Below are 60,948 nucleotides of genomic sequence, written 5' to 3'. Positions count from 1 at the left end.
CTATTTTTTTTTTTTTAGCACGCAGGTACAAAAGGAGGTCACGTCCAACTGGGCTCACTCAGCTACCAGCGTCTGTAGACCGCGCCATCCCTCCATTTGGGAAAAGAGGGCGAAGAGGCTCCCCACACGCCAAGGGACGAACAGCTCAGGAGGACCTGCACCCTCAGTTAAACTTTCCCGCAGAAACTCAGGAAAGCGGTTTCCCACAACGCTTGAGAGTGGGTGGCCGGGGAGGGGGTGGGGGTGGGCTTCACGCCGACTCTGGCTCCGGAGGAGTGACTTTAGAACCCCTCCCTCTTCGGCCCCGAGTGAACTAGAAATTAAAATAAATTGTGTAAAACAACGACCTCAAGTAACTTTGCAAAGGAATCTGCAGCACCTTCCCGGACGCTTAGAACCTCGGCTGCTAGCGAAAAGTCGGGGACCAACCAGGCTGCCTCAGCCCGTGTGGGCGGCGGGCGCCACGCCCCAACTGCCGGTGGCATGACCCGGAAGTGCTCGGCGGCGGCGGCGGCGGCGGCGGCGACTGCGGCGGGGGCGGGCGCGGGGGCGGGGGCGCGGCCAAACCGGCGCACACGCGCGCGCTCCCTCGCGGAACTCCCGCCGGCCGCCCGGCGCTCTCCCGGAGGCGCGCCCGAGCCGCCGCGGCCGCCGCCAACATGGCCGAGACGAGCGAGGAGGTGGCCGTGCTGGTGCAGCGGGTGGTGAAGGACATCACCAACGCCTTCCGGAGGAATCCGCACATGTGAGTCGCGCACCGGCGGCGTGGCCGCCTCCACCGCCTGTGGGGGTCGTCGGGGGCGGGCAGGGGCGGGGCCGAGCCTCGAGCCGACCTCTGGGGGCACGTCCCGGCCCGCGCGCCCCTCGCCGGAGGGGACCGATCGAGGTCCGGGGCCCGACTGTCGTCGATCGCCTCAGGGCCCGCTTTCCGCTACCGGAACGCGCCCGCGGGTGAGTCCCTAGAAGTGACCTCGGAAAATCACAACGGAGCGACTTTTTTCGCTCTCCCTCCCACCCCTTCCCTGGGACTTCACTCAACTCGAAGGACTTCACGCGTGTGTCCCCATCCTACATCCGTGTAAGGCACACGGGCACGCACGGTGTGGGTCTGTAGATGCTTTGTAAACACAACTCTTGAGGTTCATCCCGGACCGGTGGTAAGTGGCGTGGGGGGTAGATCACCGATGATCAGATCTTCCGTGGGCCAGTTTACTAGCCAGGGGTAGTTTGAGGCTGCTTTTGACTCTCTCCTCACTTGTCCCAAGATCGTGGAGGGACTCCGATGAAACACTGCTTCGAAGGCGAACAGAGCATTCTCAGGAGTGTAGCTTCTGTCGGCATAGGACGGGGTCTGGTGTGAAGCCCATGAAACCTTGACACTTTTTAGCCATTAGCTGATTCATAGTTACAGGGAACATTTTAACTCTTCCTATCCAGACACTGCTGCTCTCTCTAAGTAGGGCACCACAGGACTGACACGCGTCTCGCTCCCTCCTTCCTTTTCATGGTACTTGGAGTACTCCGGGAAGATGCCAGAAGAGACTGTAGTCTTCCTGACACTTCTGCTTTAGCGAGTGAAAAGGAAGCTACTAGAATATCTACAGTGTACAAAAGAGGAGGGAGAAGCAAGAGTGTTTAGTTACCCTTCCTCTCTTCTCCGCCCCCCAAAAAGAAAGATACCTGGAATCCAGTTTTACATTATTTCCAACTTTTTCTAATTGTTCGTGAAGGTTTCTTTTAATATTTTATTTTTTAAACTGGAACACATGAATTATGCCCTTTATGCATTTTAAACCGTAGGCACCAAACCTACATCTAAATGAAGTGTTCGTTTCCTTCAAAGCGATGCTTATAAAAATTAAGCAGCCCTCAGATGTCTTGCTCCCTGGTGGCACACAATTGGAGACCTGTAACATGCCTCATTAAAAGCAAAGCGCGGCTGGCCTCAAAACACACCTGCCACCTCTGACAGTGTCCACTTCCTTTCCCCTTGTGACTGCTGCCTTTTTTTTGAATGAGTGTTTGGAATGATTTCCTGGCAGTAACCATAGTGGATACAGGGTCTTTTAAAGAATGCTTTGATGCCCATCAGTGTTTCAGTCCCTTTTTGAGAATGAGAGCTTTAGTGTAAGAGACAACCTCAAAAAAAAAGTTGTATAAGTGAACAGCCTATTTTCTCATCACTGATGTTGTTTTCATGAAGAAATTATAGCAGAGATTAGAAAGAAGCCTAATAAGTACAGTAATCATAGTTTCTTTTCTTTGAGGTAGATTGAAAAAACACATCAGGGGCCCCTGGGTGGCTCCGCCCATTAAGTGTCTGACTCTTAGGTTTCAGCTCAGGTTATGATCTCGGGGTCCTGAGATCCAGCCCTGCTCCTGCATCAGGCTCCCTGCTCAGCAGGCAGTCCACTTCCCCTCGCTCTCTCTATTCTGCCCCTCCCCCCATTTTCTCTCTCTCTCTCTCTCAAATAAATAAATCTTTAAAAAAATCAGTGTTTTATATTTGAAGAAACAGATTAAGTGTTCACTGGCTTGGTGGGTTGAAAGCGCAGTTTGGAACACATCTCAGCTTTTCTGGATCATATTTATTGAAACTGATAAAGGACTTTAATGCCCCCAATCATATTTTTAATGGTGAAAGCTCACTAATATGCTGTCAGTGCATAATTTAAAATTATTAATAAACATTTGGGTCATTCAAGATTTAAAAGTTTGAAATAAGTTGAGCGTTTGAAATAATTTGAAATGATGATACATAATAAAGGTCCGAAGAATTTAAATAGCTTAACTCGTTGTTTAATATTAATTTTCAGCCATATTTTAGTATATGTTTTCTACAATAACGATATCTTCGATAATATTACTACACAGCATCTTTAAAAATGTCTTACAGTTTGGATTTTTTAAAATTGCCTGTACTTCTTCCCCTAATCTAGCCCTCTTACTTCCGAAATAAATTGGCTATATTTCTGGCTAAAAGAAAAAAAAGCCATTGTTTATCCCAAAAGTTAGTTACCTAATTACACTTTCCAGTATTATAGGAAAAAGTTTTTCGTTCTTTACTTTCAGTTTTCCTTTTTTTTTCAAATACAAGATAGATTGTAATTTTATTAGACAATATCTACTCCATTAAACATATTGACCTTGTTTCTGTAAAAATGCCTAGCCAGGAGGAGTCGAACATATATTGGTTAAGATGTGGATTTTGTTACTGGTAGATGTGGATAGGTTACCCTCTGTCAACTCATTTTCCTTTTGATCTAGTGAGGTTGATGAGAACACAGGAAAATCAGCTCGCCCAGTGTCTGGCCCTTAGCTGCCACTAGCTAAATACTAGATTTAACCTGAATTTCTGTATTCCTCAGAAAACCGTTTTGGCCAACTACATGATGAATGTGAAGTACTTTATAAATTGAAAAATACCATACAAATTTTTGTATGGTTGACTCTTGGAGAATACCATTGGAAAAACAGCTGAAGGCTTGACTCAGGGACTAGCAATAGCTTAATAAATAGACCTGTGCTAATGTGGAAGACAGCTGCTTACGGTGTAATTAGGGTCATGTCAAAGGTCTCTTGCTCACCAAGTTATTTTTTTATTACTGCTTAAAATATTTATTGAACTCTCACTGTTTATGAGATGTTATAGGTACTATCCTCACAGTATGGAATGGGGAGTATAAAATATAGTTCTTATACTCAAGGCACAGAAATATCTGTGATGGTGGAATTGTCCTGTCTGTGCTGTCTAGTATGGTAGTCCCTAGCCATATGTAGCTATTAAATACTTGAAATGGGGCTAATGTGAATGGGGAACTGAATTTTAAATTTTATTTAATGTTGGGCGCCTGGGTGGCTCAGTCGTTAAGCGTCTGCCTTCGGCTCAGGTCATGATCCCAGCGTCCTGGGATCGAGTCCCACATCGGGCTCCCTGCTTGACAGGAAGCCTGCTTCTCCCCTCCCACTCCCCCTGCTTGTGTTCCTGCTGTCGCTATCTCTCTCTCTGTCAAATAAATAAATAAATAAAATCTTAAAAAAAAAAAAAAAATTTTTATTTAATGTTAATTAACTTATACAGAGTGGCCGTATATGCCCAGTGACCACTGTATTGCACAGTGTAGCTCTAGATGCAGACGTGAGACCCACCTGCATGAACAGTAAATTAACCGTGCAAAGCAGGTTGTGATAAAGGCTGGACTGGCAGCATGGTGAGCAAATGCGATGTGAGTGTGTTAGGCGTAGGAGGAAGGCTTTGTATGTCTAGGCCAGGGCCTTTAAGGGAGGCGGGTTTGAGCTGAACATTGAAGGCTGGGTAGGATTTATAGTCTCAGAGAGAGAGCCAAAGACCTCCACATGAAACTGTAAATTAACCCAAAGTGGCAAAATGTGATTGAAAAGATATAGTAGAATCAAATTATGGAAGTCCTTTACTGTGTGGCTTAATTTCTTTCATTCCATGTATGTGTTCAACAAAAGAGCATGTGTATTTGACAGATACAATTCTAGTCTCTGGATGTGCAGGTCTAGGAGTGGGGTGAACATATCACACATAGTCCCTGGCCCAGTGGAACAAATCAACACACAGAATATGAAAAGAGCCTGAAAGAATAAGAAGGATACTTTGAAGGAATAATAACAGACGGCCTAATTTATATGAGAAGCTCAAAATAAGTCTTTTAAGGAAATAGCAATTAAAATGGGACCTGAGGGGTGAATGAGTTGGCTCAGGGAAAACAGACTTCCTAGGCAGTGCATAGGCCCCAGTGAAAATTTTGGAGTAAGGGAGTAGTAAGGAAAAGCACATCTTTACATTGAATTTGAAGAGTAGGAAACCACAAGTCTTAATTGTCTTGTTACACTTCATTTTTTATCTATTTATTTAAATAATAGCATAGTTGTAAAAATTTGGATTTGGAATCTGACAGTCCTGGATTTGAATCTTGGCTTGTCGATTAGTAACTGGTAGACTTAGACAAGACTCTTTCTTCATCTTTAAAATGGGTTCAAATTCCTACTTTATAAGATTGTGAAATAAATGAAACACAGAGCACTGCATACAACACTCAATAGACAGTAGCAATTTTTGTAGCTGTTTTTAAAATAAGGCCAGTAATATTTCAACGATACATGAAGTTAGTACTCTTTAAAATGGAGAAAGCCTATGAGGTTTCTGAAATATCTTAATTTAATCACCAGCAAAGTTTTAATTATCAATATGTAAGGGTCAGTTCCTTTAGATATTTTGCTAACTTTACTTTTTAGTCATTCTGGAAAGATTTCCAGTTTGAAGGGGAAAAAAACTATTTTTAAAGATTTTATTTATCTGAGAGAGACAACACAAGCAGGGGGAGAGGCGGAGGGAGGAGAGAGAATCTCAAGCTGACTGTGCGCTGAGCACAGAACCCTACTCAAGGCTCTATCTCATGACCCTGATATCATGACATGAACCAAAATCAAGAGTGGGACGCTTAACTGACTGAGCCACCCAGGCACCCCCAAAATAACTATTAGACTAAGAAGATTTGTATCATTTCCTGAATCCTTGGGCTGTGTTTTCTGTGTGGTCACTCCACATTACAGGGTTCAGTTTAGTATTTGGGGACCATTCTTCCCTCCCAAAAGGGAAACTGGGTGATACTACTTTTGAAAATAATATGTGGGCCTACTCTAATTGATGATGTTTCTGAAATTGCAGACAAGAAAAGCTGTCTAAACATGAGGAACAAAGTCAGTATCAGTGTTATATGAACTTTTCAACTTCATTTGGAAGTCACTGGATCCCCATTGTGAAGTGAAGCACTCAGAAAGCTCTACCATGCTGTGTATGATCTTTTTAAGCAAATGTGTTGGTTCATTCCATTTTGCTGTTTTTTTTGGAACAGCCTTCAAAAGTAACCTAAAAAGTGAGCTTCATGTTATCTGAGAATATTAGAACTTTTTCACCATCCCAAACCTTCATGTCTTTAACAATCCTATGACATTGGTAATGTAGGTAGTTATTTGAGTGTCCTTGTTAAATATCAGGGATCTAAATTGGCAGAAACCTAAAAATATAAAAGACTGTAATTTGGTCGTAGCAAAAGAATCAGAAATTTCTCTTGTAACATTATTTCACAAGGAAATAACTGGAGATTTGGTATTTATAGCACATTTCTTGCAGCCATTAAAAATATAAAAATTGATTACATAGGAAGATGTTTAATATGAATTTTTAAAAAAGGATTGTAGGATTGTAGCAACGTGGATGGAACTAGAGTATATTATGCTAAGTGAAATAAGTCAGAGAAAGATAAATACGATTTCACTCATATGTGGAATTTAAGAAACAAAACAGATGAACATAGGGGAAGGGAAAGAAAAATAAAATAAGCTAAAAACAGAGGGAGGCAAACCATAAGTGACTCTTAAATGTAGAGAACAAACTGAGGGTTGCTGGAGAGGAGGTGGTGGGAGGATGGGCTAAATGGGGGATGGGCATTAAGGGGGGCACTTGATGTAATGAGCACTGGGTGTCACATATAACGGAAGTGATGAATCACTAAATTCTACTTCTGAAACCGATATGACACTGTATGTTAACTAACTTGAATTTAAATAAAAATAAATAAATAAAAAGAAAAGATTGTAGGAGAGCACATCCACTATAATTCCACTTCGGTAAAAACACTTAGAAAAAAAAGGATGCATACCCAAACAGTAGTGTAGAAGGATGACAAAAAGACTTTTAGTTTGTTCCTCCTCACCCCCCCCCAAGTTTTCTAACTTTTCTTGCATATAAAATTAGAATTTAAATAGCCAGAAATCTAGAAGGAATTAATTTAAATCCTGCTTGCTTTCACAGATGTTTTTATCTTTAGTGTCATGGGTTTGGACTATTAAGAGATCCAGATTTTTAACTTAGCATTAGCAGTGTGACCTTGGGTAACCACCTTAACCTCAGTGGACCTCAGTTTCCTTGTCTGATAAAATGAGATACTGGGGGAATGAGGTCCCTTCCAATTTTAAAGTGATTCTAGAATCCTATTCTAAATTGTCTGAAAAAAAGTGGACTATGACCTGAGGGACTCAGCATAGAAGTCAAACACACTGAAGTCAAACACACTGTTACTTGGAAGCTTATTGACCTACCTATCTTTATCAAGTACAGATTATATTTTTAGGAAGCAGCAAAGCACTGTATTTTAGGGTCAGATCACTTGACAAAGGCTTAACGTTTTTGCTTCACCTTTCCATCTGTTAATCAAGTAAGTTTTCTGGTTGGCCTCAGGCTCTTAACGGAATTAAAGATAATACAATTCATCTTTGCCTGTCACTTCGGAGCTTACCACATTCTTTACCTTGTCATATTTGCTCTTCCTAAGAGGCATTATTATGTATTTCAGATAAGGATACCGATGACAAGTGACTTGCCACATTCCCATTTGACTGTCAGTGGTAGAACGGAGGCTAGCTAGAACCCTGGACCTTGGAAGATGGAGCACTTTAGTATACATCCTACTACCTCTCTTTTAATGTTTTGTTTTCCCTAGTGCTTTACATTCCCTGATATGGCCACTTCCCTGAGAATAACTGCCAGGTTTCTCAGTCAGAATTTGAAAGCTGGAAGAGACCCTAGCAGTCCATTTCCCTTATTTAGAGATGGAATGCAACTCTGCCATTTTACAAATGAGGAAATTAAAGTCTGCAGAGGCCAAATGATATTTAAGGCCAATATATATAAAATACTGACAGAGCTAGGACTTGGACCCATTGCATTAGAAGGAAGTCAGAGATAATGTTCTTTTGGAGAATCAAGAAGTGATATTCTCTGAAAACAATTTATTTGACTTTTCTCGCTGAAGTGCATGATAATCAGCCTTTCAGAGCAGTTATTGAGCATCTGCTGTATCAGGGCATTCTTGTTTTTTAAAATTAGTTCTCGGAAGAATGGTACCCAACTAAAGAAATGTGTTTTTTATTCGTGCAGATGGCTCTGTCCTTTCATTTAGGTACTGAATTATTAATTGGGCATTTTATTTTCGGCGTAAATAATGAGCAAGGCAGGTTTTTACATTGTGAATTTAAGTAACTCTGCCCCCTTCCCCGCAAATGGACTGTACCCAAAGGTAGGATCTTTTATTCTTGTTTATTCTTGTTACTCTAGCATTCATATTGTTGACTTAGGCAGTTCTTTGAAGTGTTGTAAGTGGTTATTAGATCTCAGACAACAGACTTCCTTAAATAATTACACTGAGTTTTTTTTATTGTAATTCTAGTTTAATTTTTAAATGTTCTATTTTATATAATAATACCTGAATACCAGAAAATACCAGAGATACAGACATATGTTAGGGATAGCTCTGGATGTGGCAAGGTGTCCTAATGGTGAATTAGGTAGATGTCACATTAACCAAATACAAATGCAAAAATTTTTTGAAATACTGGATGTTGAGCTCAGATGCGCTCTCAGCATTGCTTCATGCTTCCTACAAAACTTTGTACTACTGGAATGGCAAAGTGTTAACATTTTATTATAGATATTGATACAATTTTCATCAAAACCAGCAGCACTTCCAAGTCTGGGACCACGTTGTTTTATTCATTTTTGCATTTTCAGGACCTAACAGTACCAGTACATTTTCGTACTCAGAAAATGCTTAGGTAGTGCTGATGTGGTATATCAGAACACCTCTGAATCAGTTGAGCCAGTTGTAAGGACAGAAAGCCTTAGGTCTTAAAATCTACTTCAGGTGAAATCAGCTTGAAAGAATGGTTAGTGACTTAACCCCTAGAGTACCCTTGTTTATTGATGGATCCCTGTGTCATTAATGAAGTGATCAGTAGAAAGTAGGTTACCTCTGAACTATCTAGTGTAGAGTTTCCAGGAGAGATTCTATTTTAGTTCCACAGCCTCCCACCAATTTGTGATGGTGGCCTAACAAATAAGGAGGGCTTTTCTTATAACCTGTAATTGTTCCTGTTTCCCCCTCTTGTATCTACCAAACTACTGTGTTCTTGGTTGAAGAATCCCGGGGACGCAATAGAAAATGTCATACATAAGCTCTGAAAACCACTTTTTTTTTTTCTTTAATGTAGGCAGTTATCACAACATCTTTGTAATTGAAAGGCGTGTGCAGTTTTTGCAAAACCATTTTTATGTTTGCTGGTTCGTTTACTATGTAAATCAGCTGCTGTACATATCATTTATTAAATCTTCGCCTCAAATGTAAATTTTCAATTTAAGGTGAGGCAGACTGAAGGACATAGATGCTGCCTTAAATGAAAATGACCTAAATTCTGAAATGTATTTTGTGTTTTAGCAACATTTATCAGTGTGTATTTGTTTTTTTTTTTAATTCAATGAAGTATGAAGGATTATAAAGAAGTATGAAGATTATAAAGATTATAAAGAAAATGGCCCACAATCTCATTGACAAGATAACTTTTGTTGATAATTTGTTTCTTCTCTGCATATATTACTAGGCAAGTGTAAGTACATTTGTTGACATTTTTTAAAAAATAGAAATAATACATACAAATGATTAGAAAATTTAAACTGTATAAAAATAAAATACTTTTTCTGCCCCCTCCCCAATTTCTTGGGATCCTTCTTTGAAAAAAATTATACAAAATGCTTTATGCCATACACTTAGTATTTTGCTCTTTTTCTGGTTTTATATATCTTGGCATCCTTTCCATTCCAGCATATGCTGATCTGCCTCATTTTTGTACACCTCTACCACATGGATTAGCCTATTTATTCTACCAGTCTTATATTGATACATATTTAGATTGTTTCCAGTTTTGTTGCAGTGTTGCAGTAAACATCCTATTGACACATTTTGGCATAGGATAATTTCTGAGCAGTGGAATCACTGAGGCTCAGAGTATATGCAATTTTTTTTTTTTTTTAAGATTTTAGTTATTTATTTGACAGAGACACAGCGAGAGCGGGAACACAAGCAGGGAGAGTGGGAGAGGAAGAAGCAGGCTTCCCGCAGAGCAGGGAGCCTGAAGCGGGGCCCAATCCCAGGACCCTGGGACTGTGACCTGAGCTGAAGGCACATGCTTAAGGACTGAGCCACCCAGGCGCCCCCAGAGTATATGCAATTTAAAATTTGGAAGACATTTTCAAATTTCCATCCAAAGTTTAGACCAATTTTCATTTTTGTCAACAGGGAGTTAGCATACTAATTTTCCTGTACTCTTGTCTATATTAAAAAACATTTTTTTTTAATTTCTACTAATCCAGCAGGTGAGCTAAATAGTATTTTTAAGAAAGGGAAATATGGGGGCGCCTGGGTGGCTCAGTCAGTTAAGTGTCTGACTCTTGATTTCAGTTCAAGTCATGATCTCAGGGTCCTGGGATTGAGCCCCACATCAGGCTCTATGCTCAGGAAGGAGTCTGCTTGAAGATTCTCTCCTTCTTCCTCTGCCTTTCCTCTCTCTCTCTCTCCCTCTTCCCCCACAAAAAATAAATAACTCTTTAAAAAAAAAAAGAGAGAAAGAGAAATCTGTTATTTTTCTTTTTAATAGTCTGTAAGATTTAAAAAATGTTGGAAAAACTAATAGTCTTATCTTTAATTCTTCTTTTTGTTTTACATATTAAGAGATGAAATTGGCCTGATCCCATGTCCTGAAGCTAGGTATAACCGGAGTCCCATAGTCCTGGTTGAAAACAAACTTGGTGTGGAGAGCTGGTGTGTCAAGTTCCTCTTACCATATGTCCACAACAAGCTCCTTTTGTACAGAACGAGAAAGCAATGGCTGAACAAAGATGGTGAGTATGAACTCTGTCCTCCTTTGTTTTTTAGAAACAGCATGGAATACAGGGGGAAGAACCTTCTCTGGGTGTTGGCATTCCTAGATTTTGGTTCTGGCTCTTTCATTCACTGCATGGGTGGCAGTTTAACCTCTCTGTCAAATGAGGAGTTTGGACCTGTCAGTAGTTTTCACATTTTGCCTCCATAGTGATACAGGATCCCAGGCTACCTACTGCAGCCTGGACAGTAAATCAGAGCAGTTCTGATTTTACCTTTTTATGTATCAGGGTTATTTATAAAATTTTATTTGAAGAAGACATCCTATGGCTATAAAAGAAAGTTGGAAAAGTACTGAAGAGGACTGTAGTTCCTACAAGCTTAGATTCTCTGGTTTCTAATCCTTTAGGAACTCTATAAGCAATAGAACTCATTTTGGTAGGAGACCAAATGGGATAACAGAGGCATGATGCTTGTAGTTACACTGTGACCCTGCTCAGTGATTTATGGAGGTGCTGTTGTGCTGTGAATCCCAATGGAGCTCTGGCCCTCTGTGTCTTCTAACTATGCTGATATAAGCAAAAGAAAACCATCCCAGCATTCACTTCTTTGGCTCCTCTGAGACGGTTCTTTGCCGCATGGGACAATCTCTATTCATCCTACCTGGTCTCTTTTCTTAGCTTTCCCCCATATGCAGTATTAAGCCTCCATGTGCACGAATTCCCTTTACTTTTTAGGTTTAAAAAAAAAAAAAGTACTCATCCAAGACCGTGTTCTTAACTGTTTTGTAAAGCTGCCCCTTCCCACATACAGCCGTACCTTCCGAAGTGCTCAGTATGCCTGGAGGCTCGTTTTGAATAGAACTTTGTTTCCTAGAGAATTTTAATGACCAGTTTGGTAGCCATTACCACGAGCCTACTCATACCAGAAGCTGTTCTAAGTACTGTGGGGATAAAAAGATGAATAATACATGTTCCTTTTACTTAAGAAGCTTACACTTGGGTGAAAAACAATCTCTTTGTGGAGTGCTGCCAAGGGCATGACATACTGATTTCCTTGTATTCCTCTTAGCATTGTCCTTAACATACTGTCATAATAGCACTTTTCCCTGTTTAGACCAGTAGGAAAGGAATCTGACTTGAAGATTTAATGTGAAATAGTTTCTGTTTTTTGTGTGTTTCACTCAATCAGTCCTCTGATAATTATTTCTTATAAGACTATGCCTACATTTATGACATAGCTTAAGTTTGTGGCATAAACTTAAAGGTATAAGTTTAGCCATAAATTCAAAAGTAAGGATATTTATCCATTGTTAGGTCCTCTTTCATTTTCCCTTCCATCACCCTAAGTAGATAGTTGTTTTTGAAACCTATAGTAAGTTTCAGTAACATAAAGATATGAAATAACGCCATATGAATCCATCAAGGTTTTTTTTTGCCAAACACAGCTGTATTGTGTATGTTCTGGCACACAAAAATGTATAATTGAGCCAATATGTAACTAGCTTGGGGAGGTGGGGAGATAGAATGGTGCTCTTGTAGTAGAGAAGAAACAGTGTAAATTTTTAAAATGTCAAAGGCTACTGTTAATGTTGTTTCGGATCATCATTTTTTGCCCATTCTTGTATGCTAGCCTAGCTTGCCCTCTCCCTGCAGCCCTCCAGGTCCTTCTTTCCATTTCCCTGTGTCTTATCTCTCTGGACACTGCACTGCAGGCTTTGCTGAATCTCCTCATCGTGGAGTTTTAGTCTTGATAGGCCCAAGAAGACCCAGGCAGAAGATCAAATGGTTAAGCTTACTCACACGAATAGCTAGCATCTAAATTTTGAATTCTGGTGCAACTGTGTGTGAGTACAGAAGCAACTTGACATTATTCTAACTTACATCCTCATGGAAACAGTTTTTAATTTCACTTTTTTGGTGGGTGGTGACAGCATAGGTTAGTGTAGTATCACATACTCAGGTTGTGTATTAACAGTAAAAACATGGAATGAATTTCTGATGTGACAGAAAAAAGATACCTGAAAATGCTGATTAACTTAAGAGAATTCTGCCAAACTTGTGAACCGAAGCATTTATTACACAGAGGTGAATATTGCTAAGGAAAAAAAGTAAAAAATATTAGGAAAAAGCAGTTATTTTGTGAAAATGCTGTACCTTTAAAGCTGTTTTTGTAGAAAATATATATAAGAGCCAAGTGAACAAAGCTCTCAGTTTAAGAATTTCAGAAATGTCAGTGTCTGTGTGATTGATCATGCCCAAATCCTAGGCATCACTTAGGAATGTATTCTGTAACTGAAAGTGACCTTTATACTTAGGATAGATTTTTTTCTTTTTAACCAAACTGAATTCATTCTCTCATTAATGTGCTGAGTTCTTTAGATGTTTGGAAAGCATCTGTACTGGTTAGAGTTCTCCAGAGAAACAACCAGAAAATTTTATATATAGGGAGAGAGATTTCTTGTGACAAATAGGCTGACATTATTGTGGAGGCTGAGAAGTCCCACAGTCTGCTTTCTTCAAGCTGGAGACCCAAGAAAGCCAATGATAAAATTTAGCTTGTGTCTGAAGGCCTCAGACCCTGGGGGAGCCAAAGGTTTAAATCCCAGTCCAAAGGCCAGAGAAGATTAGATGAGATGCTCTAACTCAAGCAGACAGACAGGAAGCACAAAGGATCGAAGACCTCCTGCTTCCTCCTTTTGTTGTACACAGGCCCTCAACAGATTGGTTGATGCCCACCCACATTGGGGAGGGCAATCTACTTCATGGAGTCCACTGATTTAAATGCTAATCTCACAGACACACTCAGAAATAACGTTTAGTAATGTTTAATCTGGACACCCTGTAGCGAGTCGAGTTTAACCGTAAAACCAGAGTTTACCATCACAGCATCCCTGTTCATTACTTAGAGACTGATATTTTTTAAGTCTGCTGCAGTAGTAGCCCTATTTGGTTTGGGAGAGGAATGATACTGTAATTCTGATTTTTGAGAAATCCACGACAAAAACAAGCAAGAGAGAAGTCCACAGCATTGGAGTCCCGACCGAGTAGAGCTCTGTCCCGCACTTGGACTGTCTCCCAGCGTGTGCTCCCATCATCTTCCCTTGCTGCTCCCTCTTTCTCACAGCCTCTGCCAGCTGTGCTCTCTTTAATGGCCATCTTCCGCTCTTCCTGTCTTCTTTCTCACCTGGACAAATGTGATTATCTCTAGGCTGGTCTACTCTGTTTTCAGTCTCTTCTTCTGTAATCCATGTTCATCATGCCACCAGCCAATCATTTCAAACAATACTTCTCAGCAATACTTCTTAGAAACACAGTTTGAAAGATGCTTTTCTGAGATACGGATCTGTGCATCTTATTTCATGATGCCTACAGGGTCAAGTTGGAGTTGAAACTCTATGGTATAGGATTCGAGGACCTTCCCAGTCTGTCCCCAGCCTTCATTACCAGCCTTTTCCTCTGCTTTACATTCAGCATCAGGCGTTGTATGTTCTCAGCTCCCAGACTGATGTCAGCCCACAGATAGGTTTTGTTTTGGCTTATATAATGTTTCTTAAACTGTTTTTAATAAGTTGGGTAAACATTTAAAGTCAGGATGAACTTCTAAAGTTCGGATGGAAATCTGGATCTGTCTTTACTTGAAAACTCAGAAGCGTTGGGTACATGAACTTCTGCACAGCGACAATTGGCTGGGGCTCCTAGCCTCTGCTTGTCTTGACTAGGTAAGCCTGTTCCAGTTTACTACAACCTCCTCATGTCCTTCAGACACTAAGGCAGAGATCAGTTGCTACTTATCATCAGATTTGCTTTGCTACTTTTTTGACGTTCACTTGAACCCTAGAAGCATTAGAGTCTGCAGCATTTGATATACCTCCCAGCCACAACATACTCTGTTCCATCCTCGGACTTCGCTGTGTCCTCCTGCTTTACTTGCATGCTTTTGCTGAGGCTAGGTTCACATCTCAGCTTGTCACCATTGTTGTGACTGGCAGTGTATGCGCGCGCGCACACACACACACACACACACACGAAGGCTGTTTGCTTCAGGAAGCAGTAATTCTCCTCACTCCTACAGGAGTCTTATTTAGACTGCTTGCATAGTAGCACTTACCACGCTTTATCGTAGTTGATTATTTAAACATTTTCCCCAGGTAGATTGTGAGTTTGTTAAAAAGAGGGATGATGGCTTGTCTTTCTTTATGTCCTCAGCACCTGTATGTTTTCAATAGACATTTGTTAAATACGTAACAAGAGTTTGGTAAGCAAGAGGATTTAGCTTAGTCTGGCTATCAATTCAGTGACTGGATTCTGTAATGAAAGGGCCTTTCTGGTGTTTACTACATAGCTTTATCTCAAGTCTCTCTTCTTGTGGTCACCAGAATGTATTTTGGAGAATGAGATTAACCAACCCAGTTGACCTTAGATTTATTTCTAGATGCATGAAAACATATCTCTGTCAGAGGCAGTTGGCAAATGCAGTGACCATTACCAGGTGACTGCTGGCTTTGGGCCATTTCTGGAATCCCATTGCGGCAAAGAAAGAATTGATTTTTCTCTGACTTTTCTGTAGCATCCTTTTGTCCTCTCCTTGTCACAGTTGGTATTTAGCTACTTTCCTGTGTATAATATGCCCTGATTCATTTTCCCCTTGTGATGTGATGATGAGTTAGTCATATGTCGGAGTGGTTTAACAAAGGAACATTCATTTGCTGGTATATGTTCTGGTATTTGCGAGAGATCTGTTTAATTACAAGAGACCATAGGGATATCAGTAGGTCACATCTTCTGGGTAACAAAGAATATGGTATATGGTTGTTAAATGTAGAAGTAAAATAGTTACCGTCAACTGTTGATCATACATGTTTATCATTTGATCTTGGTTCACTCCTGACTTGAAGAGGACAAAGTAATTGTAGACAGTGTGCTAGAGTGGAAAGACCATCTGCTTTGAAGGAAAAGATCTGGATGTAGACTCAGTTTATCAGCATGCTGCAGTCACTTAGCAGTGACTTTAGGCAAATTATTTAACCTCTTCCTATTTCTTCACCAAAAGAAGGGAATTGTGAAAGGTTTCAGAGGGTTGTTGAGAGGATCACATGAGTTAGTGTGTATAAAGCACCAGCACAGTGCCTCACACATAGTAGGCTCTCAAGAAACACTAGTTCCTTTCTCTGATTTAACCAGAACCAGTGGGGAAGAAAAAAAGAAAAATGCATGTAATTCAGGAATGATTCTTTAATTATGTCCAATATTTCTAAACTGGTTACTTCTCTTTCTTTGGCCCTTACCCATTTCTGAAATTTCACTTCACCCGCACCTCTTGGATCTGACTGGAATGCTTCCTGAAGGAGGTCCTATCTGAACTTGAGTCCTGAGTGGGGAGGAGTTGGCAGTTTGTCAGAGAGAAGGCAAAAGGGGCTTGTGGCTGTATGTGTTTTATGCACAACCCGTGAGGGTGTTGATGTTTTAAATCTTGAGATTCTGAGAAGGTGAGAAATAACCTGCTCAGAAGTCACTCCTTAGCGAGCTTAGGAGATTGTTTTCCTCCCTCTGGTGGCATCCAGTCCCAGTATAGCTTGTGGAACTGGGCTAGGAGATACCGGCTTTGAAACTGGAATTCTTATTGAGTGCTCACTGTGTGTCAGGTATTGTCCTGACGCTTCATGAGTGTGAATCATTTAATACCCCATGAGGTAGTACAATTATTAGCTCCATTTTACATATGAGGAGGACACAGAGGCACAGAGAGATTAAGTGACTTGCCCAGGAACTTTCTGGGAAGTGTTAGAGCTGGGCTTTGAATCCAGCAATTGCTGTTGCCTTACCAGGTAGGGTGAGTCCCTCTGGTAGAGGAAGCCTTACTTTGATTAGCTCTCCTTTCCACACAGCCACAAAATGAAAAGTGGCAACTTGGGTATATTCTGTGTTTACTGGTTTCTGCCTTGCCCTGCTATATAGAAGTATCTCTGTGATGGAGGATGGACTTGTCTTCAATTATGAGTGGGAGAGGAGAGTTGTGTTAGAAGTACAATCGACCCTTCAGCAATGCAGGGATTGGGGCGCTGGACTCCACCACGCCTAGTGCATTCAAAAATATGCGTATAACTTTTGACTCCCCCAAAACTTAACTAGTAACAGCCTATTGTTGATCAGAAGCCTTACTGATAACATGAATAGTCAACACGTATTTTGTATGTTACATGTATTATTTACTGTATTCTTACAATAAAGTAAGCTAGAGAAAAGAATGTTAAGAAAATCATAAAGAAGAGAAAATACATTTACAGTGCTATACTGTATTTATTGGAAAAAAGTAACATATAAATGGACCTGTGAGGCACAAACCCATGTTGTTCAGGGGTCAGCTGTACAAACAAATGGCGACTACCATTGGTTACACACATTTCTTCTTAATGCAAAAAGGGAGAGTCCAATAAGCACCAGGTTACCTAGGTAGTATAATGGATTTTGAAAAATTGTAGACTTGAAAGGAAATTCTAGAAGTCTTCCCATCATGCAGAAGCATTTCCATATAGCTCCTTAACACGTCGGTTTTTTTCATTCCTTTTTTTATAAGTTTAGAAATTTAGATAGTTTCACTGTAAGAACAACAGCCTCATTTCTGATTTCTTTGATTAATGTTGAAAGTATTCATTTCTTGGTAAGTGGCAATGGTATTTCGTTGAACAAATCTTTGGTTTGGTTGAGTATTCACTGTGTGTCAAATAGCTGTGGAGAACTGGAACGAATCTCATTGGCTCACAACAGAGATTGATGTTCTCATCATCCTTGTTTCACAGCTAAGGAAACTGAAGTTCGAAAACATTATGTTACATAGGCAATTAAGTGGAGAAGCTGGGATTCAAACCCAGGTGGCATGGCTTACAACTCCTCTATGCTGTGGGTACACATGGAACTTCTTTTGGACAGGGGCCATATTTTTCTCATCTTTGTTAAGTGAATGAGTAATCTGAAGATGTGTTAGAGAGGACCTGCCTCCAAAAAATGTAGTCTCATCAAGAAGAGATTATTTATACATATCAGTAACAAAGTAAGATACATACAGAACATAGAAATAAAGATTGCTTCCAGGTAGGTAGGTCAGGAGAGACTTTATGAAGAAAGTTGTTTTGTTTTGATATTCAGATATAGGAGAACATTTCTGGCAGAGAGAAGAGCAAGCAGGTAAATCTGAATTATGCAGAGAAGGTAGTCAGATAGGAGTTGGGTTTAGAGAATGGTGGGGTTTGGCTCCGGTGGAGTATAGCACGTGAAGGGCAGGTAGTAGAAAGGAGGCTGACAAGGAGATTGTGGGTTCTTGTTTCTCACCAGGTTCTAGTTTTCTGGCACATTTCCCCAGTATCTCGTGCTCTAGTCAAGCTCTGATACCCACAGTCTCTTGGAGAGCACCCTGTGTGAAATTCCATGCCTCTTTATCCTTGCTCCTTCTTTCCAGTCTGCAGTGCTCTTTACCACTTCATTCATTTATAGCCTTCCCTGGGTACTCCAGTGAGAATTAATTTCAACTGCTTTGGTGGTTCCCAAAATATGGTATATGTTTCCAGTTCATAATTATTTCATTCTGTCTTATATAATTCTTTGTATGTTCTCTCCAACTAAAGGGTAACCCTTTAGAAGGCAAGATTAGGTCTTATTTATCATTATATCCCTTCTGTCAGTCCTAAGGTCCCAGTTTAATATTTGAATATAATTAATACTTGGGATATTGTGGAATTAAATAATGGTATAGAAAATTATATTTTTCTTGGTAAATATTAAATTAGTGCCAAAAGCTTCTTAAAAGTAAAAGAATGAAGAGGTTAATTAGATTATTCTTTACGGACATACTGTGTTTATGCATATAATGACTTGTAACGAGGAAGATAGAAGTCAAAAATGTATGCTAATCGTATCATTTATTGAATGTTACAGTAATGAAATCATAGGCTCACCATAATTGTTAATTTCTTTTATTAAGATGGTTGAGAATGAAATAATTGATTTTTTTGTTCACTTAGAGTATTTTAAAATGACTATAGAGGTAGGGCGCCTCGGTGGCTCAGTAGTTAAACGTCTGCCGTTGGCTCAGGTCATGATCCCAGGGTCCTAGGGTTGAGCCCTGCATCGAGCTCCCTGCTCGGCGGGAAGCCTGCTTCTCCCTCTCCCACTCCCCCCTGCCTGTGTTCCCTCTCGCGCTGTGTCTCTCTCTGAAATAAATAAATAAAATCTTTAAAAAAAAAATAAAAATGACTATAGAGGTATATTTATGCATGTTCTTTTTTTTTTTTTTTTTAAGATTTTATTTATTTGAGAGAGAGAGAGCACAAGCAGGGGGAGCGGCAGGCAGAGGGAGAAGCAGGCTCCCCACTAGGCAGGGAGCCCGATGTGGGACTTGATCCCAGGACCCTGAGATCATGACCTGAGCCACCCAGGTGCTTAACCGACTGAGCCACCCAGGTGCCCCATGCATGTTCTTAACGTTTTAAAAAGTCTATTAAACACTGAGATGTCCCCATTATTTATTATAGACAGGTGTTTTAATTGCCATGTAATTGAGTTATTAAAAATAGTCAGATGCTGACTTTGCCATATACCGATTGGGTGCCCAGGGACAAATTATTTAAACTCTCTAAATGTCAATTTCCTTATCTCTGAAGCAAAACAAGAATATCTTGAACCATAATCATGGGAACTCAGTGAAATAATGTAAATAAAGGACTTCCAGTGGTATCTGGTATACACTAATGCTAAATAATTATAATTATTTTTATTATTTTATTTTACCTTGTGTTTAATATGAGCTTGGTAGAAGTTCCCTTAATTTCATGCCCCTACATTGATCATCTTAATCCTAAAATTCTCTTTTCAGTTTTAGTAAAATGAAGACAATATGTCTAACTATATTACTGATTTTGCTGTGGTTTTTTTTTTAATATTTTTTATTTATTTATTTGACAGAGAGAGAACACAAGCAGGCAGAGTAGCAGGCAGAGGGAGAGGGCGAAGCAGGCTCCCTGAGGAGCAGGGAGCCCGATGCGGGGCTCGATCCTAGGACCCTGGGATCATGACCTGAGCCAAAGGCAGACGCTTAACCGACTGAGCCACCCAGGCGCCCCTGATTTTGCTCTATTAAACAAGCTTATGGAGCTTATTTGAATATATGGGAATTCTGTCAATACCATGATCACCAAATAGCTAATGAATATTGAATAGGCTGTTAAAAAATGAAAATAGAAAATACTAAAGAAAAATGAAAAAACGTTCATATTAATGGTTATAAATTAAAGTTGTAAAATAAAACAAAGTATTTTTTATCTGATGCATTCATTTTTTAAATGCGGTTATATAGGTTAGAGTTACAGAGACATAAGTGCACTCTTGCTACTCTTGGCGATATGAATAGATACCATTCATTTGAAGGACAGTTTGGAAATGCTTAGTAGGAGCCATACTGGTATTTATATTGTTTGACATAATAGTTCAACTCCTGGAAGTATGTCCTGAGAAAATAATCTGTGAGATAAAAGTGTGTTTCTAGTAATATTAACTATAGTAGTAAAAACAACAGGAAAAAGCCTAAAGAATAATAAAGATAAATGTTAGTATATTACACTAAAGGATTGTTATGCAGCTGTTAAAAATGCATACTGTAGCAATATTGGAGAATGCATGTCAAATAATATTGACAGAAGAAAAGAGAACAAAGTGGTACATTTATCATTGCTATGGCTATGTAAAAATATGGGTAAGGATAATCTTTGCAGGAGAATATAAATGAATTGTGTTAAATGATTATGAGTGGGTCTTTTTTCCCCTTTTGAAAATTTGCACAATTATTGAAATGTTTGTGGAATTAAAAGAATAACGGTATGGAAATTTTATTTCTTTTCCTTGGTCAATATTAAATTAGAGCCAAAAACTTTTTTTTTAAATTTTTTTATTGTTATATTAATCCCCATACATTACATCATTAGTTTTAGATATAGTGTTCCATGATTCATTGTTTGTGCATAACACCCAGTGCTCCATGCAGAACGTGCCCTCCTCAATACCCATCACCAGGCTAACCCATCCTCCCACCCCCCCCTCCCCTCTAGAACCCTCAGTTTGTTTTTCAGAGTCCATCATCTCTCATGGTTCTTCTCCCCCTCCGATTTCCCCCCCTTCATTCTTCCCCTCCTGCTACATTCTTCTTCTTTTTTTCTTTCTTAACATATATTGCATTATTTGTTTCAGAGGTGCAGATCTGAGATTTAAGAGTCTTGCACAATTCACAGCGCTTACCAGAGCACATACCCTCCCCAGTGTCCATCACCCAGTCACCCCATCCCTCCCACCCCACCCCCCACTCCAGCAACCCTCAGTTTGTTTCCTGAGATTAAGAATTCCTCATATCGGGCGCCTGGGTGGCTCAGTTGGTTGGGCGACTGCCTTCAGCTCGGGTCATGATCCTGGAGTCCTGGGATCGAGTCCCGCATCGGGCTCCCTGCTCAGCGGGGAGTCTGCTTCTCCCTCTGACCCTCTTCCCTCTCGTGCTATCTCTCATTCTCTCTCACTCAAATAAATAAATAAAAAAATAAAAAAAAAAGAATTCCTCATATCAGTGAGGTCATATGATACATGTCTTTCTCTGTTTGACTTATTTCGCTCAGCATAATAGCCTCCAGTTCCATCCACGTCGTTGCAAATGGCAAGATCTCATTCCTTTTGATGGCTGCATAATATTCCATTGTGTATATATACCACATCTTCTTTATCCATTCATCTGTTGATGGACATCTTGTAGAGCCAAAAACTCTTAAAAGAATGAGTGAATAGTCTTTCTAGGCATATTGTATTGTAAAGTTGTTTCAGTGTCAACTTTTAAGAGTTATTTTTATCATAAAGTAGAAAAAAGTCTTGGCAGCTTAGAACAGGGCATCTACCATTAAAATTACTATGACATGGTATATATACATTAGTAACATAAGATAGGATACAGATATACAAGGCCTTGAAGAAAAGCCAAGCTTCGAAGGGTAGAACTATTTATAATGTGATTTCTCTTTATTTTAGAACTGATAGATGTCACATGCACCCTGCTGCTTCTAAACCCAGACTTTACCACTGCATGGAACGTAAGGTACGTCATTCTCATCAGTGATAAAATGAAATTGTCCAAATTTCTGAAAAACTGTAAACCCCATGAGTTGTTATCTTTTTGAAAAATGAAATATAAACCATGTATCTATGGCATTTTATGCTTATTTCTTCTACCCAATCTTTATAATATCTCCGGGACAATTCTGACTTACACTTAGCTCCTTTGTGCATGTTTCTGTCTTTTCTCCATAAACTTTCCTGTCTGAAATAGAAATTATCATTGCAAATTACAGTATACCATTTGTTTTTATTTTCCTTCCTTTTTAGAGGAGTAGGGGCAGCTAGCGTAATTGGTTGGTTTGTAAGGCATTGGTTTATATATTTGTGAAGTGCAGTGGGAAGTATGTAGGATGAGGATTCAAGCCTATGACTTTTTAGTCTCAGTTTAGTCACTAACATTGTGACCTCTGTGGGCCAATCACTTGAAGTCTCTGGCACTCAGTATTTTGGGAAGGGATCACGTTTTATTAATATCTTAGTTCCTTAATCTAGTTATTTTAGCTTTAAACACAAAATATAGAAATACCAAAGTTGAGACCAGGTTCATTTTTTTTTCATTGAAGTTTTTTCAGTTAAACAGTATGTATGTTTTTTTTTTTTAAAAATGGTGGCCTCTTAGACTAACACAAATTCTCCTAGAGGAAAGCAGGATAAAGTTCTAGATGAATAAAAGTGAAGTCCTGTTGAACACTGTGAATACGTTTTAAATTTTCCAATAGGAGAGAGCCATAGATTATGGTTCTTAATCTTTAAAGATGACTTAAACAGTACTTTATTCAATTTTCGGTGCATTTTAAGCAAGGTTACATTCTGAGTTAGTGTTCTATGATACCTACTGAATTTTGTATCTACCTACTGATTTTTAAAAATTAGACAACTTCTATTATATGTCTTTTTAAGTTGTCTCTTGAATAATTAATGATCACATATTTAGAGTAAGGAGTAAGAGAAGTATAGAATGAGATATAAGGCTTTAAAATTTACATAATTTTAGAATTCTGATTTTTCTTTTATGGAAAGCACCACCACAGGTAAGGAAAAGACTAATGTTCATGAGTGGCTACTGTATTATAGGGACAATATTACAGCTTTATTCATGATCTAATTTAATCCACACAATACTTGACAGCATTTGTTCATTTATCAAATATTTATTGATTGCTATCTGCTGAGTTCTAGGCACTGGAAATAGAATTATGAACAAAACCCTGTCCTTGTGGAATTTTTATTCTACTAGGGGAAGAAAAGAAAGACATTACTAAATAAAATATACATGCGATCAAGTGGTGGTTAAATCCTGTGGAGAAAAAGTGGGACAAGAAAGTGGGGAAGACCAGAGAGAGAGTGGGAAGAATAGTATTGCAGTTTTACATAGGGGACATCTGAGCAAAGACTGGCCTGATTTGGGGATCAGTCTGTGGTGTCTGGGGTAAGAGCACTCCACACAGAGGGAACGGGAGCAAGTGGGAAGGCTCTCAGTGGTGCTGAAAATGTTCCTTGGTGTTCTGGGACAGCAAGACAGCCAGTACCCGGTGTCGCTGGAGTAGCGTGCACGAGGGAGAGAGTCATGGACCATACCTCATAGGGCTTTGTCGATCTTCCTACGCTGCTGGAGGAACTTGGACTTCTACTTGGAGTGAGATCGGAAGTCATAAAAGCTGAGGAGGGACAGTATCTCGCTTAGGTTTAAAAAGTCTAGGTCCTGTGGAAAGTAGACTGTAGGAGTGTAGGGAGGGGTTAGGAAGTTAGGAGTGGTTGTGGTAATTTAGGTGAGAGGTGCTTGTGACTTGGAGTCTAACTGAGCAGTAGAAAAGGTGAGAAGTAATGATTCTCACTGTATTTTAGGAACTATATAAGCTTTGACTGTATTTAATAAACCAGTTTTAAAGACAGATGATGAACTAGATGCAGGAAGGAGAAGGAAGAGGGTCAAGCTGGACTCCGGTGTTTGGCCTGAGCAACTGAAAGGATGGAGTTGCCCTTTACAGAAAGAGTCAGTCCTCTGTCTGGAAGAGGAGCAAACTGAGGTGGGGAGTGCCAGGTGGAAGTCAGGTGCTCAGTTTGGGACAGGTTAGGTTTGTGTGCAGGAATCTAAAGTTGAGGCAGAAGTTCTAAGCCTGATAGAAATTTGGGAGTCACTAGAAAATGGGTGGTATTTAAGGCCATGAGATTGTTTGAGGTACCTGTGTAGCTGTTGGAAAATTGGAAATCACATACATGGCTCACATTGGTGATTCACATATTTCTGTTGGACAGCACTGTTCTAGAGTTTGTGCGACGAGGAAGAATCAGCAAGGGAGACTTTTAGGAGGGTGCTATGAACTTATAACTGAGAGCTTTCTTAAGGGTAGGGATCATGTCTTTTTGTTTTCCTTTGTTTTCCTAGCATCCAGCCCTCTAGTGCCTGGCACATACTCAGTTTGCAGACTGGGCACTGAAAATAATTAAGTTCAGTGAAAATGAAATGAGGGTAATAGAGAAGTAGGAGTACCATTTTTATTCATGTTCTCCAATTCCTCGTTATTATAGAGGACTTGAAAAATCCTTCAACAAGAAACGATTCTTACTAGTCTAATACATGCATATATAATCATATATACATACACATATATATACACATATATATATGTAATTTATTGTATATTTTATAGGGCAGCTCAATGTAGGAGAAAGAACCTAGTCTTCAGATATGTGGCTCTTAGTCCTTTTTCATTAATTAACTAGCAGTTGACTTGAGGCAAAAGATTTAATTTCAGAGCAGCTTTAGTTTCTATATCTGTGAAATAAAAGGTTTGAACTAGGTAATTTTTTTATGATTCCTTTCAAACTGTTTTGTGATTTTCTGTGGGAAAATGGCTGCGTAATCTAACTTCAGTGATATTCACAGCGGTTGATTTTGAAAAGTATTCTAGTAAGATTATTATAATAAAGTTTTGTGCTAGGGGCGCCTGGGTGGCTCAGTCGTTAAGCATCTGCCTTCGGCTCAGGTCATGATCCCAGGGTCCTGGGATCGAGCCCCGCATCGGCCTCCCTGCTCCACGGGAAGCCTGCTTCTCCCTCTCCCACTCCCCCTGCTTGTGATCCCTCTCTCACTGTGTCTCTCTCTGTCAAATAAATAAAATCTTTAAAATAAAGAAATAAAGTTTTGTGCTAGATGAATAAAAAGGAAACCTTGATTTTTAAAAAGATGCATTGTGGATATGTATTCTAGTAAGTTTTAATTTGTATTAGTAAAATTAATTAACATGAAGACATAGAATCAGTAGTACATTTTATGCAAAAACCACCAGCTTTGGAAGTAAATTGGTCTAACCTTATAAGATCACTCGCAAATCAAATACTTAACACTTCATGTTTAATTGTTGGTATGTTTCTTCTGCAGTAACTGGGAAGCATTGAGTGATTTTTAACTGTATTTTATAAACTGCTTAAAGATAGTATTAATACATCAGTCGTTCATTTTATAGGTGTTGTGGTCTTAGGGAAAAAACATGCAAGTATAGGTTTTTGCGTTGATTGCCTGTAATTACAGTGAGTGATGGATATACTTTTAAAATCTACCTGTTACAGAAAAATTTGGTACTTTTTTTGCTTTGAAATTCAGTGTATTATTTTGTGAAAGAGCTTGACTTCATAACAGTGTCCTATTTTTTCCGTCAGTCTGTGAACACAGAGTGAGCAAAACCTCTTTGAGTAACTAAAATAGCTAACACCAGGCTTCAGTGATCATGTCCTTTACTCATAGCCTATTACAATTGGTGACTTTATTTTATGCAGATTTGATGTTTGGTTCTGGCACTTTGAGTTCACAGACCTTGAGTATAAGTTACTAATTCTCCCCCAGCTTCAGTTTTCTCATCAGTAAAACTGAGATAATACTAGGTTGTGCCATATGAAATTGTTGTTTTTATAAAACAAAAATAGTTCAACCTAAGCATCCAGATCCTGGTGTCTTACACCATTCTTTAATAAATGGAAATAGGCTTCTTGAGGAAATGTCTGATTCTAGGACCAGGGCAGGAAATCTATAAGATTCATCTGGAACATCTCAAAGAGCCAAAAAGTAAGGAAGTGCTCAAAAAACAAAATGATGGAACTATGTCAAAGGGCTTCTAGTGGCCAAAGCTGGAACAATTTGAACAGTAAAATAACATAATATTGGGTTATACCCTAAAGTGTAAAATGGATGTTCATACTGACATAAATAATTGAAGAACCAACAAACAAATAGTAGACAACAGACAAATCTCTCATATAGAAGGATTCTAAATAATTTATCTAGGCAACCCCCTTCAAGGAGTTGGAGTCCAGCTCCCTTCCTCCTTAAGTGTAACTTCCTTCCAAAAAGTACAGTGGAGGAACTGGACACAGACCATCTTAGTCAGGTAATCAAGGTCAGCATCAGCAGTGACAAGTCACGCTGGTATTTTGTGCCCCTGATATGATGTGATAAAGATGGCACTTTTGTGATCTCTTCCTCCTCAAAACCCTAGTCTAACCGTAAGAAAAACATCATACAAAATACCTGATTAGTACTCATAAAATGGCAAAGTATAATCTGAGGAGCTTGTAGAGACATAACCAAATATAATGTGATATCCTAGATAGGATGCTGGACTAGAAAAAGGACATGTGGGAAAAACTAAGGAATTCTGCATAAAGTACGGACTTTCAGTAGTAATTTACTGGTAATGATTCATCAATTGCGACCAAAGTACCATAATAATATATTATTAATAAGGGAAGCTGGTACAGGGTATATAAGAGTTCTCTATACTATCCTTAACAACCTTAGTGTAAATTTAAAACAATTCCCAAATTAAAACTTTAAGATTTTTATTTATTTATTTTTTAAGTCATCTCTATACCCAGTGTGGGGCTCGAACTTACAACATGAGATCAAGAGTCTCGTGCTCTACCAACCGAGCCAGCCAGGTGCCCCAAAAGTTTATTTAAAGAAACAAAAAACAAAAACAAAACAACAATTGAGTATCAGCAATTTCATATATATCAACATAATACAGGATTGTTTTGAGGATTAGATTAGATAATATATGCAAATCACTTAACACAGTGGCTGATTCAGGAGAAGTTTTCAGTAAATGGTAATTTTTATGAAGATGACTCTTACTATTATCATTATTTCAGACAGAATAAAGATTCAGGGGGTAAAAAAGATGGCATTTGTTTATTCAGTCATACTGTGTTCCAAGTACTGAGCTAGCCAGTGGAGATTTAACCATGGACAGGATACACATAGCCCCTGGTTTCCTACAAATTTTAAATCAAGTGACAGCAGAGAGAAACCATAATTAATAGCCTGAGATAGAGAGAAGACAGAAAAAACTTAAAAAAATAAGATAAACCAGGGACGCCTGGGTGGCTCAGTCAGTTAAGCGTCTGCCTTCGGCTCAGGTCCTGATCCCATGAGCCCCGCATCGGGCTCCTTGCTCAGCAGGGAGCCTGCTTCTCCCCCTGCCTGCCACTCCCCCTAATTGTGTTCTCTCTCTCTTTGACAAATAAATAAGTAAACTTTGTAGAACTAGAAAAGCCTTCATGTAATATGCCACAACAAGGTTGCACATATAGCATGGCCCTGTTCCCTACCACCCCCTCCTCTTTACAACACAACACATGTGGCCTTTTCCTTTCCTATGTACTTCTCCCCCACATTTATTTGACCTTTGTTTTATTCCTTCGTTCTCTGTTTGCAGTGTATCACCTAAGGCTTTCAGGATGAATCTCAAAGCCCAGCTTAGTCAATGTGCCTGAAAATAAAGCTGCCTCAAATTTAAGGCAGCACTCCACTTCCTCAATAAGAAAAGTCCAAGAAAAAAATTTTAGGCTAATAATAATATGTAAACTTAAAGGTATGTGCATGAAATAAGCAAATGTCTTAATATGATACTTTTTAAATTTAGTTACATACCTTTAAAATAACGTGAAGTATTTTAATTATTCATCATTTTCTTACATTTCATTAAACAGTTTAATTCAAATGTCTCACGTGGCTTATTGACATCAGTGACTTTGTCATCACAAGAGTTATTTTTTTCAACTTATCCAGCCTTTTTCCAGAGCACATTATGTGTGCATATATCTAGCTGGTTTGAGATACATATAGCACTTTTTGAAGTGGAATCATCATGATCAGTCACAAATTTCAGTGTGACTGAAATTTTTCTCAAGATAGATCCCTACTTGAATGCATTACAGTAGTTGATTTTCTTTTATTATATCTCTTGTTTAAGTGATAGCTATAATGTAATCATTTACTATATTCCTTTTTCAAGTGATCTTTAAAAATTTTGTTTATGGGGCTCCTGGGTGGCTCAGTTGGTTAAATGTCTGCCTTTGACTCAGATCATGATTCCAGGGTCCTGGGATCAAGCCCCACATCTGGCTGGCTCCCTGCTCAGCGGGAAGCCTGCTTCTCCCTCTGCACCCTCATCCCACTCGTGCTCTCTCTCAAATAGATAGATAAAATCTGTAGGAAAAAAAAAGATTATTTAAAAAGAAATTTGTTTATGGTAATATTCAACATCTACAGTGTTCAGTCCTGTCCCCAAGAATGTTTATTAAATTGATATTTAAATTTTGCTTTCTTTTTTATGATTCTGTCAGGTGATCTTTTTAAGCATCCACGTATACCTTTGATTGGGGTTGTTTCAGGCTAAGATCTCTTCCCAAATATGTTGTGCAAAATAAATTAAGAGAGCACCCCTAGGGGCATGTGGGTGGCTCAGTGGGTTGAGTGTCTGACTCTTGATTTCGGCTCAGGTCATGATCTCAGGTTGTAAGATGGAGCCCTGCGTCGGGCTCCACACTCAGCGTGGAGTCTGGTTGAGATTCTCTCTCTCCCTCTCCCTCTCCCTCTACCTCTGCCCTTCCCCCTGCTTTCTCTTTCTTTTTCTCTCTCTCAAGATGAATAAAATCTTTCTTTTTTTTTTAAAGGAGCCCTAATTGAAGAAACTTTTTAAAGATTCAGGTATAAAGTAACTCCTCTTTTCTGAAGAAAATTTTGACTATTTCCCCATAGATATATATGGGAGTATAGGTAGGCAGTTGTAATAAGGAGAGGTTTTAAATTTAGTAAATGGAAATTAGGCTTAATATAGTAAATTCTGTACCATAGAGGTTTTTAAACTTTGGTGTGCATCACCTGGAGCACTTGTTAAAACACATTGCTTTGTCACTAGTTTTTGATTCAGCGGGTCTGGGATGAGGCTTGAGAATCTGTATTTCTTACAAGTTCCAGATGATGGTAATGTTGCAGTTAAGGACCTTACTTTGAGAAACACTGCATTACAAAGAAGTTAAAATTATACAGAATATTATTTTGCCTCCTTTGAACACTATAGGTATCCTGACTTACTGTATAATGAAACATTACTGATTTCAGAAGAAGAATGATGCAGGACTGCAAAAGTAATTGGCTGTTGCATTAAATCCTCTTTCAGTGACACATAGGCTTCCTGTGCATTGAAAGAAAAATAGCCAATAAACCCATTTGTTAAAGTACCCATAAACCTTCTCAGTATCACTTGAAATTATATCCTGGAATGAAGTGCCTGACCTAAAATGATTGTAAAATACAAATATTTGTCATCACTGTTCAGTATTTTCACTAAAAAGAAAGTTATTTTCCTTATCAAATAAAAATCTAGAAATGGCACATTGCTGTTGGAAAGAAAATGCATGGTGGTAATTAGGAACTAAATTCATCTAAGTAGGTGAGGTATAGGATCTGGGCTCTGGTCTTCTTGGAACTAAAGTTCTCTAAAATAAATGAACTATCAACCCTATCACAGGAAGGACTTTTTAAGATTAATAAAGTCTAGTAAATGACCTAATTTTATTATAATAGATACATTGAAAAGTAATTGGGAGTATAATCAGTAAGAGCAGAACTTCTTATCAAAAACTTACCTGAGAAATTAAATCAAAACCTAAATCGTATTTACTTGGGAAATAATAGGTGGAGAGCTCTTTCATGACGTTCTTTATAATTACATGGCAGCTTTGAACACTTTGAAAACAGCAACAAAAACCTGACGTTGCTCTTACTTCTATTTGTATTTCAAAAAGAAATGGTCTAGTGTCTCAAGGGCCATGCAGGTAGTTCACCTGGTAATAACATCTTTTGGGAACTTTCCTAAGTAGCAGAAATGAAAGACATCTTAAGCACAAAGCTCTGTTTCAGAAAAGCAAAAACTTGGAAGCAACCTAAATGTCTAACCAAAGAGGAAAAGGTCATGAAATTACAGAGTAGCCACTCAGTGAAAACTACTTGACCGATTTAAATGTTCGCTTTAAAGATTATGTAGCACCATGGAATAATTCTTAAGCTATAAAGCAGAATATAAAATTATGTTAAAATGTATATGCATATGAGGAAAGACAGAAGGGAAAATTGAAAAATAAAAATAGTGATTTTGTTAGGGTAGTGAATGATTCTTTCCATCTTAATCATGCTGTGTGTGTTGCTCTTTATGTATTTTTTGGTAATGAATCATATCATGTCCAACTTGGGAAGTTAGAACAATTCTTGACTAGTACTGGATCTGCCCTACAGATACTGATGTCAGGCCTTGTAAGTTTTGGAAATGAGACAAGCCAGCAAACCTCTTTGCCCTTTCCCAAATAGGTAACTAAAGTTCCACTATTGATTTAAGAGCTTCTATTTCTGCTTATTAATCCTGTTACTTAGAGATGACAAGAATACATTCTTGATTACCGTGTGTGATACTTATGAGAGTTTCATGTTTTCTTATTTTTTTTCTTCCCAGTGAGATTATGTTAATAGCCATGCAGTATGTTTGGATGGAAAGGTAGAATAATGGTTCTTTTCATTTTTCTTTTACAGAAAAGAGCTCATCCTCTCTGGCACTTTACATCCAGTTAAGGACTTACATCTCGGAAAACTGGCCTTAACTAAATTTCCAAAGAGTCCAGAAACATGGATTCACAGGTGTGGTTAATTTACACTATAGGATTCTTAGGATTCAGAATGGCTGGAGAAACAACAGTGTCCAGCAGGGTCACATACTGGTTCAGAGTATGAATTCTAAAGTCAAATTACCTACTTTTTAACTCCAGATGCCATCACTTGTTCCCTGTGTGACCTTCAGAAATGATTTAAGCTCTTCAAGCCTCAGTTTTCTCATTCGTAAAATGGGAATAACAATCACACCTATTTCAGAGTTAATGGTTGGCTTTACATGAAATAATGTATGTTAGCACCACCACGGTGCCTGGCACATATTAAATACTCAGTAAATTTTAGCTGTTATTGTTCATTATGAACTATCTGAGCAGTCATAGAAATGGCATTTAGATAGTCAACTATAATGAGCAACTTGGGTTTTATAATTAATTCAGGTCTGTTTCTGGTATAGATGGTTGTAGTTATTAAAATTAACAAAATAACGACGATAAAGGTAGCTGAGATGAGTGGTGTATAGGCTGCACTGAAGTTCCTAAGACTGTAAATGCAGAGAGTATTTTTAGGTTAAAGGCCTGAGTCAGCCAAAATGCACGTGAAAACTCTCCTCACCATCCTGGCTCTCTGGAGCATATTCCTCGTGGACTCCATGGAACTACCCAGTTTTGACTAAAATGAGATAGTGTGGGCTGGTGGCTTCTTGGGGTCGGTGGAGAAATTCTTTAAGAAGTCTGTTTTCAGTTTACTAAGCCACTTACAACTTTTCTTAAATCCTGAGCATTTTTAGGATCTTAGTTAGTTCAGGGTATTTTCACTGTAATCTTGGCTTTGGCTAGCATTGCAAATCAGCTACTTCCATGCTGGATGTTTTTTCTTAGTAGGAATTGAGATGGCACCTCAGAGAGGCCTGTGGTTGTGTGTGTGGAGGTTTGGAAAGGACTGGGGGCAGGGGAGGGCAGTATTGAATATGCATTCACCAATTTATAGGCTTATCTAATATTTTATATAAAGCAAGCTTTTGTTTTATAAGTTAGGTAAAATTCTATTTGAAAAGGAAAAAATGAGTTTTCTTACTCAATTTCTAGTAACCTTTGGGTTGGACATTTTTAGTCTAAAAGAGTCCCTTCTTATGAGAAGATATTTGTAAAAAACTCAACCACATTAAGTGGTTAGAGATGCTTTTTTAGTGCCTTTCATTTAAATAAGTATGCTAATGAAAATCTTAAAAAGACAAGGGAAAAATTTGTGGATAAAGACATTTAAAACCTCCTGATGGTTGTGTCCTTCCAGATTCTGTGCTATAACATAGAAATTCTGCTTAATGAAAGCAGATAATGCAGCTTCTTGTTTGCAAGCAAATACACATAGGGTGAGGCATGCACATGTAATTAAAGATGTGAACCATGACTCCTCTTCTGGTATTTACCAGCCATTAATTAATATCCCCTCCACCACAACCACTGCAGTCCCCCCTCCATGTACACACCCTGTCTTTGCATTTTCTGGCCAAATGGAGTTTTGGAGCTGTCATATTGGAACTGAAGCATTCTCTTTCTGACAAATTTTAATGTTTTAGAAAGGTTTCTCTTTCCTGTTTGTCCTTTCTTCACCCTCCTCCCCGTCAGTGGTGCTGAAGTTTAATGACATCTTTAACAACAAAAACAACAGAATAATCCCACTCCCCCCAAATTGGGCTCATAGACAGGGATTAGTTTGCATTGTATGGGTGGAGATTGAGAACAAAGAAAACTGGTTGTTTTTCTCTCTGGTTTGTGTTCTTTCCTCATATTCATTCCCATGTGTACCTTCACAGGCGATGGGTGCTACAACAGCTAATTCAGGAAACCTCCTTGCCTGCCTTTGTGACGAAAGGAAACCCAGCAGCAGTTCCTGCAGAGAGGACACAGAGACTGGTCCGAGAAGAGATGGAGGTCTGTGGTGAAGCGGCGGGGAGATACCCGAGCAACTACAACGCCTGGTCCCATCGCATCTGGGTTCTCCAGCACCTGGCGAAGCTGGACGTCAGGGTAAGGCCGCGCTTCGTCTCCCGAGGCACAGTCCCTGTCTGCCCTTGAAGTCTTCTGATAGCAGCTCCTCCTCAGAGGAGCTTTGAAGGAGGAAAGTAGAGGAGCTAATGGCCCAGCGGCCTGGGGAGGATCTAGCAGCTGATACCTCCAAGGAAACCCTGGCAATTTAAAAAAAGGTTGCATTCCTCACCAGCGCGGTTTCTGGCACTCTTCAGGTTAGTACATTGTAGAACGAAGGCAAGTTTAAGCAGTAAGAAGATGGAGCATAATTCATTTTGCCCCGGAATAGGAAGGGATTATTAGGCCTTATAGCATTGGAGTTGTTCTTTCTTGGTGGGCTCTGGTTATGTGACTTAATGTGCTCAATCAGCTCGCTGCCTTCTCACCATCCCCTCTCCTGGGGAGGGAAGAGAAGATCTCACCTGGTATTCCCAAACTTGCCTTTGTCTATAAATGACCTTCGGATTTTGGAGTCCCAGCCCAGGCCTACTAAATTGGGGAAAGGGTTGGATTTAAGAAAAACACTTTTCACAGGGCTCAGGGGGTTATCTGGAGGCAGAGCTGGGTTGGAAGGAATGGGGTGCCTTCACTTACTGTTCATCAGGATGAGAACTAGGTATCCTTTGGTTCCTTCTTCGTACTATAGCTTCTCTATATTTTTCTTCACTTCTTACGTTTAAGTGCCGTAAGAATGTAGGGTACTGCTCTGAAAGCATCTCAGGCTTAAGACAACTTAAAGGGGTCAAAATACCTTAAGTGGTATTTTCAGATTAATTGGGAAGCACGCTCTCATTTTGCTCACCAGCCCCTTCCTCCATCTCCCTTCCCAGGTTCCCTCTCCCCTCTCTGTGTCCTAGCCAGAGATTCCTCCAGGGTAAATTAAGAGTTTTCATTTCTGGGGACTTTTAAGCCAACAGTTCTCAAAGAGTAGCGCTTCCCCTCCAGTTTATATTGGCTTTGTGTTTCTGGACAGGAGTCCCCGTGAGGGAGTGGAAAGAGCAAAGACAGAATCCTCCTGACCTGGCTTCAGATTTTGGCCTCACTAGCTATGTGTGGAAAGCTTTCATGTTTCATCTGTGAAATACCAGCTCCACTGTCTGCCTCAGTGGATTATTGTGAAGATTATTTGAGTTAATGTGTGTAAAGTACTGGGCACCTAACAGAGGCTCACTAAATTTTAGTTCCTTTCTCTGTTCCTCACAGATAGAAAGTTTAGGTGAAACTGACTCCCAGTTTGCTCGATCAACTCATTATAATTTATCCATGAAAAAGTACTGAAACTCTTTCATTCCCAGACACTGCCCTGTATGCTGGGTGTGGCATAATAACCAAGAGATTGCTCTCAGCAAATTGAGAATCTAGTTGAGGGAACAGATACGAACAGTCACAAAGCAGTTTGACACTTGCAGGCGCTGAAGGAAGCCCAGGGGACAGTGGGAGCACAGAAATGGCTTCTCATCCCAGCTGGGCTCACTGGGAGCAGCTGCCAGAAGGAAGGCTGCCTCGTTGTCAGGAGTCCAGGTCATCTGGTGGGATGTGGGAGATAGGGAGTCCTTAGGGAGTCTGGTCATCTCAGCTCCACAACTTGATAGTGCGGAGGGGGTGGGAGGGGCATGGGGAGCATGAAGGATAAAGAGAAAGGCAGAGTCCAGGTGAGCTGAGCAGTCTTTGGAGACTTGCCTGCCTTGATGTGGACCTTTTAAAGTGGCATTCCCATAAAATCAGGAACACAGGGCCAAGGTGAAATTCTTGGTTTCTTGAGACTGTCCGATGTTGAAGATGACAACTCATTAGTGGTGTGTTGACTCAGCTGCCTGGGCCTGCTCCTAGGCTCACACGTTGTCCACCAGCTATGCCCTGCCCTTGGTTGAACTCCATGCCCTTCCTTTCCCCTCTGCCACTGCAGCTCTCTCAGTGAGAGTGATGAATTTGCAAAATCCCCTTTCTGTTCTTAGAAGCCAGTGTTCCCAGCTCAGAGCTCATGCCCTACTGTGCTTTGTCTGTTAGAGGGAGTAATCACAGAGTACCACCGGTCTAAAGCAGCTTAAAAATACATATAAAATGAGCTGGCATCTTTTTACTTAGGAAATTGAAAATGATTTTTTTTTTAAGATTTTATTTATTTGAGAAAGAGACAGCACAAGCTGGGGGGAGGGGGAGAAGCAGACTCCCCACTGAGCAGGGAGCCTGATGCAGGGCTCGATCCCAGGACCCCAAGATCATGACCGAGCCAAAGGCAGACGCTTAACTGAGCCACCCAGGCACCCCGAAAATATTTTTTTTTTAAAGTACTCGTATCCAGCATTGATAAGGCTATGAAAACAAGCATTGTAGAAATTATTGTGATCTTACTGAAGGACAACATGGCAGCATTTATCAGACTCTACCAAAAAAGTGTGTTCTTTCTAATCTAGTAGTTCTGCCCGTAGGAATTCATCCTAAAGAAATACTGGGAGATATAGTATGGTGGTGTAGTAATTAAAGGTTCCACTCAGTGGTCAGACAAACCTAATTTGAATCCTGACTGTACCATCCTTTCTCATTGAGTGATGTGAATTAAATGGGAAAATCCACGTAAAGTGGCCGTCAGAAGTGCTTGTACTAAGTGTTCAATAAACACGGGCTATTATATTAAATATGAAAGTTTGATATATGAAAATGCTCTTTTTTTTTTTTTTTTAAAGATTTTATTTATTTATTTGAGAGAGAGAGAATGAGAGACAGAGAGCATGAGAGGGAGGAGGGTCAGAGGGAGAAGCAGACTCCCTGCTGAGCAGGGAGCCCGATGCGGGACTCGATCCCGGGACTCCAGGATCATGACCTGAGCCGAAGGCAGTCGCTTAACCAACTGAGCCACCCAGGCGCCCTGAAAATGCTCTTTATAATAGAACCACTCTAACCCTCCAATAATAACAGATTAGTTACATTGCAGTTCATCACAAATTGGAATATTTTGTTGCTACTAAAAATTATATTTTGGAAGATTATTTAAAGAAAAAGTTCACTATAGGATAAGGATCTTTAAAACTAAATATGAGATGGTCCTAATATAATGTTTTAATATATTATTAGCTTTGGATGAGATTTTAAAGTGTTTGGAACAGTGCTTGGCGTATTGTAACTGCTTAACATATATATATATACACATACAGCGCTATTACAGATCTATTGGCTTGTGTTTTCCATAATAAACACATATTCATTTTCTAGTCAAAAAAAAAAAAAGAATCGTGAACAGTGCTAGAGGGTGGAATTATGACATTTTCATTTTCTGTTTTGTTTTCTATGGTGATTGTATGTTTTAGGTAGACATTTATTTAAGTAAATTTTAAAACAGTCTCATTTGTGAGGGTAGGGTGAGAGGAAAGACTCACATTTGAATAGAATTTATTACTACTAGCCAATTAAAAGTTGATAATGGTATGTCACCTGAGAAAGCACACAGGGCCATTTCTGCAAAAAAAGACATACAGATGGCCAATAAAGACATGAAAAGATGTTCAACATCATTAGCCATCAGGGAAATGCAAATCAAAACCACAGTGAGATATCATTTCATACCAAGTAGGATGGCTGAAATGAAAAAACAAGTTAAAAGTGCTGACAAGGATGCGGAGAAACTGGAACCCTTATACATTGCTGGTAGGAATGTGAAATGATGCAGCCACTGTGGAAAACGATTTGGCATTTCCTCAAAAAATTAAACCTGGAATTACCACATATGACCCTGCAGTTCTACTTTTAGGTATATACCCCACAGAATTGAAAACTTGTTACAGCAGTGTTTGTAACAGCATAATTCATAATAGCCCCCCCAAAAAGTAACAACTCAAACGTCCAATATCTGAGGAGTAGATAAATGCAATGTGGTATATCCATACAATGGGATGTTATTCAGCCATAAAGAAACAAAGTCCTGATACATGGATGAACCCTGAAAACATGCTGATGGAAAGAAGCCAGATTCAGAATGCCACATATTCTAGAATTCCATTTATATGACATTCACAATAGGCAGAGCACATTAGTGGGTGCCAGAGGCTGGAGCGAATGGAGATTTAGGGGACTCCTTATAGGAATAGGGGTTGTTTGGGAGGTGATGAAAATGTTCTGAAATTAGATAGCAGTGATGGCTGCACAAGTTTGTGATTATACTGAAAATCATCAGTTTATTTTTCAACTTCAAAAATTGGTTCTAAAGTACATTAGAAAGAATAAAACTTCAAGAATAGCTAAGAAATTGTTGGGAAAAAATAAAAATGAGGAACATTGTATCAATACCAGTATATATCTAAATGTTTATAAAGACAGAGTCATCTGTGGTACTGGCTCAAAAATAAAAACAGTAATGGAAAAATCTAAGGCCCAGAAGCAAATCCCAGTATCTAATGCGTACAGATTTCACTGATGGTAAGTATGGCATTTCACATAATTGGAGAAAGGGTTCTTTGTTCAATTTGTGATGCTGATAAGATTGACCTTTTAGAAAATAATTGAGGTTTTAATCTCCTATACCAAACTGAACTCTAAATGGAATAAAAACATACCTGAAGAAAAAAAATGGAATTAAAAAAATTAATTGTAGTAATATATTAAGAAAAATATTTGCAACTTAGGGACTTAACATCTTTATAAAGATCTCTTGCAGACCCTTAAGAGAAATTAATGACTGTCACAAATAGTAAATTAGGCAGTTATAAAAGAAGAGAATTAGGCAAAATAGGCAATTTGTATAAGAAGAAACAGGAAAAATAAGGGAATAAGAACAATTGTTTGGCCTTAATGATAAAAGGACATGGAAATTAAAATGACATGATTTTCCAGTTATCAAATTAGTGAAGATTAGGGGCACCTGGGTGGCTCAGTCGTTAAGCATCTGCCTTCAGCTCGGGTCATGATCCCGGGGTCCTGGGATCGAGCCCCACGTCGGGCTCCCTGCTCAGCGGGAAGCCTGCTTCTCCCTCTCCCACTCCCCCTGCTTGTGTTCCCTCTCTCGCTGTGTCTCTCTCTGTCAAATAAATAAATAAAATCATTTAAAAAAAAAAAAAAAAAATTAGTGAAGAGTAAAGTACTGGTAAGGAATTTAAGAAATATATAACACGTTCTTCCAGTAGGAATGTAAATTATACAGCCCTTCTGGAGGGCACTTTGACAATATATATTAAGAACTTTACAAAATGTTTTTCACTGTTCAGTAAATATACATCTAGAAATTTCTCCTAAATAAATAAGTTGTGCACATCGACCTTATATATATGTGTTCATGAGAGTGTTACTTATATAAGAGTAGAAACAAAATGAATGATGAAGGATAATCTTTGGGATGAAATATTATACAAAAGTTTAAAATTACAGAATAATATTTAATGACATGGGTATATGTATATGATTTAAGTGGAATAAAATCAGCATAAAAGAATATCCCAAATTTGTGTTACAAATCAACTGCACACATGCATGCATAGAAAAAAGCTGAAAGACTGGTGATTGGCCAGAACGTTAAGAGTCGTTCTCTCTGGCCAACAGGATAATGGGTGATTTCTTTTTGTTTTTTTGTATTCTGTATTTCTGGAATTTTCTAGAATGATCGTTTTGTATCACTTTCATAATCAGAAAATAACCAAATGTTATTTTTAAAAATTTCTAGGAAGGAAGGCATATATAGGTTGGAATGAGCATTTTCAATAGTCTTTGATTTTAAACCTGTTAATCCTTCTGTGTCATAGCCCTGCTTCTGTAGTTCTCTTGTACTTATTTGTTCACTCATTCATTTTTTTATATGGAGTATTGAAAAAGAATAATGGTATGTAAGTTCTGTCATAGTCAGTACCTTACATTTAATTAAGCCTTATCTCTATGCAGTGACTTTAAGATCACTTTAAAAGTAATTGTTTTTTTTTTTTAAATAATTGTTTATATCTCTGTACCTTTTGATTCTAGTAAAAAATGCCCTGAAATTCCTGTTAAAGTTTCTTTTCTCATTTAGTATACCTATTAAGTATATCAAGGGAAAAGAATATAGTGAATTTTTCTCTTAAAAAGTCTGAGAAAAATTTTTAAAGGAATTAAATTCATGTTGAAAATCTTTCACCTATGTGCTATTTTTTGTCTCAAAATTAAAATAATTAAAAATTTTATGTATAGAACTATGCAGTAAGAAATAATCTAAAGGTTTTTCCTGTTATGTAAATTCCTTTTAAACATGTTTTGTACTCTTTCCAGTCCATATTAAGAAGCCCTACCAAAATTAAAAAGCTGATGTATTATTGCCTAAATGTCCCGCAGGTTAATTCTTCAAAGATGTAATAACCTTAAGGTTAGTATATATTTTTCTAAGGTAGAAGTTTATCTGGTGCTGTTTTGCTGACCATTTTAATCAAATGAACAGTCTTGTTTTCCATTTCTCAGAGATTCACCAGCTCTGGAACAAACCTATTTGGCTTTGAATAAACTCATTAGAATTTAAAGGAGATATTTAAAGCATTTCACTGATATAAATCGACTGTCCTTGCTGGGAGTAATCTTGTCCCTATGTACTAGTCACTTAATTCATTAAATTGTTCATTTCATTCATTGATTCATTCATAAAATACTTACATGTTCACTCTGATGCCATTGGGTATAGAATGATGGAAACATTAATTAGGAATGAATAAATATCTTAAACAACTTGTAGAATTTAGTGGGGATGAAAAGATGTACAGAAAATTCTGTAATGTCTGGTAGAACACACAGGAACCATGGAGGTTCAGGAGAGGGAAAGATTTCTTCTAGGGAAGAGAGGAACTGTGAGAAATGGAGGGGATCTTGGTACAAGAGAAGGCATTTGCCTGGGACCCTTGAAAAGCAGCTAAAGGAGGAGCCCTTGGGCTTTGTGCTGTCTATATTATTCACTGCTGGCAAGTAAATGTCTTTTTTCCTTAGCTGGTCTGAAAATCCTCTGATGGAATGTGGTAGGCCCTCAGTATGGCTTTTGCTGATCAAATTCCATTTGCATTTGCAACTTGTCCAAGACACTGCCAGATAATTTATTTTTTCATAACTGCTGCTTTTCTTTTTAATCATCCCATTTGAAGTTGCTTAGTTTGCAGGATTGATAATACAAAGACTTAATTCACTGCTGAATTTTGTCTCATCTACTTAAAAAAAAATCATTTATCATTGATGTTAATTGAGTTTGAGATGAATAGGAAAATCATGCGCTCTTGCATCATATTTTTTGTACTAAGCCCAAAACTGACAGTCTCTGCCCTCATGGCACTTATAGTGAAGAACTAATAATACATTGAGTCAATTGTTCAACACATAGTAAGTTAGATATTGTAATGTTCATTAAAAGTTAAAGAACGTTCATCAAAGTAACCTTTGAATTTATATTTTCTCTTCAACATCAGCATTCTTGTAAATAAACACCCTAATGTTCATCGTTATTTTAGAATAGCTTTTCTGTGTGTGTGCCGATCAGAATTGATTGATCAAGGTCCAGAGAAAGAATGACAAATAAGTCCTTAAATTCTGTAGGGTGTGTATATGTGTGTGTGTGTATATATATATATATATATACACCTCTTACTACTTTATTAGGGAAAGGGGAAACTAGCCTTTACTGAGCTTCCACTGAGTGACAGCACTGTGTTGGACATTGTATACAAAATATTGGTAGAAACAGTGTTACCAAAAAATACAAGGAACAAATTAAAGAGAAATCCAAAACATTAATGGAGAAAGAAATTCCTTTGGCAGTTTCTCTTCTCACTTCCCTTTTTTCTTCCTACAAGATTCTTCTTGATGAACTGTCTTCTACTAAACACTGGGCATCCATGCATGTTTCAGACCACAGTGGATTTCACTACCGCCAGTTTCTGTTAAAGTCTTTGATTAGCCAAACTGTGATAGATGTTTCTGTATTGGAGCAAAACCCTTTGAGAAGTGAGCCAGATCTAGTTCTTCCAAAAGATGAAGCAGCAGCTTCAACAGAGGAAGCAAGGATAAATCTTCCCCGTCTTCTAGAAGAAGAAGTTGAATTCAGCACTGATCTTATTGATTCCTACCCAGGACATGAAACCCTTTGGTGTCACAGGTAAGAGGAGGGAAAATCTATTTTCTGCATGGAACTGCTTGGCTTTATGAGAGCTGTAGAAGGTCTTAAGTCTTACGCCTGCCTGCTCAGGTAAATATGGTAATTGATCATGGAGCTTTGCCTGAATTCAGGGGCGTTTATGTTACCATATCTTCTTCCTCGTGATCTTCAATATGAGATTCCTCATGCAGATCTTTGCCTAATGCTTAGGATGGTGGTATTCAAGCTTGACTGCCCAACAGAATAGCCTGTGTTACTTCCAAACTGAAAACAAGTTTCTGGACTCCCTCCCTGGAGATTCTGGTATTTATAGTATATCTGGGGTAGAGCGCTGCCATTTATTTAGTCTTTAAAAAACAATGAAGAAACTTAAAAGGTAAATTTGATGCAGAGTCGGGTTTAGACTATTGATTAGACCTTGAGAATAGTTAAGCTTATTGATGGTCTGCAAATTAAGTTTCCTTAAGTATAAGCTCTTGACACTTTTTGTTTTTTAAAGTGTGCTTTGGAGGAGGGCAGAATTATTAGGAAGGAGTGAAAGAAATTAGCAACCTCATAACCTGAGTTCTGAGTACATTTGACAGCATAGTAACTGTCATGTTGGAATGAAGTCCGGGTGGGAACCCCCGATTGGTTCTTTTTTTGAGGCGTCTCCATCTCTATAAATACGGATTCTACCTCAGACTAGAGGATTCTATTTGTAAACAAAGGACTTGCCTGTGCCAGGCAGGAGGTAGGCAGTTTAAATATTTGTGTATTTTGAAGTTGTTGAGATCTGCCCCCTTTTGCCAGGCTAGTCTATCTTGTAGGCTGTTTGAGGACATGTGTTCAGCTGCTCTTCCATGCTACATGTATTTAGAAGGTGGAAGACCATCTCCCCTCTTTGGCACCTTCATAAAAAAATTTCTTTTTCTTGTAAAACAAGACACTCTTAATTCCACATTTTCTAGAGAGAAGATAGATCTTAACTTCATGTTGTTTTGGTGTTAACAGACTTTGTTGCTGTTCTGTATTTAGGTACATCAGTAGGAAGGCTGAGAAAATGTAAGAGTTATACTTGTGTTTAAGAGAGAGCTAGATTAGCAGAAGCTTTGTATACAGATTAAGTTTGGGTGAGGCATGGGGAAAAGCGACAGTTGAGATGACCTGTAATTATACAGGCCAGTTTTCTACTATTGAGTCATTGCCCTTAGGCACCTTATCTGTCCTTTAAGTTTTATCCTCTATAAAATGGGTAAATTATATGCTCCCTGTCTACTCCAGAATATGCTGGGAAAATGAACAGAGTTATCTCTCAAGGGCTTAGAGTTGCTAATAAGAATAATGAGATAGAACAACCTAGAATCTATGTGGTTTACCAATTGTGAACAGTAGATGTGCACCCCCACTGAGTCAAAATTTTTGGAGATTAGGCACATAGATCTTCATTTTTAACAAAAAACTCTAGATGAATCTAAGGGCAGGAGAACTGCTCTCCTTAGAGGAAGTACAAGAGCTGTGTCTTTTAAATGCTTTGCTTAGAGCCCAGCACATCCCTACTGCATGTAGATATTTAATGAGACTGTAATGATGGATTTCAGGAAAAGTTCAGTTGGTTTTTAGATAATACCTGTTCTTATTAAAGAAAATACTAGATAGAGGCCATGGACTAAAAGCCTCTGGATGAGCTATTTAATCCCGTTATTCCTGAATCACTTCTGTTTTAGGATGTCAGTGAAGTTAATTTTGGTTCTGTTTTGTTTTTTTATAGCAGAAATTGGGCTAAGATCTATTTCTCATTTTATACTGTAGTTACAAAGAGTAACAATTCCAAGTGATTGTCATCATCTCAGTCAGTGGTATTAAAAAACCCTTGGGGTCGTATGTAGGGTTCTTTCTCACAAACAATCCAGTAATCTGGGTTTGTAAGACTCTGGTCTAAATACGCAGAGACTTCAGTGTAATTGCTCCTCCCCCCGCTCCAGGTAACTCTGGTCACCAAGGGGGACAGCAAACTGAGTATTGTATGTCTTGAAATTATCAACTTATTATTCTTGTTTTTTTCCCTGAAAAGCTTGACGTTGTGATACTGAGTTTTCTTTTCCGTGTTCTCTTCCTCCCCCCTCCTTCTTCACAGGCGGCACGTTTTCTACCTTCAGCATCACTTAAGTGGTAGGTTTCCTCACAGCGTGACCCAGTTGTCACCTGTCGACAGCCCTGGGGGGACTTTGAGTGACGCAGCAGGCCCACACGTGTCTCAGGCCATGGAGGTGGATGGGCTGAGTGACTGTAGCAGGCGAGGCTATTCCCAGGAAACCAAACGCCTGAAGCGGACCCCAGCTGCAGACTCCCGGGGCCTGGAAATGGAGCACAGGTTCATCGATCAAGTATTGTCCACCTGCCGGAACGTAGAGCAGGCCAGGTTTGCCAACGCATACAGGAAGTGGCTGGTTACGTTGAGTCAATGAAAGAGGTGGATTAGTCCTGCAGGTTCCCATTTCAGTGCAATATTGCTTTCCTTTCGTCCTTACATAGTTGCATGAACTGTTTGCTATTATGTGGTCTTCATCTTTAGGTTAAAAGTCCATAGTAAATCTTTCAGTTTATTTATTTTGTTAAGAACTGGCATTCCTTTGGGGATAAAATAACTGTGTGGTTTCTTCCTGCTAAACAGTCTTAATTTTTTTTTTTTTTAACTTTTCATCCTTTATATTTCTATACGTGAAGCTTCCTCTCATTTTGGTTCTCCTAACTGGTTCACAGACACGTCTACCCACCTCAGTGCAATTGCTGCATAGGCTAGTTTCTTTTTTTTTTTTTTAATTAAAAATTCATGTTGTTGTTCAGCTTTAGAATAATACAAGCTCAAAATTACTCATATCTAATTATTGTTTTGAGAATCAAATGGCCAGATAGATGGATTTGTGAAAATATAAATCATTTCTCTTTCTCAAGTTACCAACCAATGTAACCAAAGTCAGAAGTACTGGAATTTATATAAAAAACATGCTTCCAATGTGTAATCCATTTTAAAATGGATTTTCTTTTAAAATGGTTATTTTAAAAGAAAAATGAATTTTAAGAGTTTATGTAATTACAGGACTGGGAAATTATTTTTATCACTAGTTTTTGATAGATTCTTTTTACCTCAAATTTGGTATAGGCCAAAAACACTCAAGTTAGCCCCTATAAACATCATTTGTTATTTAAACCTGGAATGCCATTTTTAGTTATTACTACTTATTTTCCTTTTAAATTCACCATGAAAAGTGGGGAAAATATGCATGGAAATGTATCCATAAAAATCTTCCTTTTTAAAAATTTAAGTTCCTGAGGATATACTTAAACTACAAAATGTTTATGAAGTGATTATTAAAAGTTTGCTGGTAAATGCCAGAGGAAAGAATAGCTTTTGAAGGTTAGTTCTTCAACCTTTGTTTTAAAAAATAAAACAACTTAAAGACTTTGATATTAAACTTATCAGGGATGAGGTACCAAAGTAGCCACCTCACAGCTGTATCTTATCTTTTTAATAATAAGGGCTGGGTTTTTCAGGTCTGTGAGGCAGGGTGGGAAAAGGGCCTGGTAATGTTTACTTTCTTAATATATTTTCCCCTTTGTAAATGGTCTGTGTTTGTTCTTTCCTCTCCACATACCTTTTCTTTATTTTCCCAATCCATTCCATATTTTTTGACACTTTTACCTTTGTTTTTCCTTAAATGTCTTATTTTGAGGATGTGTACTGAAGATACTCTCCGTCCTCTTTCCAGTGAATTTCATACCCCATTAAACAAACCACACACACACACACAGTATTAATATGAACTGCCCCTTTAAAATTCCCCTAACGATGGAAACTGCCTATTGTCCTATGTGTGTGCAGAATGTAATAGTGGCCGAAGTAAGTACGACCGCCGTTCTTTGCTTGTTCTTTTTACTTGCTAGGTCACCTGTAGGGTGAGGGGACAGACATAGGGAAAGGCAGACGTCTCCTGTCTTCTGTTATGGAAACCCTGGGCTTGAGTGAGGTACATTGCCTTAAGCTTAGGAGAGGCATAAGTTCTTTTTGTGCATCATGATTTTGTTGAGTAGCAAACTGTCAGGTAAGACTTAAGAACACCAGAAAAATTGTTCAGCCCGGTTCTTGTAGACAGAAGCTGCTTTTCTCTCTTGGGGCAAAATTAACCTTTTATAGTTTTCGTAGTATTTAGGTAAGAAAACAGTTGTCATTATGAACATAATTCCATGGCCCTTTGTGTACAAAGCATATTTTGAATCAAATACCTCAAGGTCTATCTAGACCTCTATGGATAGAACCATTAGTTCGTGATTTTCAGCACCTGCAGGGGATGGTGGGGAGACTACACAGAGAGGACATGAGAGAGTCAGCCCATTCCACTAAATACATGTTGCCAAATCCTGGCCTCACTCAGTATTACCTTTTTTCCACACATCATTCTAAGTATCCCAAGTAATAGGGCTTCTTATGCTTTGATGTGAGAGTGACAGGACAGGAGCGTAGACAATACCCTGTGAAACATCAGCTCCATTTGATAGTGCTTCACGCCTTCTTATAGCCTCCACCTTTGATGTTGTCTGTCTTCATGTGTGTTCAGGCCCTTAATCCACCCCTTCATGAAGCCATGCAGTCCTATAAGATATCTTGGTCTCTTGTCTTCCTGTAAAAGTTTTGAGTAGGGAGTAAAAATACAAATATCTAAAGGATATTTACTGTGTGACTTTTGTGTGCTACTTTATTTCTAAAATTGGCATTTTTCAAGTGTTCATGCACAGAAAAACCTAGTATTGCCCTGTATGGTTGTGTTTTTTCCTAGATGGTTGACATCTACACTCATTAGCTATGGTGTGATAATATCTCTTTGACTGAATGAGTTCATGCAGTGGAAAGGTGTGTCTATTTTCAGGGACGTGTTAATCTTTTTTTTTTTTTTCCTATAAATATGTCATTGTCAAAAAGATAGTTTAGATTGACACACGTTTCATCAAACTTTTCATTGGAAGAATAGTAGGCCATTGTACTGTCCTGTGGATCAAGAATACTACTGACAAGCCAAAAGCAATAAGATCTGTAAATACCTCCACCACCACCTTCTTCCCCCACCCCACCTTTTTTTAAGTATACCTATTTTGGTAATATGGTGTTCCCACATTATACTGTGTGCCTTGCACATTGTGAGGACTCATTAAATATTTATCAAATTAATAAATGATTATCTGTTTGAAGAAGGGAAAGATTGATCATGAGTAATGAACAGAATGAGTTATGACTGAGAAATTAATGGATTAGAATAATGGATTGTGAATGAATGATGTAGTCTAGATTCATGATACTTCCAGTGAGCTATTACATAAACAATAAGTTAATTTAGAGTTTTTCTTCATTTAAATACCTTGTTTAAACTCGTTAAATACCAGCCAAGAAATGCAGCTCTGTAATTATGAATTAACTGTACTTTAAATATATATTAAAAATTCATAGAACAAAGCTCGTTTGCATTAAGAACACTACTTTCTGTTCATTTATGATACTGGAGGACAGATCTTGCCAACAGAGCCAGAGACACTGGGGCATTTGAAGAAATTCTTTGATTTCAAAGACTTGTTGATCTGTATTTGTGCCTGGATAGTCATTTTATGCTTCTCCTTTTCTACTCCCCAGCTTGAACTGTGGACCTTTTTAGGTATTTCTTAAACCTATGTGAGTCATTTTTTTTTTTAATTTAAGGATTAGTTACCTATTAATGTCCCCTTTTTCTTTTCTAGGTTTTAGCATTCTATTACCTCTTTGGAAACCCTGGGCCCAGACTCTCAGTCATATCCCTTATTCCTATGGTACAGTTCTAATTAAATTAAGGACTTCATTATTAATAGGATTAAATCCATACAGGTTGTCACTCAAAGCCATTTAAATCTTCAGGTGAGGGCTTATGTGACACAAGATGGGAAAAAAGTTCCTGGACTTTTCTGTGGCAGTTTGTAGGAAAGCATATATAGTGGTAGACTTTGTGTGATTTCCATGTATTCAGGTTATGTCAATTCATGCTTATTATACAAAGAGAACTTTTAATACTGTTGAGAACAAATTAACAGTAGTAATTTTCTGTAGCACAAGATGGTATCTGGCATAGGCTAAATATAATTTAGGAGTACAACTGCCTCTTGCTGTACAACAGGGTAATCTTTTAGTCCCTCTTAATTATAGAAGATACTAAAGATTTAGTTAAAAAAGGAAGTAACGTATATTCTTTTTTTTTGCAGAAAGTTTTTGTAAGCTTACAGTTATTTTGTTACTAGAAAATTATATTTTAGAACTTTAAAGTATTTAAAATATTCTAGAAAATGTGAACAGCATTATTAACAACGTGTGTCTTCTGAATAAATGTCTCAAACAGAACCGTGCAGACCCTGGTACTTGGCGCGCTGCCGCCCCCCATGCCTGCACGTGCTCTCGGTGTACTCCTGCTGAACGGAGGTGTACGTGGAGTCACAGGAAGGCATAGACAAATTCAGTGGCATGAAGGCAGTGGGCAGGAAAAAAATCAACCCTGAAAATTCTACTTGTCACACAAGGTCTTTTAAAAAATAGTTAAACATACTGTGTTAATTTGAGTGCCTTTCTTCTTTCTAGAGGGAACAAGATCATATTTAATGTTTAGGTGGAAAACAAAGGATGGAAGTTTTATCAGACAGTTGATTGTAATTCATTGTATTGATTCCAGTTGCTAGGCATGGTCCCATGGAGTTTGTATCCTTTCATGAGATACTGATATGAGCAGGTAGGATGCTTTGGTGTGTATTTCTTAGCATTTTTAAGGACCCTACCAAGAAGAATTCATTCTTTCCTTGTGGCAACTAACTTTTTGGGGGTCAGAGGCATTGTATTTTAGAGGAGAGCATGTGTATAATTGAAGATCAGCCTGAAGCCCGGGCAGCCCAAGGTCAAGGGAAACAGTGGCACTGTGCCCTACAAGAAAGGCCAAATGATTGTTCTAAATGAATCCTTTGCCTCACTTTAAGGACTTTTAAGAATTCCCTCCCAAATTCCATGTTGGAGGAAAAGAAGTAAATACTGAGATGAAACTTAAAATGTGGCATGTTATATATTTGGGTATGGAGGAGGGAGGGACAGAAAGTCCCTATTTCAAGATAGCAAATAACCTGTAATTGTAATTTCATAAAAATATACAGCTAAAGATTCCAAAGTGCTTTTCAGAGGACTGTTGAATAATATATTCCTAAACGGCAGCAATATGTCATAGTTCATAGTGGAGACAGAAAGCCATTGTGTCGGTTGTAGATCTGGGTTGTGTGTGCGTGTGTGTGTGTGTGTGTGCATGTGTGTGTGCGTGTGTGTGTGTATATGTGTGTGTGCGTGTGTGTGTATGTGTGTGTGTGCGTGTGCGCGCGCGTGTGTATATGTGTATATGTGTGTGTGCGTGTGTGTGTGTGCGCGTGTGTGTGTGTGCGTGTGTGTGCGCGTGTGTGTGTGCGTGTGTGTGTGTGTGTGTGTGTGTGTGGCAGGGGGCGCCTCTGGCTCTCAACTTGGACATCTGTGTTCTCGCTAGGCCATGTTAACACTTAAAACCAAACTCTTTGCTAAAAAAGAGAGCAGTAGCTTAGTCTGCAGATGAAACTTTGTGCTTCCAAGAATTAGCTCTTTATAGGTTGTGCTTTTTGGATGATAATATGGTCCACAAAGCCAACCCTGGCATTTCTTTTATTAATCTGTTATTCCTCAGGGTGTAGAAGGTTTAGTAAATTTAGGACAAAATTTTATATTCAGTGGCAAAAAAAAGAAAAGGCAAAAATATGCTAAATATATTACTAGCTCTTAAAATTTTAGTATAGATAGTATTTTTTATAAACCACTACCAGTGCAGTAGCTCATAGATGCTCTGTGACTGCCTCGTTGTTCATCTCGCTGCTTCAGTCCCTGTGGCCCTATTATGAATGTTCTCTTACACATGTCTTCTATGGAAACGATTTCTGTAATATATTGTTTTCCACATTTGGCAGAAGTTGGGGGTGTTTTAGTTGACATCATTCTGTTTTTGGAAATCCTGTTCAGAAAATTACTGTTGGTTTTCAAACTGACAACTGTTTTGCTTCTTAAAACTTCAGTTTCCCTGAAAGAGACCCTGTATGTGTTCAGTACACTGCATAATGCCTTGCACCTTGCAGGGATCCAACGGGTCAGAATCATTAAAGGCTAGAAAGTTAAAGCTAGCTTACCTCTGTCTCATCTCAGCTTCAGGAGAAATACATTCGGTTCAAACATACAAGGCAAGATATACAACTGCACAAAACATCGTAAGTGAAATTTAGATACTTTTAAGGCATATATGTGCGTATTCACATACATGTATGTATATACATTTAAATGAGATTTGGAACTTGAATTTATATAGTGATTTTACAGAGAATTGTATTTAAAGGGTTTTTATTTTATTTAAAGTGCTCCTATTTCAAGGCAGTTTTCTTTATTAAACCAGCCCCTCAAGCAAAGTTGGAAACCTAATACAAGTGCCATTTGCCTGAATTAACCAGATATTTGTGTAAACTATTATTTTGTCTTTGGATGATTATGAACCATGACATTCTGGCTTTTCTTCCATATCTTTAGGGAATCAGCCTTAATTTTATGTATGGCCATCACTTTCCTCAAAGTACTATGCAGCATACTTCAAATGTAATTTATCTCTATAAAGTGATTAGTAATAAATCTGAGGTTTTTTCATGTCCTAGGGATGAACAATTTCACACGTTCAGATATTGACTCATACAGCATTCTATTAGAAATGCTCATAATAGTACCCTCCCTCACCAGTGTCATCTTGCGTTTGAAGCAGGTATTTTTTTCTTATCAGTTAAAGAATGAGTGTAGACTGAGTGCAGTCATAGTAGGTGCTCAATAAATAGTCGATTATTGATCTACCATCAAACTAACTGTTACCTTTTCACGGAGGAGTGTATTTTTAGAGTAATATATGTTTGAAACTGAAAAATTCTATCATTTGACAGGAATTACTAAGCTTATTTAGGCTGGAGTTAGCAACATGCAATAAAAATACTGTTTGTGGAGAACATGGTCTGAAGGTAGGAGATGGGAAAAGTTTAAGCAGTTATCTTTTTGTGCAAGACACATTAATAAATGTGAGTAAATGTCTTAATAGGGCTGCTGAACCCGAGAGGGAAGTGCTGTAGACTTCTGCAGTCAGTTTCTGCATTGGTATACCTAGCATTACCTGTCTTAGGTACTGTCCATTTCTCCCCAAATCTCGGTTGCTTTCCAGTGTTTTAAAAGTGGGTAGTGGTGAAATGTGGAGTTATATTCAATCACCTGTACTTCCGTGTTTTCTCAGAGTATCTCTAATATGAGGGAGAAATTTTTATGAATATTTGTTTCAGAATCTGTTAATTTGTGGCTTCAGAGCATTTTTGACAGAGCTTGCCCAATGTGAAGAGATTTAAACAGTTTAAAAAACAAACATTCCAACCTGAGCTGGGAGGGACAGAGCGCGTAGCCCAGTGTAACTGGGCACTGCCTCCTGGCGAGGGTCTTGGTGTCTCACCGGGATGCTGGCTGCTGGCCGGTGGCCACTGTCCGTGTTCGGGCTGAGGTGTGTTGTCCCTAGGAGAAGGACGAAATGGGTTCTAGATGGACTTGTATTTGAGATGGACAGAATAAAAAATAATGTGGTATAAATACACCAAAAATTTATACATACTACTACAAAAACTAAAAAATGAAGGAGGGGGAAGAAAATGATAAAAGGTCAGTGATATTTTTTTACAGCCTCTAAAAAAATTATTTTTAAATCCAAGTCTCTTGGACACTAAGCAGTTGCTTACTTTATTTAACACTGCAGGACTTTAATTTACGGGATGGTTCTCAGATACCATCTGTACTCTGCTATTAGAATTGACCATGTGTGTGAACTTCACATTGCTTGAAGATTTTCCAAAAATGGAGTATGTAAGTTGCTGTTGATGTTGTTTTAAGATTTTCCCGTAGGTTGTGGTTAAATGGACAAGTTACATATATGATCTGTGGTGCAAGGTCAGATCCTGGGCATTAAAGATAAGTTTGGCTAACTTATTTTACTGAAGATACTAACCATCTTCCCTCTGATTGCATTGCTGTTTTTCTTAAGCTATTTTTCTCAATGTAACAATCTGCATTGAAAGTTCTTTTAGCTCTCACGGTGTACTAATTCACATTTTTTAAGGATTCAATATTTTGTGAATTCTTTTTACACTTAAAATGTATACCTTGCAGAGGGATAAAAATAAATTTTGCAGTAAAGTATGTGCAGAGGGTGTTCTGGGACTTAGTTCTCCAGAGTGCTTAAAGTATGATGCTAAATTCGAAGGCTAATAGGTCGACTGTAAATTATTTATATTAGCACTGTCCAGTAGAAATAAATGGGAGCCACATATGTAATTTTTTATTTTCTAGCAGGTGTATTAAAAAAGAAACCGGTGGCATTAGCTTAAATATTTTAATTAACCCAATATATTAAAAATATCATTTTAGTATGTAATCAGTATACAAAATTATGGAGATATTTTGCCTTTCTTTTTTCCCATGGTAAGTTTTTAAAATTCATTGTGTATTTTGCACTCACAGTGCATGTCAGTTCTGACTAGCTACATTTCAAGTGCCCCAATAGCCACGTGGCTAAGGGCTGCTATATTGGACAGTGCAGGTTCATAGGGTACAAAGTATGACTTTATTTTAAATTGGGAGATGGTGAGGTAGGCATGAAATCATGGTACTTTAAAAATTACTTAGTATACTTAGAAAAGTATCTAATAGAATTATCCACATTGTCTTCATTTTAAATTTGCTGTAGAACGAGCTCAATCTGTTCCAACTTGCCAAGCATTATTTAAGAAGAAATTCCATGCCATGTAAAATACCATCATATGCTCATTATAACAACACATTATTAACACATTTTTCAATGTGTTCACTAAATTCTGTCCTGTTTCTTCAAAATAATAGCTTAAATTGCATGTTAATTGTATATCTGTACTTGTTTTTATATTATTCTTATAATAATGTGTATTAACAAACAGCCCTAGGATTCTAATCTTCCTGTGCATCTGTCTTCCAGTACTTACTGGTACACTTATTAAGTTGTTACAAGTGGCAGAAAAGTAGAATGAACCATTGGTTTTTTCCATTAGATTGTTTTTACCATGTGATCATGTACCAAGCCAGCTATAAATTATTGTATTTCTGTAGACGATGGAAAATAGTGTTTATGTCTTATCTTTGCTAAATGTTTGCAATTTCTAAGTAAACTTTTCATCTCCTAAGATGAGTGTAAAGTGTGATTTTATTTTTGTTTGTTTTGGTGTTTTACCCTCAGCTCCAGTCTGCCAAGCAGTCCTGTTTAATTGCTGTGATGGTGGTAGTGGGATGGATGTGTGAGCTGTTGTCTCAGTGAATTGATTACTTACAGTTGTAGAAAGAATTAAAAATGTCATTTGTGTCCAGGACATTAAAAAAAAGTCAAAAACAAATAAATAAATTGTCACACTTGTCTTTAGAGTACATTAATAATGACTAGTTGACTTATGAAAGTCATTATAATAACTAGATTTGCTTTTTCTCCTACATTTTAAATGAAGGCATAGAGCAGGGAATTGATCATTTCAGCGTTAAGTCCCATGTTTTCTGAGCCTTGAGTCTCACTTCATATGTTTTAAGCTGGATATACAGCATTCACAGCAATTTAAATGGTTTTAGTACATAAGCATACTCTGAAAAGTATTTGATGAAGTTGGACACTTTTTTTTTAAATTTTTTTATTGTTATGTTAATCCCCATACATTACATCATTAGTTTTAGATATAGTGTTCCATGATTCATTGTTTGTGCATAACACCCAGTGCTCCATGCAGAACGTGCCCTCCTCAATACCCATCACCAGGCTAACCCATCCTCCCACCCCCCTCCCCTCTAGAACCCTCAGTTTGTTTTTCAGAGTCCATCGTCTCTCATGGTTCGTCTCCCCCTCCGATTTCCCCCCCCCTTCATTCTTCCCCTCCTGCTACATTCTTCTTCTTCTTTTTTTTCTTTCTTAACATATATTGCATTATTTGTTTCAGAGGTACAGATCTGAGATTCAACAGTCTTGCACAATTCACAGCGCTTACCAGAACACATACCCTCCCCAGTGTCCATCACCCAGTCACCCCATCCCTCCCACCCCACCCCCCACTCCAGCAACCCTCAGTTTGTTTCCTGAGATTAAGAATTCCTCATATCAGTGAGGTCATATGATACATGTCTTTCTCTGTTTGACTTATTTCGCTCAGCATAATACCCTCCAGTTCCATCCATGTCGTTGCAAATGGCAAGATCTCATTCCTTTTGATGGCTGCATAATATTCCATTGTATATATACACCACATCTTCTTTATCCATTCATCTGTTGATGGACATCTTGGCTCTTTCCACAGTTTGGCTATTGTGGACATTGCTGCTATAAACATCGGGGTGCACGTACCCTTTCGGGTCCCTACTTTTGTATCTTTGGGGTAAATACCCAGGAGTGCAATTGCTGGATCATATGGTAGCTCTATTTTCAAGTTGGACACTTTTTTAACTCAAGTTTTCAAATACTAAAAAGGATGTTTTGTGGGAAAGGCCTTTATTACTTTGTCCCATGACTCTTCAGGATTGTATTTTAAATAACGTACTATAAAGGGGCGCCTGGGTGGCTCAGTCGGTTAAGCGGCTGCCTTCGGCTCAGGTCATGATCCCAGGGTCCTGGGATCGAGCCCCGCGTCGGGCTCCCTGCTCGGTGGAGAGCCTGCTTCTTCCTCTCCCTCTCCCTGCTGTTCTGCCTGCTTGTGCTCTCTCTCTCTGTCAAATAAATAAAATCTTTAAAAATATATATATAAATAAATAAATAAATAAATAAATAAATAAATAAATAAATAACGTACTATTACCTATGCCTATTTTTGGTAGGAAACAGGATATAGAAGTTATTTGCATCATGCCAAAGTCCCACCAACAGTGTTTAAAACGACAGTATTGTTTTTGCTTTGATATGCTAGGGAAGGGAACCAGCTTACTAAAGACAGTGTTGATTTGAGTTAGCAGATTATAAAAAGAAGTTTGGACAACAATTAATATTAGCAAAGTGCTTCCCTGGGAAATTGCTTTGCTTAATAGGGTGCTTCTTGAAATAAAAGATTAACAGTAATAACAGAGGCAGGATGATACACTAGCTTTAAAATTTTTGAATATGATAAACCTTTCATCATTTGTATATATTTAGCAGTACCACTTTCCTCGTGTTGCAAGCTCAAATTTTGCTTTTGGTGCTTTTTTTTTTTTTGAGACAGAGAAACGATTTGGTTTGTTTTTGTTGTTATTGTTTTAAAAAGTGCCAAGGTTCCTATCTTTCCCACTCTACTCCAAAATAGCTAGATGGGGTATCAGCTTTATTTAAAATAATAAGTTACAGTATGCCCTTTTCTTATGAGAAGTGCAGTATCATTATATGTGTCCTGTGTTACAGTAGAAGTTGAAAATAGAAGCAATAATTACTGTAGTGTCTTCTCTTTCACAGAAAGATTCTTAGAGTAATCCTGGCTGCCAAGAAGAATTCCCTTACCACTCCTTATAATTATATGAACAACAGACAGATAATACTTATGAATTTACACTTTTAGTATCAGAATCCTCCAAAGATACAAATATCTTGTATTAGATTCCTTCTATACTTCTCATAGTAATTATGGCATGATTAATGAAAGGTCTGCTTTCTGTGTAGAGGAGCTAACTGTGGGCTGAAATGGTCCTCCATCATATTATTTTTGTATTCACATATTTCTTAAATTGCCAGTGATCTCTCTAGACATGTTGTTGAGAGAATCTGGAAGGCTGGTGAGTAATTGGGATGGGTAGAGCTTCAGTCACCCCATCTGTTTTATTTTCAAGGAAATTTTGTAGAGACTTACCATCTAGGGTCCCCTGGAGCAAAACTAATCACCAGTTCTCTCTTGTCTGTAACTAAGTGGGGACACATGTAATTTGTAACATTGAGTTCATAAGTCTTAATGTTAGTTATTCCATGTGAAGAAATTTTTAAGTTAAACCAGTTTGTGTGGCATTTATTATAGTAAAAATCAGAAACAACTTGAATACACAATAGGAGATTCAGTAAATTGATATTTTCCTACAGTGGTATTATATGCACTCACAAAAACAAAATATAAAATTACATGAGAAAGATCTCATAAATTAATTTTTGAAAGGAAGTTAAAGAGAGTAACAAGATGTTACAGAGAAGTATGTAAAGCAAGATTCTGGTTTTATTTTAAAAATTAAAATTAATTCCCATTTCCAGTAATGGCAGGACCAACACTCCTACTGAACACAATTTAAAATGTTAGAAAAAATATTAGAAGTTTTCTTTAAAGCAGGATAAAGAAATCCACATCATACTGAAACTGCAGAACACCAATAGAAAGATACTATCTTACAAGTAATTGAAGATAAAGACATTAAATCAATAGCCAGCCAACTTCTTGTTATAGTCAGAAGATATGGGAATGATAATTTAATGTGCTGGAATTATGTAACTACCATTATAGAATTCTACATACAAAAAGAGTTCTTTGAGGAACAAAGGTAGAATAAGCACATATATCATACACATATGATTCCCATTCATGTAAAGTTTTAAAATAGTCAAGCCTACAAAGTAAGCAAGAAAATTATTATTGTAAAGGTCATGATAGTGGTTGCATCTGGTTGGGAAAGAATGGAACCATGATCAAGGATGGGATCAAGATAGGAAATTTCAGGGATTCTGGCAGGGTTCTGTGTCTTGAACTGGGCCATGTGGACATGTCTTCATATTTTATGTACTTTGCTCAATGCTATATTCACAATAAAAGAAGAATATCTTTTAAGTTAGAGTACAAAGTTGTTTTTAGTAAAATACCATATTTATGGACTAGCCAGTACAGAAAATATTCCTACCAAATTGACCTATAGATTCAACATAATCTATCAAAATTCCAGTGAGTTTTTTCAGTAAAATTGATAAACTAAAATTTATATGGAAATGAACAGGAATTAAAATAACCAAAACAATCTTGAAAAGATGGCTTACTATAAAGGCATAATAATAAGACTGTGGTTTTGGCATAAGAATAGACAAATCTTTGGAACAAAATAGAGCCCAGAAACAGACGGGCACACATAGAGTCAACTGACTTTTGACTAAGGCACCAAAATCATCTCAATGGGGAAATCTAATAGTGCTGGAACAAGATAGCTATATGGAAAAAATAAGCCTCAACTCTTAGTTCTCATAATATACAAAAATTAAAAATGGATCATAGAAAAACTAAGAACACATAAAAACCACTAGGAAATGAGAATATTTTTGCAACCTTGAGGTAGACAGATTTTATTGGACGGGACACAATAAGTCCTAATCATAAGGCCATGAGCAGTAAAAATTTCAGATCTAGAAGGCCATGCAAATGGGTAGGCATGTGTACATGCTCAGAAAACACCTGAGAAGGCCACAGCTGTCACCTGTCAATGCACAAGCAGGAAGTGAAGGCTAAGAAAGTTCTAATTGCCTGAATGAGTGTAGAAGACCTGCCTCAACATGCACTCAGTACCCTCCAGCAGTAATGGAGAGATTTGATTGAAGAAAATCTCTATCCAATCATTAGCTGACCACTAGACTACTAAGTAGGGATTTCAATGGCTACACACCATAAAGAATATGAACTTCACAAAATTAGTTCAGGAAAAGTCACCAAACAACAACAAGCAGTGACAATAAACCCTGGGGATGAGGGAGAATTTGATTCCGAGATTGGGCACATTATTCAAAATGTCCCAATTTTTAACAAAAATATAACACATGGAAAGAAAGTATGGCTCATACCCAGGGAAAAAAGCAACTAAGAGAAACTGCCCATGAGAAAGAAAAGACATTACTTACTTAAAACTTTAAACAAGCTTTTTAAAATGTGTTCAAAGACCTTAGGGCGCCTGGGTGGCTCAGTTGGTTAAGCAACTGCCTTCAGTTCAGGTCATGATATTGGAGTCCTAGGATTGAGTCCCCATCGGGCTCCCTGCTCGGTGGGGAGTCTGCTTCTCCCTCTGACCTCTCCCCTCTCGCGCTCGCTCTCTCATTCTCTCTCTCAAAAAAATAATCTTAAAAAAAAAAAAAAAGACCTTAAAGAACCATGTTTTAAGAACTAAAAGAAAATTGAGAAACATGTCTCACCAAATAGTGATAGACATTTTAAAAGGAATCAAATAGCTCAAAAGCCAAATAGAGCCTGATTGGGGCACCTGGGTGGCTCAGTCGGTTAAGTGTCTACTTTAGGCTCAGGTCATGATCCCAGGGTCCTGGGATCAAGCCCCACACTGGGCTCCCTGCTCAGCGAGTAGTCTGCTTCCTCTCCCTCTCCCCCACTCCCACCCTTTGCTCCTGCTCTCTCTGACTATCTCTCTCTCTAATAAATACAATTTTAAAAAAAACCAAACATGGTCTCAGGAGAATGAGGAGACAAGTCACATACTGGGAAATAATATTTACAAAAGACCTAGCTAATAAAGAACTGTTATCCAAAATATACAAAGAACTCTTAAAACTCAACAAGAAAATGCACAACCTGATGAAAACTTGGCCAAAGACCTTAGTAGATACCTCACCAAACAAGATATACAAATGTAAAATAAGCATATGAAAAAGCTCCACACAACGTGTCATTAGGGAAATGCAAACCGAAACACTGAGATACCACTACACACTTTATTAGAAAGGCCAAAATCCAAAACACTGAAACACCAAATGCTGTCTATAACGTGGAGCAACAGGAACTCATTCATTGCTCATGGGAATGCAAAATGGTACAGCCACTTGAGTTTGGCAGTTTCTTATAAAAGGAAACATAATCTTACCATACAACCCAGCAATTAAGCTCCTTGGTATTAGTCCAAAGAAATAAAAAACTTATGTACATGCAAAAATATGCACACAGATTTTGCTAGCAGTCCTGTTCATAAGTGCCAAAACTCGGAAGCTGTCAAATGTCCTTCAGTAGGTGAATGGCTAAATAAACTGTGGTCTGTCTAGATAATGCAATATTAGCACTGAAAAGGAACAAACTATCAAGCCATGAAAGGGCATGGAGGAACTTTAAATGCATATTACTAAGCAAGGTTCATAGTGAATTTTGGATGATAATGATGGTCAACATAGGTTCATCAATTGTAACAGATGTTATCACCCCGTTGGGGGAATGTTGATAATGGGAAAGGCTATCCCTGCGTGAAGGCAGGGGGTAGATGAGAAGTCTGTGTATTTTCCACTCAATTTTGCTATGAACCTTTAAAACTAACCCCACAATAAAGTCTATTAAGACAAAAACACAGAGGGGCACTTGGGTAGCTCAGTTCAGTGTCTGACTCTTGATTTTGGCTCAGGTCATGATGTCAGGGTCATGGGATGGAGCCCCATGCTGACTGTGGAGCCTGCTTATAATTCTTTTTCTCCTCCCTCTGTCCCACCCTACTCACACCTCTCTCTCTCTCTGTAAAAAAAAAAAAAAAAAAAAGGCTAGACACCTATTCCAAAGTTTATATGTGTTCCTAAGAATACTTAGGAATAAATTTAACAAAGTAAGTGCAAAATACATATTCTGAAAACATATAAAACAATGCTGAAAGAAGTGAAAGAAAATGTAAGTAAATGGAAAACTATCCTATTTTCATGGATCAGAAAACTTAACTTTGTTAGGATGGCAGTACTCTCCAAACTGATCTACAGATTAAACATAATCCCGATCAGAATCCTATCTGACTTTTTAGAAATTAACAAGCTGATAATAAAATTTATATGGAATTGCAAGGGACCAGGAATAGCCAATACCATACTTAAAAAGAAGTACAAAGTAGGAGGGCTTACAGTTTCAATTTCAAAAACAACTACAAATCTATAGTAACCAAAACAATGTCATACTGGCATAAGGATGTCATATAAGTCAATGGAATTGAGTTGAGAGACAAAAGTTTAAAAAAACAAAAAACAACAATGCATGTATGGTCAATTGTTTATTTTTATTTTTGAAGATTGTAGTTATTTATTTGAGAGAGAGAAAGTGCGAGAGAATGAGCGAGTCCTACAAGGGGGGTGGGGGAGAGGGAGAAGCAGGCTCCCCGCTGAGCAGGGAGCCCGATGTTGGACTCAATCCCAGGACCCTGAGATCATGACCTGAGCCAAAGGCAGATGCTTAACTAACTGAGCCACCCAGGCGCCCCTGGTCAATTGTTTTTTGACAAGGGTGCCAAGACCACTCAATGGGGAAAAATTATCTTTTTTATAAAAGATATTTCAAACAACTAAATATCAACATGCATCCAAAATAATTAATCTGGATCCCCACCTCACACCATATACAAAAATTAACTCAAAAAGGATTAAAGACCTAAATGTAGAGCTTAAACTATAAAACTCAAGAAAACAGGTGTACATCTCTGTGGCCTTGTATTAGGCAATGTTTTTGTTGTTATGACATCAAAAGCACAAATAACAAAAGAAAAAGCAGATAAATTGGATTTCTTCAAAACTGAAAGCTTTTGTACTTCAAAGGAGACTCTCAAGAAAGTGAAAAGAAAACCCACAGAATAGGAGAAAATATTTAAAACTCATATATTTAATAAGAGATGAGTCCCCAGAGTATATTAAAAACCCTTACAACAACTCAACAGTGATAAGCAAATGACCCATTAACTTGCAGGCAAAGGATTAAGGATTTGAACATTTCTCCATAGAAGATGTACAAATGTCCAATAAACACATGAAAAGATGCTCAACATCTTTAGTCATTAGAAAATACGTATCAGAGCCATACTGAGATACAACTTCACATTCACATGGTGGCTACGATAATACAAAAACAAGTGTTGGCAAGTATGTGGAACTGTGAGAGACTTTCATTTTTTATCTTTCTTACGATGTTTTTATTTTAACTTAAATTAATTAACATAATGTATTATTTGTTTCAGGGGTACAGGTCTGTGCTTCATCAGTCTCATATAACACCCAGTGCTCATTACAACACATACCCTCCCCAGTGTCCATCCCCCAGTTACCCCATCCCCCCACTTCTCCCCCTCCAGCAACCCTCAGTTTGTTTCCTAAGATTAAGAGTCTCTTATGGTTTGTCTCCCTCTCTGGTTTCGTCTTGTTTCATTTTTTCCTGTTTTCCCCTATGATCCTCTGCCTTGTTTCTTAAATTCCATGTATCAGTGAGATCATATGATAATTGTCTTTCTCTGACTGACTTACTTAGCATAGTAGGGTAGTATGATCATGTTTTTAATGAATGTGTCCTTAAATAATTTTTTAAATGTTCCTGTTTTTGAGGGAGGGTGAGAGGAAAGACTCATAGTTAAGCAGACTTTATTACTACTAGTTAATTAAAAGCTGATATGGTATGTCACCTGAAAAAGCACATTGGGTTATTTCTCCAAAAAAGATATTCAAATGGCCATCATATATCCAAATTAGGTATCTAGGAGAAAGATGAACCTTGTGGCTAGACAGGGGAAACATATTACAAATTGGATTTATAACTAAATAGGAATAAATACACTTTGGGATTTGCTGAGTTGCTTAAGTCTGTAGCAAAGTAGATAAAGGAATATAAATAAATATACATCAAAACTGAAACAAGGGACCAGAGGGGAAAATATATAAAAGTACTGAGACCACTTTTCTGGCTTGTTTATTGGCCTAACCGTGAGGAATGTCACAATCTCAAATGACCACGACAGCATAGTTAGAGGAAATGTGTAAAGGTGGCTGGATGGAAACACACTGAGCTACTTGTATTTTTACTTACACTAATTAAACTGCCCCCCTGGCCTCATACAGACATCCTACAGCTGCCAATTTGTAACCTCTGTTCAAGTGTATGGTTGCTTCATTGAGAAGCAAACCATTCAAAG

The 60,948-nt window shown here is 38.2% G+C and overlaps 1 protein-coding gene across 2 annotated transcripts; it reads left to right on the top strand.

Annotated features, from left to right (window-relative positions):
• Window positions 1–596: 596 nt before the first annotated feature.
• On the top strand, window positions 597–48,303 carry PTAR1 (protein prenyltransferase alpha subunit repeat containing 1). 2 transcript variants are annotated; one of them, XM_032427508.1, is made up of 7 exons: window positions 597–745; window positions 10,593–10,762; window positions 21,797–21,863; window positions 30,750–30,854; window positions 32,641–32,854; window positions 40,633–40,934; window positions 43,051–48,303. In XM_032427508.1, exons 1-7 carry the CDS (start codon window positions 660–662, stop codon window positions 43,379–43,381), a joined length of 1,275 nt encoding a protein of 424 aa, XP_032283399.1. In that variant the 5' UTR covers window positions 597–659; the 3' UTR covers window positions 43,382–48,303. The 2 variants fall into 2 exon arrangements, with proteins under 2 accessions (XP_032283399.1, XP_032283400.1); XM_032427509.1 differs by lacking the exon at window positions 40,633–40,934 and having other exon boundaries at window positions 43,051–43,180.
• Window positions 48,304–60,948: the final 12,645 nt, after the last annotated feature.

This window comes from Phoca vitulina, unplaced genomic scaffold (assembly GCF_004348235.1).
Source record: "Phoca vitulina isolate PV1807 unplaced genomic scaffold, GSC_HSeal_1.0 scaffold37, whole genome shotgun sequence".
In the NCBI taxonomy this organism is placed as follows: Eukaryota; Metazoa; Chordata; class Mammalia; order Carnivora; family Phocidae; genus Phoca; species Phoca vitulina.
The sequence above is the reverse complement of the archived record's forward strand: the minus strand, read 5'-3'. Positions and strand labels throughout refer to the sequence as shown.

Coding starts and splice junctions, on each gene's coding strand:
- PTAR1 (XM_032427508.1), top strand. CDS start 660: ATGGCCGAGACGAGCGAGGAGGTGGCCGTGCTGGTGCAGCGGGTGGTG. Junction 10,763..21,796: donor GCAATGGCTGAACAAAGATG/GTGAGTATGAAC, acceptor TCTTTATTTTAG/AACTGATAGATGTCACATGC. Junction 30,855..32,640: donor CCAGAAACATGGATTCACAG/GTGTGGTTAATT, acceptor GTACCTTCACAG/GCGATGGGTGCTACAACAGC.